The sequence below is a fragment of the Sinohyriopsis cumingii genome, chromosome 6 (genome assembly GCF_028554795.1).
Source record: "Sinohyriopsis cumingii isolate HCF-2022 chromosome 6, ASM2855479v2, whole genome shotgun sequence".
In the NCBI taxonomy this organism is placed as follows: domain Eukaryota; kingdom Metazoa; phylum Mollusca; class Bivalvia; order Unionida; family Unionidae; genus Sinohyriopsis; species Sinohyriopsis cumingii.
The window spans coordinates 135632449-135704537 of record NC_142966.1 but is presented as its reverse complement, the minus strand read 5'-3'; the positions used below and the strand labels follow the sequence as shown (position 1 = coordinate 135704537).

Below are 72089 nucleotides of genomic sequence, written 5' to 3'. Positions count from 1 at the left end.
CACACACAGTGGGGATTTACCGTGCAGTGCGAGAGCTGCACATTTTGAGCAAATAGAATTAGAAGAGAGACTTATTAGATCCTTTGTTTTCGTGTATGTATGTAAAGTTTCCTATATGAGGTGTTTTTCCCGACTCTTTCATAGCCCCATGACGTCATTATCTCGTTCTTTTCCCATATAGTTTCTCTGTCCCGATAATTAGGATTTGTGATAGTTTACGTAATATAATTAAAGTCTATTTAATTGTTTAATTTTAATTGTAATGGATAATAAAAAGAAACTGAAGCTGTTTAGGAAAATTTATAAGAATCTAAAAGGGTGGCGGCTACAGCAGATTCCAATCCGGGGTGGGGGTATGAGGGCAAGGGTTCACTTTGTGATGGTCCCCTTTAAGGGGAGATTATCCATTGCCCCATCTCCCTCCCCTTCTTTTCACCCTTTGCAGCCCCGTCCCTCCCATTCACAAATCTTCCTAGAAGTTCTTTTTTCTAATTAATTTGAAAGGATTACAAAAAAATTTGCCTATTCATTTTTTTTATGTTTATGACTTGGTCACACGCCATCATGGTTTTAGTTATGTTATCTGTTATTTTTCCTATTAAAGTTTTGTTAAAGTTGCCGTCTTGATATAAAACTTGGTTTCTTCTGTATTTTTATTTCTTGGATATCTCCATAATTAATTGTATCCTGTCTTGTTTCCTAAACTCGCACTGTGCCATCGCATGATATTTTGTGAAGTTCGCACATTTGCACATGAGATAATTTACATGTATGCATATGTCGTGTAGATATCTGAATATCAAGCTTTGTATTTTTGGAGAGCCGATGTTGGTCCAGTACCTCTAAGGTCTGTCCCAATTAACCGAGATATTTCCTCCTCTACTTTATTTTTAATTTTAGAGGTTAAATTTTCCCTTATCCAATTATATGTTTCCTTAGTTTCAATTCCCCAAAGTTCCTCATTTTCCCTATATTTACATAAAAGTTCCTTTATACTTCTAAAGGTCCTTGTTGTTTCTAGTCTTTTTACCAGTTTATTATTTTTGTAGATGTCACTTATGTTTTTCATGCTAAAACCAAACCAGTAAATGTATAAAGCTTCCTAAGGGGTTTTGGGTTGGATATTTACTTCTTTTACATTATAAATTAAATACTAGAGAGGAGGCCTAACTCGAATCGGGAGAAACACAAATAAATAAAGAAAGAAAGTGCGGACCCTGACTCGAATACAGCCTACCTCATTTTGAAAATAGACTTTAATGTGAGAAACACCACACCATAGTCAATCACATAAAACAAAAGGTTTTATTTTAATTTCAAATGGTAGTATACCGTTCATCTCGCCGGAATTCTAAATTGCAAATTAATTCAAAAGCAACTAAATTTATACCAGGACAAACAAATAAATTTGAAAAGTCCATAGAAAAATATATATTAAGACAACAGAGACAAATTTGACATAGTATTGCTGTCCCTACACACAGACTATATAGCATACACACACCATAGCATTGATACACATAGCATACACGGAACATAGAAAATTCTTGACAAAGATCACTAAAAATCAAGGATATGAAATCTGAAAATGGGAATAAGACCCATGTTTCAGACTACTACCCTTTAGAAAACACTAGGACTAATTATAAACTAAAAGTTTGATCAAAATTCCTTTTTTAAACTTTAAACAAGCACACACATCTTGGGGTATACAAGAGTACATGAAAACACTTTATTTTTTGTGTGGTGGGGGTCATCTGTCTGGTGCCCCCCCCCCCCCCCCCCCATGATACTTTCGTAACTCATACCTGCGAAAGATTATCATTTGCACTCACATTGTATGTTCTTTAAAATAATGATTTTTTTTTTTTATTTGCGAGATATCGTCGTATAGTTAACCTGGATACAATATAATCTTGGTCCGTTTGCACCTTGAAACTTATCATGCGTGAATGGCAGGCGCCTTCAAGCAATCTGGTGATATTTTCGTCTCTTTTGCGATATTTTTTTTATCTGACATTAGCGATACACACACAGTAAGGATGCATACGCATGTCGGCATCCGCTACATTTACGGAGTTCGTTGATATATTTTGTTCTGTAAATTTCGCATGATGAAAAAAGAAGGAATACATTATAACAATGCAAGGTTAGTTTCTTTTATTTTATTTTCAATCAAGTGTTTGTTTATTGTACCGTGCCGGGGCGGGGTGGGATGGGGGGGGGGGCACAAATTCAACACAAAATTAGTTCCTTTCTTATCTGCATGGAATAATGGAGCAAATATGATTGACGATATTGACTGGTAATAACAAGCTTTCAATTTACGCGCGCACACACGAAGACAACTTGAAAAATAGAAACAAACAATAAAATTAACTGGTAACTTCGCACTTGCTCAAGGCTTTGTAGTTACAGTGGGGGGGGGTCTGTGCTATTATCTGGTTAGGCATGACTATTTCGCAGAAATACAAACAAATCTTTTGAGATGAGCATAAAATACAATTATTTCTTTTCCTCCATACATTTACGATGCTCTCAAAGGACCCACATATTTAGGTAAAAGTATGACCGTTACCAGGCGTTACCGAGTTGAAAATATGCCGAGTAAACTTACGAATTACGCCACGTACAATGTATAAACAACACTTGGCAACTTTTAATGATAAAAGATGGTGTTTTTATTTATTTACTTATTTATTTAGTTATCAGAACTCTTTCAGAATAACAATGTAACTGCCGATTATACAGCTCGCCTCTAAGAAGATTTTCGTAGTTTCCAACTGCCATGCATAAAATAAGTTTATGCCAAAGTGATCGTGACCTACAAAATGTTGGCCATTGTCACAGGGCATAAAATTCATAAAACAATAAAGAACATTCCTTTTTGTTCTACCAAAGCAGCGGAACCATAATGAGTTGATAAAACACAAGGATATTTGTTGTTATTTTGCAAACCATTGCTAATAAAATCAGCTTCAGAAACTATTATTATTGTCCGCCCTAGAGGAAAGATTTTACAAGGTGGAAATCACTGACTGTCAGTATCCCTGGAATGACAACCAGTATGACAACTATAACTAGTTTGTGCATCAGTAAATAATCTTGAGTAGCCACTGCACCTGAAATGCGTGCAGTCCATTCATCGAATACCTCCTATTCATTCATTGTATAATACACATTTTACTTACTAAGAATACCCTATCACAGTATAAATGTTTAGTCATAAATCGGGAAAGTTTACAACTGTATATGCATATTTATTTCTATTTTAACCGTACTGTCATAAAGGTACTTCTGTGGAGGCTAGTGTGTATATGTCATGATGAAAGCTTATGTCATTAATAGTTTTCTTTCTTTGCTCTTTACAAAAAATCAAAATAATAAGACTTTCGTTATCTTTTGTCAGATTTCATATTTTCTTGAGAATTTTTTTAAAAATGTATCTGGAAAGTAAACATAAAAAATACGATAATTTAAAAAATGAAATTTGGGTCTCCATCTAAAGAATTTATATATTCTTAGTTACTACTCAGTAATTTTTAATTATTCATAAATGATTGTAAGATAAATTAGTTTTACAGTGTAAAAGTGCGAGTTTGCTCCATTTACAGAAGGGTTTACTTGCTATTCTCTTTGTATAATTCTCCCAGCTTTAAACTACAGATACAGAACATTACATAAGACAGCGAATTTCAGTCTTAACCTAAAGCTCGAGGCTGGAGAAGAGGTCACTAAATTACCGTTTCCATAGTTACACACTGGTCAGATAGAGCAGTCTCCCGCAGGTATCATTCCCTATAGATGAATTAGAGGCCAAGTAAACTGCCTTCATTTCATGAGCTATACTAGTGTAGTATAGATGAAATAAGTTTTAAATAGCAAAAGTTGTCTCTTTTGTAACCAAAGTGCAAATCAATAAAGAAATATAATGACATGTAAAATTATATGAACAGCAATGAAGGATCTTTTCACGAGAGTCGCAAAAGATTGAAACTATTTAACGAATTTCATAAATTTCATTTTAAATAAACTTAAATGTAAGATTATGTTATGTGTATCACATGACAGAAATGATATTCAATAAAAAGCATAAAAATAGGTTACATAATTGACTTTAAATTACATTCGTCATTACACCTTCAATTCATATGTCGTCATGCCGGCATTTGCTGAGTTACTGGGTGTTATTAAACGTATCATATAGTTACGTATGATACTGGAAAATATCATATGGGTATATTAATCTTAAGAGGAGCCACATTGGCTCAGTGGTTAGCGTCTCAGACTTGCGACCGAAAGGATGCAGGTTCAACCCCTGCCATCGGATCAAATCCTCGACCTTATTGGAAAATAATGAGATATCAAGTACATTCTACAAAGACATGGAACCTATTACCTCCACTGAAACGTACGAAATGATCATCTAAATTTGCAACAAGTGATCAGGAGAAGTGCGACCTGTTGAACTCGGAAGTTTGATATGTTACACGTTTAAAAAATTATGATAAACAGTTACCGCATTTTGAAGTTAGAAATGAAACTTTTATTTCTGCCATCATTATATATAAACAAGAAATTGTAGATGTAGTAACTAGTCTTGACCTAACCAAAACCGCTGGAACCAATCCAATAAGTAATAAACTTGTACAAGTATAGTTGAAGAAATGTATGTTCCATTGCAAATACATTTAAATAAATCACTCCCAGCCAGCGTGTTCCTAACACAGTGCAAGCTAGCGTATGACATACCGATGTATAAGAAAGGAGATAAAACACTACCGTCTAAATGCAGACTAATTGTTGACTTCAGCTAAATTATATACACTATTCATAAGTCCAACCTTAGAATATACTTCTGGAGTCTGGGATAATTGTTCTATTGAAGATTCGGAAAGATCAGAATAAAGGGGGGAAAATCAGATGGAAGATGCACGGATCGTTCCAGATCTATACCCATTAATTCTTCTAGATAGTCTCTTTATGCGGAAACTGCTTGGTTTGCACAACGAAGGAAAAGGAAGAGATTATGCATTATGTATTCGATTATAAATACTCAAGTACCTAACTATTTAAACGAACTTCTTCCACAAAGGAGATATGAGGCATCTAATTATCGTCTACGTTACTCTCAAAGTATCACACCAATCTCAACCAAACTTTATATTTTCACACGACCTTTTACCATATACGATTCGTCTTTAGAACTCTCTGCCTGATGATATCCGAAATCCTCCAAATCTTTCTATTTTTAAGAAACGTTTCTCTAATTTAACTAACGGGTCATCACACAAGCAGAAAGACATCTTATTGTAGGTGAGTAGTCACGTCACTTTTCAATGATAAATCTAGACTTAACCAAGAAGTGTATTGAAAGGTAGAGCGAAAGAGCTGGGATCTTTGGCATTAGGTAAGGGGCAATAGACAAAGTGTTCAACTTCTTCATTATCATAAGCACATGCACACGTGAAAGAGTTAACTAAATTCACCATGTAAAGGTCGGATTTCAGGAGACTACCTGCTTGTCTAAGTTTAGTATGTAGGATATTAAGGTGACATTTGTCAGTAGCGTAATTTTAGCGTGATGACCCGTTAGTTGAATTAGAAAAACGTTTCTTAAAAACAGAAAGATTTGGAGGATGAGAAACCTATAAACTAATATCAAATGTGTTAACATCGGTGGTTCTTTACAATTGGCATGACTTATTTGGTTATATACAAACCATCAAAAAACGGCAAGGGTAGAAGCGGGTAGCAAAGATATGAAGATCGGTAAGTCGCAAGCAATACCGAGACAAAAAAGGCAACTTTCAAGGTAGCATTTTCACACATTTATATTGACACGGGTCGTTTTAGACTAATGAGAAACCAATGACTGGATATCAAATAGGTCCAAATCTTTGTAGCTTTTTTTACGATTAACATGACATATTTAGCCTTATAGAAAACGATCATGTTGCACGGATATAGGCGCACGGACAGAGAAATGAAGATGTACTTGATAAGATACATACACATAATTTTTACTGTTTTATTGCTTAAGTATATGCTTCATATCACTAGTATCAGCATCGAGGTATGTGATACCATCGCAAAACAGCAATACTAGAGGCACGTAACAAGGATATGAAGATTGGTAATGGTAAAGTCGCAAAGGATACTGGGTAAAATATATAAACTTTTCTAGGTTGCATTTTCACACATTTCTGTAGGCATAGATCAATTTAGACTGATGAGAAACCTACCAAATAATACCAGATTTGTCAAAATCTGTGTGTGCTTACGATTGGTATGACTTATTCGACTCTAAGATAAACGTTCGTGTTGTAAAGATCTACGAGCACTAACATTCAAATGATTATCATCGAATTATATGGTACCATCTCAAAGCGGCAAGGGTAGAGGCACGTAGGTAGAATATAGAATATGATGATCCGTTGATGATCCGTAATATCGCAAGCGACACCAAGTAAAAAATATCAACTTTTTTACTTGCATTTTCACACATTTATATATTTCACAGATCAATTTAGACTGATGAGAAACCTATCAATTGATATCAAATTCGTCTAAATCGCGTTTTTAAAAAATTACTAATGTTATAACTTATTTGCCTATATGGAAAACGCTCATTGAGGAAGACATTGAGCGGACATACAGACACACAAAGATGTACTTTATAAGATGCATACACATATTATATATTGTTGTATAGCTTTCCTTACATGTTTGAGATCTATAACATTAAAATTGAAATATGTGGTACCGTGGCAAACTGCAATGGTAGAGGCACGTATAAGTCGCAACCGATATCGAGTCAAAAATACAAACTATTTTATTTTCATTTTCACACATTTCTGTTGGCACATATCGATTTAGACTGACGAGAAACCTAACAATTGATATCAAATTTTGCTAAATCGGTGTTTATTACTATTGTAATGACTTATTCACCTGTTTGTTAAACGATCGTATAGAAGACATTAGGAGAAAAGACAGACAAATGAAGACGTACTTAATAAGATACACACACATATTATTTACTGTTGTACAGCTTTAATTATATTCTTCAAATTTATAGTATTAGTATCGAAATATGTGGTACAATCGCAAAACGGCAATGGTAGTTTCACGTACCAAGGATATGAAGATCGGTAATGTCGCACCCGATATTCAGTAAAAAGAACAATCTTTTTTATTTTGCATTTTCACACATGTCTATTGGCAGAGATCGACTTAGAATCATGAGAAACGTATCAATTGATATCAAACTTGTCAACATCGTTGGTTGTTTGCGATTGGTATGACTTATTCGCCTATATGGAAAATATTCGGTTAGGAAGGCACTAAACGCAAGGACGTACAAATGAAGACGTACTTCATAAGACGCATACACATTATTTACCGTTGAACAGCTTTTATTATATGTGTCAGGTTTATAGAATTAGCATCGAAAAAATGTGATACGATCGCAAAACGGGAATGGCAGATGGACGTAGCAAGGATACGATGACCGGTAACGTTGCAAGCGATACTGAGTGAAAAATACCAACTTTTCTATTTTGCATTTTCACCCATTTATATTGGCACAGATCTATTTAGACTGATAAAAATTTATCAACTGATATCAAACGTGTCAAAATCGTTCTTTGCGATTGGTATGACTTATTCGCCCATATGGAAAACTTTCGTATAGGTCAGATGTAGGCACACGGAAAGACAGATAAAGACGTGCTTAATAAGATACATACACATATTTTATAATTATGTACAGCTTTAATTCTATGCTTCAGATCTATAGTATTAGCATGGACGTATGTGCTACCATCGCAGAACGGGAACGGTATATGAACGTAGCAAGGATATGAAGATCAGTAAAGTCGAACCCAATATTCAGTAAAAAGTACACTTTTTTGTATTCTGCATGTTCACACATGTCTGTTGGCACAGATCGAGTTTGACAGATGAGAAACCTATATATTAATATGAAATTTGTCAAAATCGGTGTTTATTTACTATTGGTATGACTTATTCGTGTATATCGAAACCGTTCGTAGAGGAAGGCATTGGGCGCACGAACATACATTATGAAGACGTACTTAATAAGAAGATACATAAACATATTATTTACTGTTGTACAGCTTTAATTATATGCTTCAAATCTATAGTATTAGCATCCAAGTAGGTGCTACCATCCCTAAACGGGAAGGATGGAAGCATCAAGGATACGAAGATGGGTAAAATCGCAAGCGACAATGAGTCGCAAATAGCAACTTTTTTATTATTCATTTTCACACATTTTTTTAAATTATTTTTTTTTTTTTTTTTTTTTTTTTTTTGCACAGATCGATTTAAACTGATGAGAAACCTATAAATTGATATCATATATGTCGAAATCGGTGGTTGTTTACGATTGGTACAACTTATTTACCTATATGGAACATGTTCGTGTAGGAAGGCATTTTGGCGCACGGAAAGACAAATGAAGACGTATTTAATAAGATATATAAACATGTTATGCTGTTGTTTAGTTTTAATTTTATGCTTCAAATCAGTAGTCAGCATCGAAGTATGTTGTAAACTCCCCCTCCCCTTAGTATGCAACTGCAAGCACACTTTGTCAAATGCTAAAAGGCACTAACTTTCTTGAAAATTATAATAATCAAAAAAAATTCCGGATTCGTATATTATAACGTTATAATGCGCTTTCATTTTCCGTCAGGTGGGTCTCCAGGTCGAGTTGTTATGAACAACAGGAAACAGTATCGTACATTCTTTGCTAAGCGATCGCTCAGGTGGTGCAGTGTCTGTACAGAGCGTCCGCCTTGGATGCGAGAGGTCGCGGATTCAAACCCCTGCCGAATCACACTAAAGACATAAAAATGGTACTAGCAGCTGCCTCTTTTGGCGCCCATCATTAAGATATTGGTGTGAGGATAATGTGATTGGGTGGGACAAAATGCTGTATGTTTGTGGCATGATGCCACATTGCTAGACATCATTATAAACTGTCACAATGCAGACATGGTAGCGATATGATTGCATTTTTTTTTAAAGCTACGTTAAAAATTACACACACACACACACACACACACACACTTTGCTTAGTTATTTGCTATTTGAAGAGATGGAATATTGTTCATATTTCAACCGCTTTTTATTAATGATCATCGATGTGACCAACATATACGATAATAATACTCCCGATGATGATGATGATGGTTGTTGTTCTGATTTCTGTATTACTACTGCTCCATGGGTATATTATATATCGAACTTGAAAACAGAAGCACTACCAGCAATAAAGCAGCTTTGAAAACAAATCGCACTTAATCGATATCAATATATATTGACATCAAAATGAACGTCAAATGCTCTGTGCAACTGTATCGAAATGAACTATTACATGCTGGGGTTTTTTTTCTTTTTTTTTTGGGGACAGTTTTAGACCGAAAAAAGTAGTACTTCAAGGCTCTGTCTATGGTATAAATATGTTCATGTACACTTTTCCATTGTAACTTTAAGTGTATAGACTGCAAATACGATGAAGCACAAATCGAGGACGTCGAGTGTTAGCATTGGAACAATGTTACTACTTCGGTCGAGAAGGATAACGACCTATATATGTATTCCTGCCCACTACCATGTAGGATGTATCAAACTGTATATTACTCAAGCGCTCTTTGTCGAGCGTGCTGGTGTGTGTGTACAAAAACAAATGGAATATAATAACTTTAACTGAAATATATACAATTAAATTCTATATAAAAGTGATGCGGCACCTGGGAGTAAAGCAAAAATGGAAGAAACAAATTTCCGGATCGCTACTATCAACAGCAATGGGATAGACAAAGCGAAAGCAGACAAAGTAGCCAAAGAAACAAACTTTGGTGTAATAATGATACAAGAAACACACTATAGAATTAAGCCAGAGTTCGAAATTTTAGTAGAAGACAAACTTAACGCAATAAAGATATGCAACAATTTTGCAAATAATGATATTAGAGTTGGTTGCAACAATAATATTTTTAAAAAGCTGGGAAAGGTTTGAGGAGGGGGGAATTTTTTAAGGGACGGTTGCTACGTGTTAAAATGTTTAATTGGCATATTATAAATGTGTACATGCCAGCTAATAGAAATAAGAAACTAATTTTAAAGAAAACTTATACACCTACCTACAACAATATTCGATGGAAAATCTAATCATAGGGGGAGATTTCAACTGGGTAACTATAAATTAAACCAGTCTAGCAGGATTGATAAATTTTACGGAAATTTTTATGATCCATTAATATATATTAATACTACAATAACCAACCAAAAGCTATCAGACCATTTCATGCTCACTATTGACCTAAAAATGAAAAAAATAGAAAAATGTGGGTCAGGACTATGGAAACTAAATAATAAGATTTTAAATGACAAAGAATATGTCGAAATAATAATTAAAAAAAGAAATTGAAACCGTCAAAAATGAAGAAAATATTAATATAATAATTGATTGGGATGTTTTAAAAAACAAAATAAAAGGAATAAATATTCAGTACTCAAATAGAGGGCGGAAAAACCCCAGAAAAAAAAAGACAAACACGAACTCAAATTAGAACTAAGCAAAACAACAAACGACGATGGAGAAAGAAAAAAAAAAAACGATTGACAGACAAAATTAAAATCGTTGAAGAAGACGAAAATCAGGGGAGAATAATAAGGGCGGGAAAATTTACAAAGATCTACAACGAGGCAAAAAACGTATATAAGCGAGAAGAATTTAGAAAAGGGGGTGATACAATTTTAAACAATATCAAAATAAACAATGTAACCCATACTGTAAAAGAAGATATCCTAAATAATATTTCCAAATATTATAAAGAACTATACACCACACACCACACAGAACATATACTTCAGCACAATCGACAGCTACTTAAAAAATGTCGACTGTGAGATGACATCAGCAGTACATAGAGACCAATGTGATGATGTCATCTCAGATGAAGAAATCACAAAAAGTATATCAACACTCACAAAAGTCACCAGGGAAAGATGGACTCATCGTGGAATTCTACCAAAAGTTCCACGGTGAACTGACGCCGATCTTAAACGCTTTGTATAATAATATAGTTTTAAGTAAAAATAAAATGACTAAATCTATGAGGGAGGGAGTTATCACAATTATATACAAAGGGAAAGGGAATAGAGACGAGATTAAAAACTGGAGGCCTATATCACTTTTAAACACGGACTATAAGATTTTAAGTAGGATTTTAACAAATACAGTAAAGGGTAGGATAAACAAGATAATTAATGTAAATCAAACTTGTGGGGGAGGGATATACAAAACAATATTTTAAACATTAAAACTATAATTAACTACATAAATGAAACTGGTATGATGAGTGCTATGGTACTCTTCGACCAGGAGAAAGCTTTCGACTGATTTGAACAAAACTGTATAAAGAATGTTTTTAAAAAATTTGGTTTCGGACCCAATTTCCAAAATGGACCAAAATCCTACACACTGGGATAATTAAACGGGAAATGCACGAAAGAATTTGAAATACAACGATCAGTGATACAAGGATGTCCACTATCAATGCTAGAATACGTAATGGCAATATAAATCCTACGTCACACGATAAGAAACAACCCAGATGTGCAAGCAGGGGCGTATTAACCATTAAGCAGACTAAGCACGTGCATAGGACACCAGGGCCAAAGGGGGCACCACAAAGTTGAGAAAAGGGTGAAAAGAAAGAAAGAAAAAAGAATGAAGATTTGTAAAAAAAACTGATACAACTAGTGCAAATTGATCATGATGTTCTGTTTCTTGATCATGGTACACCCTAGGGTTATCTTCTCAGGTGTACGTGGAAAAGAGGGGCGCGCCAAGATTTGTCAGTGCTTAGGGCACCAGTGAGCCTTAATCCGCCCCTGATTATACAAGGCATACAAATACCAAACCTAAAAAAGAATTAAAAAATGCTCTAACATGCATATGATTGCAACATCTTTAGAAGAGAGGGGAAATGCTATAAGCGTCGGGTTCCAAAATAAACCACAACAAGCACGAAATCTTAAAAATAGTTAACTGGAGGGGCAACCACCCTGGATTATCGCCCCCCCCCCACACACACACACACTTACTGAGAGACACTGTAAAGGCTCTAGGGGTTTACTTTGGTAATAAAAAAAAGAAGCTGTAGAAAATTATGAACATATTATCAATAAAATAAGAGAAAATGTGAAAATCTGGCCATGGCGCCATTACCTATCATGGAGCGGGCCCAAGTGGCCAAGACTTATTTATACTCAAATATTGACTACATAATTAAATCCATAGATATGGATAATACAATTTTAAACAAAACAGACAACGAAATAATAGATTATATATGGAATCATAAAATGCATCATGTAAAAAAAGAGACATTATATAGGGCCAAAAGTAGAGGGGGCTTGGGGTTGCCGAGCCCTCTACTACTATAATTAACTAACATAATCAATAGATTTAAAAAAAAAATGCACTCAGACCCGGCTACAGCGTGAGAAGCACCGTACATCTACTGGTTCGGCTTCAACTTGAGAAACCGACCAGAGATATACAAAAATAACAAATTAATATAAAAAAATCGAAGTGCCACGCAAACATATGAGAACTAATTTTAAAATATAGAGACAAAACAGATTTATGCAAAATTTAATAAGTAAAAGTCACGCTTGGATTAGGGAGGAGGTAACCAAAAATATAAAATGTAGAGTAGAGCAGGACAACTGAGGGTGTAAATTGGACAAAAAAATGGGAAAAATTGGGGAAAATAAGATCTGTCAAAACACAAAGTATAATTTTTAAATACCTGCACAACACCTGGCTAACAGGCGAAGAAACAATCAAACATCGTATGCTGAGGATAATGCCGAAATGCCCTTTATGTAAAACAGCGAACTTCACCAAACTACATACGATTGTCCAATGTGATAAAACTAAACATAATAGGATAAAGTTAATAATGAAAATTTGCAAAAAATATAAGTATAACAAAAATAACATTTTATTCATAGATTTAGACTACGAAAACAAAATCGTTCTAAAATGTATAGACTATATAGTAACTACGATGATATCCTGTGGACAGGTGATAAAGATTTTTAAATAAGATACGTGGTAAAAATAAGAATATTAACCACAACAAGAACTCAGTACGTCTTACGACGAATAGATACTTACCGTCAGGTTGATATAACGCAATTGATGTTGGAATTGGGGGAGAGAGGGGGAGGGAGGAATAGGTATTACAGACCGAAGGGTCGCGTAGCGCAATTGCGAGCTGATGCCATACCCATACCCCCTCCTCGCACCCCACAACAGCCATATTTCAAAGAAAATTTCAAATTCTATTTCAAATATTTCAAAGAAACCCATATAACTTTTTTTTTTTAAAAGAGAAAAGGGAAGAAAGGAAGAAAGAAAAAAATAAAAGAATTTTGTAATTTAATTTTTTTTCTTCTTTCTCTGAAAGAAAATTCTAAAGACATATATAGGAAGGGATACAGGGAAAATATAAGGGGGAAGTAAATGGCGATGACATCATGGGGCTAAGTCACAGGGCTCAGTGAAGTGCATAGGCCCATCATGAGTCTTTGAAAACACCCAATGTAGAACATAAACAGACAAAATAAAGACACAAATACATACTGTATAACACTTAGTTTAAAACCCTACTAACTTCTCCCGCACTGCATGGTTGACCACTATAGAATAATGTGGTCTCATAAATACGTTTGGATCTTTCAATAAAGCATAATCAGATAAACTAAATAAAGGAGGCCTAACGCGACCCAGGAAAAACACATAGAGAATAAAGAAGCGTGAACCTTGGATCGAGCGTAACCTACCTATCAACATCTTTAAAGACTATTATGAGGAACGACACATATTATCACTCGAATAATAAAATAGGAAATTATTTTTTTTAAACAAAATCTAAATAGTACACCATTCCATCGTCAAAATTAGAAAACCATAAAACAAATTAAAAGATACAATATAACATCATAAAGGAAGAAATACAACTGGGAAAGATATTTGATCTATACTTGCTGTCTCAAACATAAAGAAAATATAGCATACACACAATATAACACCATTACATATAGCAAACACTGAGACCTAGGCGACATATAGCAAAGGTTACAAAACATTTCAAGGGAATGAACTTCGAGCAAGGTGAGGGAAACCAGACTCGGACGAACAACCCTTTAGATAACACTATGGAAACATAAATACCCCATCAAAAATTCTAAAAACTAAATTTTTTATATAAAATTTTGTTTTAATAAAACGTAGAACACATCTGAGGGGGAAATACACAAATATAAAATACTTTTTATTTTTTTTGGGAAATGGGGGCATCTGTCCGTTGCCCCCCCCCCAAAAAAAAGTGTGTGTGTGTGTGTGTGTGTGTGTGTTATTATACCCATTACATTACTTGCAAAATATATATGGTGCTGACATTTTTGGCAAGAGGGAGACCTACCGATATTCTGCATATAATTATTTTAATGTTTTTCAGAGCGAGAGTATTGGGGCCTGATCTGTTCAATATATTTCTCAACTGATACAGCAGGTATAATCAGAGGCGTAGCTGGGGGGGGGGGGGAAGGGGAGTACATATGTCCCCGGGCGCCAAGGTACAGGGGCGCCAAAATGAGGCTTACAACGTTACATTATAATAAGTAAACAAGGTGTAATATTAAAAAATGTGATTAAACGGGGAGGGGGCCGGGGCGCCAATTTTATAGTTCGTCCCCGGGCGCAAAATATCATAGCTACGCCTCTGGGTATAATAGAGACCCGCCCCCCCCCCCCCCGAGTTTGCCACAGAGCGCTCGTGTAATATACGGTTTAATACAAAATACATGATTGTGGGCAGGAATATACAAAATTTGGTCGATATACATGATCGTTGGTATCTATTCAAACGAGGGCCATGAAATACATTAGCAAATTCCTACAGTATTTTAAGGCAGGCGATTACGAATTATTTAAACCACGTTTTTCATCTGTCACAGATTTTATAATCATTTTGAAGTGGCTGCTTTATCTCGAGGAAAACGAGCGGTAAGTGTTATACAAAACAAAATCTTAATAGCAATTTGATCACTTTTGCGTCATTTGACAGTAAGAATAGTAATAAATAGAGGATAATTTCTTTTCCTACGTTAGGCCTAATACCTGGTATGTTTTTTAGTGTGGTACACACACAAAAAACAACCCCAAAACAACACTAACAACATTTTAAAAAACCCACAAAAACGAGTGCCGTGCCGAAGCCACGGGCTAAAATGCTTTATTATCATTTTTTTTTATTTATAGCATCAATCACAAATTGAAATATATACAGTATTAGCGTTGGAAAAGAAAGTTTTCTTTTTGTTATATTTTTTTTTCTCACCCTAGCGAAACACTTTCTGCAAATGACCTTAATAAAGAAAAATAATAAATTAACCTAAACCACTTTGAATGTCGACCGTATCTTTTATTTACACGGCATCATGCGCGGAAGAAAATACCAACTGAACCGGGATTTCAGACAGCAGATGAATTGAAGTTGATTCATTGAACATCATTAGCAATTGTACAATCAAACAGATGCAACAATGAAAAGTGGAACTATGAAAAATCGAGAATGTTAGATTTGCGAAGGATTTATTCCGAATCATTGTCTGCTAATAGAGAATTCATGTCAGTTGCTGTGTCGGCGATGCCCACACAGCGCGCCGTCCAAATGTGAAGTTGCGTTTTGCTGACAGACATAACACTGTGCCATAATTTATCTGATGGCATGTAAAGAAGCTGCTTAAATTATAGTATTTAAAAGTTTCTTCATTTTGTAAGAGCTCAAGAAATTAATTCTGGTTTGAAAGACAAGATGACGGTAAAACTCAGAAGACGTAGCTGTACAGTACCGTTGGTGTTGGAGACATCATAATAAAGGTAACTGCGTTAACTTCGCTTTTTGTTTGGTAATTTGTTGGATATTATCTTTTGCTGATCTTCTTTGAGCTTGGAGTAAATTTTACATTCTGAACATTTTTATTTGCACTTATCTTCTTAATATGTATTGCTGGGATATCATATAGAATATGAAGTCAGTATAATGGTACTATATTACATATTTGAATGATAAAAGACTGGTAAATGATATAATGATAAACTACAAAATAAATAATTTGCCCAATATCCCAAATATGTTAATTAAAACAAACATTGAATGTAAATTCAGATATAATGAGCAGTTGTAAGAAGTAAGAAATAACATTTTATCCATTGAACCTGTTATGTGTTATCATCATCAGTTTTAAAATAAACGCATAGAGACAAGTTTGCTTAAATTCTAAAATTAACACACACACACACACACATATGGTATTTTAATCTAATACAGAAATGGTGACATTGATATATGCAGACCAATAGTTTTTTTCTTCTACAGATATAAATTAAAAAGCCTAATTCTGAGAGTTTCACCTACAACATTCATGATGGGAAAGGGCCACTAATTAAGAGCTGACATATGTGGAAGAAAAATACCATCCATGTTGAAAAGGGCTAGAGGTAATGTGAGAAAACATAATTTATCAATCTTATTTAACATTATTGTTGATATTTTATCTCAACTGGTCAAAAGGCTAAGTGGGTTTATGTAATGGTCCAGAGTGTGTTATTTATTTCACATCCCCTTCTGTCTTTCAACAGTAAGAAATTAGCTACTTTGGAGTCCATAGTTCTGATCAATTTGTTTATATAAAACTTGGTTTTGGGCTTAAATCAACATCTTGGATAAATCTAATAATGAGGAAAATCCAAGTATATACATGTGATCATGTATAAGATTAGTTGAGTTTTTTAACCAGCCTAAAAGCCATACTTCCACAATATAGGCTAAAATCATTAAGTTGTCCTTGAAGTTTGATGAGTGTTAACCATTAATAATAATAAGGTGATCTTTCATCTGAGTATGTTACCACCGCATGCAATATTTATACATGTAGTGCAGTTTTTACTAAACGTAGAATACATGCTTATATAAATGAGATCTAGATTGAAGAAGTGAAGATACATACAAATACATGAGGTTATAACCACTACTGCTGATTCAAGTTTGATCATGCTTGGCCATTGGGCTTATAGAGTCAAGTTTCACAATGATGCTTATTATGAGTGTGATAAAGGTATGGTAGTGAAGTGACCTTGCATCTGATTGGCAGAGTTTCTTATGATTTGCACAACAGTGTTTATGATCCAATTTAGATCTGACTTGTTTAATTATTTGCTTGTATGTCTGAGGCTATAAGCAAAATCTATGCATATAATGTGGTGGTTCTACATCTCACTAGCCATTCTTGCTACTGCTCTTAAAACTATTTCTCATTAATTTCATCAGACTTGGTGAATAGATTTATCTCATCAAGATATAGCAAAAGAGCAATTTTGTAAAAAAATATTCATTCATATTAAACTCAAATTCTGCATCTGATTGGTTGACCTTGCAAATACTATAAGGGCTCTATTTCTGACAAAAAGATTATTTTGATTTAATGTAGCAGAAATGCTTATATGATCAAAACATTGAACATATTTGATGACAAATAAGAAATAGTTTTTCATGCAAATTTGATAAACATTGATAAATCGGTTCATATCATTAAAAGCTTGGAAGAGTTTGATTACATGCGAGACCATCACATATTAATCATTCTTTATTTAGAGAATTATTTTTGTCAGGATTTAGTAAAATATGTAAAATCAATATGGACTGGTTTTGTTATGTACAGCAACACTAGTTGTTTACTGAGTACTGAGGGAATTGGAGTAAGGCAAGGGTACATTGCAGTAGGTAACCTGGTTGACTTGATAACAGGATTTTAACACAAACATTTTTATCAGGAGTCTAGCATACTAACCATTGATTCACTGCAGATCCTGCCCCCATTAGTTACCTTTTAATACATAAAGCATTTGGGTTTTTTATGTCACAAATCCCATAGGGATTAAAATTAACATCATAGGTCTCACTGGATAGTTTCGTATTTTGACATCCCTCTAATTTTTAAGGTAGAAGGCATGAACCTAATTATCACAAGCCTAGCATTTATAAATTTACACATAAGCTAAATCTATAATGTGGTTCAGATTTACTTTGAGTTAGGCATGGAAATAGGTTGGCTTGTTGGTGACTGCCTGTCACAGTTAGATGAGCATTGGAGATCATATGCGTAACTTAGTCTGCAAATGAGCTGCCGACTTTTATTTGTGTCTGCTACAGAGGTAAATATAAAAAAATCTTGATGGTAGAGGGGTGATGAAAAGTATGCTAATTTGTTATAGTACTAGTGAACTTTATTCATGCATAAGGCACATACTGATTCTTTTAGTTGCCTTGTCACAGAAAAATATTGAAAATAGCTATTTCTAGTAAAAAATTAATGTAAAATGTACCTGCATCCTTTGACCCTACCAGAACCAAACTAAAAGCTCAAATTTGTGCAGCTGCTTTTGCTCATCACAAACATAATTGGGAGTATAACTGTTAACCCTACCCTCTAGCACACATTTCATTCATTCATTGGATTAAAGTCACGTGCACCTTTCGGTATGTGCGACTGTTTAGTTTGTACACGTTTGTGTACTTTTTGAATTTAGCGATTAACTTATACAATGCCCCCAAGCAAGCAAGCCGAAGCCCAGGTGCCCCAAAAGGTCCCGCCCAGGCTCTCGTCGCTGCAACCTTCTCCATCGTTGTACTCCGTTGGTGGTCTGTTTCTGCATCCTGCATCTCCTTCCTCTCTCATTTCAGGCAGTAACCGAAGCACACCAGCAGCAGTATTATTAAATTTTCGTTGCAATCAATGCCCAGTTCCCTATATTTATTGGGCTATTCCTGTACTATCTTGCCAAACATGTGATTGTCACATACGCTTCAGATATTCCTGAGTTGTGAATTTTCCTATCTTTTGTAAGGTCTATTAAATTTTGTGTACTTTGCGTACTTGAATTTTCCGGAAATTTTTTCACATCTAGTAGGCTTTTAGTAGCCCTTTATTTTGTTTTGGAGATCTCAATTTGGTTAAGTATTTCGTACGTGTGGCTTTAAACCAATCAGTGTGTTTCAGGGCCAGTAAGTTGTTGGTCAAAAGAGGGCTTTCGTGGGTCAGAATGAAAGCCCTATGTGGTAAAATTTGTTTGTAAAAAAGAAAAAAAAAAAGAAAAGAAAAGAAAAAAAAGGTGGGTAGGGAGTGTGTATGCTATATTTGTGTGATGGCTATAGACATTTTTGTTCGTTTTTCTGCTTTTCCCACATATCCCGACAACACACATTCACGCTCACTTTCTCATTCACACTTATAAGTAGATGTGGGGGGGGTGGCCTTATTTATTTTGTTTGATTTCGGGAAGGCAATTCTTTTCATACTGGGGGGTGGGGGTGGTTTGATTATTTGAGGCATACTCTTTTCATTGTTTCTGCCTTCATTCCCCAAGGTCTGCAAGTGTCCTGTTCTTTCTTCTTTTACTGCCTTAGGACGTTTAACTTCATTCTGTGCCTTTTCCTGCTCTTCTTTATTTCAGCTCTTTCTGCCTTATCCCGTGTCCGTTTCTGTTTTGGTCTTCTCGTCCTTTTGATACTGCCATGTTCGCCGTGAGATGTTTTCTTCGAGGGAGGTGGTTTGATTGCCTTTGTTTCCCTTCGCTTTGACCACTTGGCTATTTACCTGTTATTTTTGTTTAGCTTAGCTATTTGTGATTTATTTTAATGTATATTTTTTTTATTTTTATTTTTTTATATTTTTTTTTTTTTATTTTTTTGAACCTACGGGGCCTAGCATGCCATTATAATTCCAAAACAGTGATTTTGTAATATTCGTCCTTATCTGGTTTTTATTGTTCGGGTTATGAGCGGCGGTGTCAGTCTGTGAACCCACTAGCCCGAGCCGGCCGTCACAATTCCCAAACAGTGATTTGTAATATTTTGATTGGTTTTTTTCTTTTTGGGTTCGATCTTTTAGGTTTATTGGTTTTAATTTCTTTACATGGTCTCTCTTTATACCCAACCCTTCATTCGGTTTAGATTTGTCCCCTTTTGCCTATTTTGTTAATGAATGTCATGATGTTATTATAGGTCATTCCTATGTTATTGTTTTTTGCCACAAGTAACTCCGGGTATGTCCACCGTTCTCCTATTTGTTCCTGTTGAGATTTTAGTTCGGCCCTTTCCTGGTTGTATTTGGGGCATATATTTATTAAGTGTGCGATTGTTTCTGGAGTTGGGCAGTAGGGGCAGTTTTCGGTTGGTCCCCTTTTTATGTGTTTTCCTGCGCATCCTGCCAATAGTGTTTTACCTGTTCTTATTCTATTTATTATTGTTATATCGTATGGATTTTTGAAGGTCGGACTTTCGACTTTTCTACTTACTTTTTTCATCATCGTGTGTATTAGACTGTTTGCATCCGATTTTTCCCATAGCTCTTGCCACATGTCATTGATCTTGTCCCATGTTATTGATTTCAGTGACGCTGTATGCTATATTTTGGGCTTTTGGTTCGTTTGTGGCGTTTTTTGCTTCTGCATCTGCTTTGTCATTGCCTGGGATTATGGATGTGAGAGGGTATCCATACGAATTCAACGTGTTTGTTGTTTTTTTCAATCTCTTTAAGTAGCGATCTTGCATGATTAATCATATTAGGTCTGCTCTTGGATTGGTCCGTTGCTAACGATTGTAGTACACTGTAAGAGTCGCTTAGAATGACTGCCTTAGTTGTGGGGTATGTTTTGATGTATGTTAATGCCATTAGTATTGCCATGAATTCTACCGTGTATATAGCGCATTGGTCTGGGAGTCTTTTTCCAACGGTGACATCTAATTTTGGGATCACTATCCCTGCTGCAGTTTTATTTGGATTTTTGGTTTTTGATCCATCTGCGAAGATTTGCGTGTATGTCTCGTATTTGTTGTCAATGTACGTTAGTATTGATGCTCTTAGTCCTATCGGGTCATTTTGTTTTTGTCCTAGTTTACGTAAGCTAAGATCTATTTGTGGTGTGGGACAGGTCCACGGGGGGTCTGGGTAGTACCTTATTTTTTCTGGGTTGATATTTGCGATTTGAAATTTCCTTTTTAATTCTATAATTATTTTCCCACTAGGTATTTTTTTATTTTTTCCTTTTGTATCGAATGGTTTGTCGCATGCTAAGAGGGCTTGTAGCGTGAGGTGGTTGGGTTGGTGTATTGATATTCGAGTCGAGTATCGCAGCATCAATTCCTTCCGCCTTAGGTCTAGCGGGGGTTCTCCTACTATTATTAAGATATCTTGTGTGGGGGTACCATTTAGGACGCCGGTGCATACCCTTAGCGCTTTTGATTGGACTGTGTCTAGTTTCTTTAGTAACGTGGCGTTCGCCGCTCCATATACCTGGCAACCGTAGTCCAATTTTGCTCTTATAAGTGCTCTATATAGGGTAACGAGTGTTTTTTGATCAACCCCCCAATTCACCCCTCTGAGGTTTCTGTGGAGGTTGATGTCTCGTTTGCACTTCGTTACGAGTTCTTGGATATGAGCTGCCCACGTGAGTTCGTGGTCGAATACCATACCTAGGAGTGTTGCTTGTTTTTCGAATTTGATGGGTACCCCCTTTAGGGTTAAGTTTGGAGTGGGTGGGGGGTGGCCACCCCCCGGATTGGAAACTATGCCTACTGTTTTTAGAGGTGACAATTTAAATCCCCATTTATCTGTCCAATTTCCTATATCGTTTAGTCCTTTTTGTAGGTGCTTGGTCGTTTCTCTGCTGGCCGGGTTGCCAGTTTTCCATACGGCGCTGTCATCGGCGAATTGGGATAAGTCAAGGTGGTTGGGTTTTACCGCTGTTTCCAGGTCGTTTATCATTATATTAAATAAAGTTGGGCTGATCACGCTTCATTGTGGCGTGCCATTTTCCAGTTTGTATCGTTCGGAGTAGTCTTGTCCTAGTCTGACTTGTATCTTTCTATCGGTTAGGAAGTTAGCAATAAATTTGTATATATTGCCAGTTATTCCGTATGGTTTAAGTTTACTTATCAGTCCCTTAGTCCACATTAGATCATATGCTTTTTCCATGTCTAAGAAGATGGCTGTAACATATCTGGATTTTTAAAATTTTTCTCTAGATGCTAATTTGACAGCGGTTTCTAGTCTCATGAGTTGGTCTATTGTGCTTCGGTAGTTGCGAAACCCGCTCTGTGTATTAGCTAGTAGTCCTTTGCTTTCTAAATGGTATTTCAGCCTGTTGTTTACCATAATTTCCATTATTTTACATATATTGTCTGTTAGTGATATGGGCCTGTATGATTTTATATCGCTTGAGGGTTTTCCAGGCTTAAGAATCGGGACCACTACTGCCTTTTTCCATCTTATAGGTATGGTACCGGTTTCCCATATTTTATTAATGAGGTTAAGTGCAATTGTGAAAAGTTTTTTGGGTAGGTTCTTGTACATTTCATACCCCAAAGTGTCCTCCCCGGGGGATGTGGTCTTTTTGCCGGCGAGGGCCTTTCTCCATTCGGCTTCTGTAAACGGAAGGTTTAGTGGGCCGTCATTATTTCCTGCTTCCTTTATGTTGTCAGAGTTGCTTTCCTCAAATTGCCTTTTATGATTTTTAAACTTATCCTCTAAGTTGGTATTGCTACACATGTTGGCGAAATAGTTTGCGAATAATTCTGCCTTATGTTTGTTGTTTTGTCCAGGTATGTTGGGGGTTATTGATTTAGTTTTGCCTCTCATTTTTTTAATTCTTTGCCACACCTCCTTCGATTTTGTGTTAATATCTAGTTTTGAGCAGAATTCTCTCCATGAGTTTTGTTTAGCTATCATAATAGTTTGTTTGGCAGTTTTTTCCTTTTCCTTGTAGTAGTTAAAGTCCCTATTGTTTTTAGTTCTTTTGAATTTGTTTAGAGCTCTTTTTTTCTCTTTAATTGCTATTTTACATTCATTATTCCACCAGGGCACCGTGGGTTTGGGTGCTACTCCTTTAGTTTTAGGAATTGTTTCTTGGGCCATTGTGTTAATGGTTTCTATTAATTTGTCATTAAAGGTGTCAATGTCCCGGTGATATATGGTTTCTGGGTTGATTGAGTCACCTATCTGTTTGAACCTAATCCAGTTGGCCTGTTCGTATTTCCATCTTGGTGTGAAGGACGCTTTATTTTGAGGTATTCTAATTTGTATTTCTATATTTATAAGGTAATGGTCACTTCCCATAGGGTCGCTTTCATCAACTTGCCAATCAGAAATGCCTGCTAATCTTGGTGTGCATAGAGATAGGTCTATTGCTGATGTGTGGCCTGTTCTGTCATCTGTCCGGGTGTGCATTCCGTTGTTTAGAAAAACTAAGTTGCATTTTTGTGCCCATTTTTCTACAATTTTTCCTTTAATGTCCGTCTTTTGACTCCCCCATAGTTCATTGTGCGCATTGAAGTCCCGGCATATTACCACCCATTCTCCACAGTCTTTAATCATTTTGATTGTTTCATCTGCACTTAAATTGCGCTGCTCATTTGTTTCATAGAGGTTAACGATTAGTACCTGCTTAGTTTGAGCGGTTATTTTGACTATCTGTATTTCGAAGTCATTGGGCGGTCTACTATCTGTTAATTTATGCATTTCTGATGTAATTCCATCTCTAACAAAGGTTGCTAACCCCCCTCCTCTTGCTGTGGGGGATCGATGCTTTAGGTATTTGGTGTTGTAGCCTATGATGTTTGCGATACGTGAGGTATCATTTAGGTGGGTGTCCTGTATGCATATAACATCTGGTTTTCTTTCCTGTTCAAGTATTTTGTTATTTAGTTGGTCAGCGTGGGCCCTAAGGCCGCGTGCATTCCATTGCCATATTTTGATTTCTGCTCTGGAATCCATCTCTAGTGCAAAAAGTCTTAATAGTTTGTTTAATTTACTGTTGTTTTCATTTTATGCGTGTTTCCTACCAGTGAGGGTGCTACCTATTTATTTTGTTTTTGGTATCCTGATTTTTGTTTTGGCCTGCTTATAGTTTACCCCATGGCAGATCATATATTCGACTATTAGGGCTTCTCTAAGAGCCCTGGGGCATTCTGCGTGGTTTGGTTTGTGGTTACCACTACAGTTAGCGCAGTGCTGATTGGTGGCGCTACATGTTTTCCGGTCTGGGTGGTGAAGACCACATTGATTGCACCGGAATAGGTTTCCGCAACTCTTAGAGTAATGCCCCCAATTTTTGCAGTTGCCACAGAACCGTGGTTTGTTTTTGAAAGCAAAAATTTTTTTAGCCTCGAGTTTTTCGGCTATTTTGATAGTTTCTGGGGTGGCGCCCTTAAAAAAGAGTACCACTGCAGTGCTATCCTTTCCCCTTCTTGTTTTTAGGCGGATTGCTTTCTCTACTTCCTGTCCTTTACTCCTTATGTAGTCTACTATTTCATTGGTTTTATTTTGAGTTGATACGTATATGACTCCTTTGTTGTGTGTTTTTGGTGGGTTTGGGTCTATGTGTTGTTTTGTTCTGTTGTGTCTAGTGACCTGAACATTTATTTGGCCTATTCTTTCAATTTCCATATATTTGGCAATCTGTTGTTCAGTGGTGCATTTGATTATCAGCAAGTCGTCTCTAGTGCTTTTAAGCGTGAATTCTCCTTGGTGATGTTTGTTCAATTGCCATGCTATGGTTTTAAAGGCTAACTTCGTTATTTTAGAATTTACTCCCTTGACGAAGAGAGTCAGTTCAGCGGGGTGTTTCTTCTTTTGGATATTTTGCAGACTGGTCTTTTTTCCCTGGTGTTTGTCTCTTTAGCTGACTTTGTTTCGTTGTCCATAACCGGCTTGCTGGGTCTTGTATTGACAGTTAGTGTGTTCCTTATTCTTTCTAACTGGTATTTGGGATTTGGTTTTCCTATTATTCTTACCTTTTGTTGAGTCGTGTGTGACTGCTTTATTTGTGGTAGGGTGAGGGCGTTCTGTTTCATCTAGTAGGTTCTCAGTTTGAGTCCCCTGGCTGCTAGTGTTTTTAACCAGCGTGGTCTGGGTTGTTTTTGTGCTTGTTGAGTATTGTTCCTCAGTTTGGGTACTCATGTCGGATGTAGTTTTGCGGTTACTCGGTAGATTGTCCACATTCTCGTTTACGCTTGGTGACAGGTAGAGTCTACTCATCGAGTCAGTTGGGGTCGAGTTGAAAATTGGCGTTAAGAACTGTATCTGTCGTTTTTCTCTTAGGGGGGATGAGACTGCTTCGGAGTAAGTTTGCCTTAGTTTATCTGCCTTTAGGTTGACCAGGCAGCTGAGATAACTATTTGATGATGTGACATTAATTTTGTTGTTATCCATCTTGAGTTTCTTTATTTGATGTAAGGTATATATGACGGGATATTTCTTTATCTGTCTTAACTATACTTTATTCTACTTAGTACTATGAAAAAGCAACAGCTGTAAGGGGATATGCAAATAGCTTTTATTCTGATTTGTGTAATTAATTATTATATTACTATTATCCAATTTAAACTTATTGAAAATTATTTTCTAGCCAAATGGTCAAAGTAAAAGGTTTTACTTACCCCGATCCAATTTTCTTTTTAAGATCTTTAGAGTTTTTAAATACAGCCTTCTAATTATACAAGTTTCATTACATTGGTCAATAATTAGTCACATGTGATGACACTTGTAACTAATCAAACCACAGCAACTGAGAGCAGACTAAGCACTGATATTTATATGGTACAGTGGCAATATACAGTCTGTCTGCTGCAACACATGAAACAAACTGGACAAATCTGAAAGCCTTGAATTTGACTTTATTTATCTGTATGGTAGAACAGAACCTGAGTTGAAAAGCTTTTAAAGAAAGACCTTGATATCAAACCTAATAATAACTGCAGGAGTTATATTATGGATAATTAACCATTCTCTCAGTTTCAAACTGGGCATTCCATCCCATGGGGTTCTAAATGTAAACCAAGTGTAACTGATATCCTAATGAACTGTAAAGACCATAGCAGCACAACAGCAGGGGACCAGGTATGTCCAGATCCAGAAATCACAGACCAGTTTCAAACTGATGATGAACCACATAAAAATTACACATCTGCTAGAACTTATGTTATGAAGATAACTTAAATTGCATTATTATTAATCCTCCTCCTCACATTCATCATAATTGAGATGCATCATATATGTTTTATTGTAAAATAGTTTATGCAACATAATTCAGTGAAGACCTTTGCTGCCAATTTACCAGTGAACCATTTGTTTCAATGAACATATTTTATGTTGTAACAAGGAGCATCATTTAAACATTATGATACACTTATCATACCTGTATATGAAATCTTAATACTAACACTTATACTTGCAATACTACTACTAATAAAAACACCTGCATTGATAATTTGATTATGTTCAATTGGACTTGTATCTAAATGATCACCAGCTGTATGAAAAGACATATTTTAATATATAGATATTGGATGGAATACTAGTTACCACAATTGAATAGTCATATGATAAATGATATATTATTTTAAACAATTTATATTTGCAGTGAAACATACTTTTACATTATTTTCACTTAAATTTCATTTATAGAGCAGTATACTCTGCATTCATTAAATTACTGAAATGGTTATAATACAACAACAAATACTGCAACTTCCAGAATCACAAAAATCAAAAGATATAAACAAAAACTTCCCTACATGTATCAACAGTTGTCACTTAATAGACAGAACTCTGAAGATTTAGAATAGGATGTTAACAAATTAGGTATTCAAGTTAAAAAGAAAAAAATACCAAGTAAGCTTACTACCAAAAAATCAAACAATAACAGTGAATTTTAGTACATTCCCAGGAAACAGAATATATGATTTTTCTTAACTTGATCTGATACATCTTAAATCTATAGAAAATGATTCATATTGTATGACTAAAATATTATGTAAACAAAAATTCCATCACTTTTTTCAGATGCAACATGCATACCCCAACCCATCCTTCTTGATCATAAAGTATACCAGCATTCCACTATAAGATGGGGAGCTGTAGTGGCTCAGTGGTTAGCTTTCTGGACCTGTGAAATAAGGTAGGTTCAAATTCTACCATCAGACCAACCTGGGTTAGCTACCATGGTGTGTCCTTGGGCAAGGCACTATACTTAAAGTGCCTTGGCACTAAATAACTTACTTGTGTTGGTTTACCATAAAAGGCCAAACCAAACACAAAAAAACAACAACTTTAAAATATGAGTTTTGTCAATACTAAGTAATTGAAAATCATACTGAAGAAATGTTTTTGTTAATACAGATTAATGGATCTAAAAAATCTCTTTCTTCTGCAGGAGTTTAAAATGTTAAATTAAAAAGGTCATGGTACACATTGCCTTGTTCGTACACATCAGGCTCCGTAACCCATATCCAACTAAAAATTTTAGTAGAGTCTGAATAAAACATATTTTAATCTGGATGATAATATTCTTTCTCCATTCATATATTACACCACCAAGATTGATCCAAATAAGATTACATTTTACTATAACACTGAGGATGAGTATGCCTCTTAACAACTTACAAATGTGGAGAGAATGGAGTTAAACTGAACTTTGATTTCTTTTCAACCATAGCACAAGATGATCATTTATTATGAAAAAACCTGAATAAAGTTGGAGTTCATAACCATGACAGTCTTGATACAATATAAATTCAATATATTATTGTTGTCTTGAGGTATAGTTCTGTATATTACAATCTCACACAAGATCAGGGTATATTTTAGTACCATACAGTTAATTCGGGATTGTATTAATACCTATTCTGGTGAATGAACATTAAATAAGATTTACTATTTTGGAACCAGTTGCAATAAAGTTTACTAAACAAGAGAAAATATGACTTTACTATAATATCTAAAATGTAAAATCTGCAAACAGAATACTTGCTTGACTTTACACTTCAACTATATCATAATATTTATTTGAAATGAATTTATACAAATGGCATTAAATTGGGTTTCAGGCTGGTAATGACAATGGTAGTAGTGAATAGGGACGGTCTAGGGACTAGGGAACTTCCATGTTAAAAAGGGTATATCCACTCTGGGGACTATGTAATTTAACATGGGAGAAAAAAAAATATCCATTCTAGGGACAAGGGGAATTTAACATGGGAGAAAGAAAAAAAACTATTCACTCTAGGGACAAGGGAAATTGAACATGGGGAATAAATCGTGGGACTGTCTTGGGACTAGGGGAAATGGAACAGGGTCGGGACCCTATTTTAATAAGGTCCCGACCTGATGGGTCTATGAAAATGGAACAGGCGAAAATTGAAACAGGGAGGGGTCTCTATTTTTTTATTATTTTTTTAAACAAAAAAATAAAAAAAGGGGTAGGCAGTTGAAAGTCAAGATCTTTTCGAGAGATAGGAATGGCCCTGAAAAGGGCCTTTGGTTTTATGTTAATATACCCTTAACATAAAGGGCATCTGTGACATCTTCTTCTTGACCTTAGGCTGTGCCTGACTGCAGGACCATAGATTAAGACTCTTTTGAGGCATCCTTGATGCTCCACATAAGATTCTTCGCATCCACAGGCTGGTGTCTGTCCTGTGGATAACTGTCCAGTTGGATCGGACATACATTGATATGTCCGTCCGGAACATCATCGAAGACACAAGCGTTAAAGATTGTACATCGGTCCACATGTTGGGGTGCTGAGTAACAGGTGAAGGAATGCAGTGAACTGTACTTATTTATAGGGGGAGGAAGGATTGAAACGGATTGAGTTTGTTGACCAATCCAAACACGCGTTACAAAATTCAGTCAGCCCACGTCCAATCCGAAGAGAGTAGTCTGTGACGTCACATAGTCTATATAGATTCGCTAGCGCCTGTGCGTAGTCAATCTAAGCGACAGTTTTTCAACATGACGGAAACTCAGAAAACGATCAGTTTGGGTGCACTGATGGTGGAGACTACCCAAGGGAACCCAGACTTACTTTCAGAAGAGGTGAATTGGGATTTTGTGGATTTTTTTACCTTGCAAGAATTTGTTCCTGAACCTTCGTCACCTTCTCCTTCATTACCGCACATGGAAAATTTTAGACAGAGACAGAAAGAAGAATTGGAGAAATTTATACAACAGCAAAAGGAAGCGGAACAAGCTTTTCTCCTACAGCAACAGCAGCAAGAAGAAGAGGTAAGAAAAAAACAAGAAGAAGAAGACGCAGCAGCAAAGAAACAAGGGTGTCAAAATCAAACGGTCACGGTACTGTTAGACATTTTAGTTAAGAAGTCTGAAACAGATGTATCAGACTTCTTTATTACGGCCGAAGAGAATACGACCTTCCCAAGCTAAACACTCCAACCCTGTGACTACGCCTACTGCACCATCCTTAGTGATTTCAACGAAATCATCATCAACAGTACGCAGTCCAGAAGTAGGCCTTGGCCATGGCAAAGGCTTAAGACAGTTAAAGTTGATTGTTTAAACTCACCCCTTACACCAAAAAAGGCCCTTTTCAGGGCCATCCACGTCTCTCGAAAAGAGATAGGCTTTCAATTGCCAATAACTAATAAAAACCATTTTACCCAATAGTACCTGTCTGTGTATGAGTGTGCGTGAGTGTAGGTTCTTATTTTAAAATCAAAACCCAAAGACACTTACCTTTTATAATTAATTTATTCTTTTATAAATATTTACAATTCACAATTCACAACAGAGCACTTTAAAAAGTTCATAGACTTATTCTGTCTCATTGTTCACTCTCTGTTTTTTTAATTTCTTCACCGTCATAGTCTTTTCCTCCTCTTCCTCTTCACTTTCTTCCCTTCTTTTCTTCTCCTGTTTCTTTTTCTTCACCTGTCTGTTTTCTTCCTCTTCTTCTTCCTCTTCCTCTTCCTCTGAAGAATCCCTCTCTTCTTCTGACTCCTCTTGTTTCTTTTTTGGGCAGTCTGGTGACCAATGTCCTTTTTCTTGACAATAATAACAGGTATCTTGACTTTTGTCTCTTCTAACCCCTTTTTTTTCTTTTTTGACGGTCTGGACACTCTGAAGACCAATGCCCTTTCTTCTGACAGATATAGCAAGTATCTTGACTTTTATCTTGAAAGGAAGGAGAGTAGTCCCTCGGCTGGTCTGAAGAGAATTTTCTAATGACCCCTCGCAAAGCTCTGATGAAACGTTCGATCTTGGTAGTCTCTTCCATTGTTGTGCTCAGTTTGAGAGTGAAATGAATAGTGAAAGGACAAGACACATACCCTTTATATACGCTGGTCTGCTATGACTATAAATTAATCCATGGTGTTTAAACTTTAGTCATTTGACTTTTTGCTATCGAGATGAAATGATCCAATTCATTTGAGAAGAAAGAAGAAGAAAGTAAGAGGCAGAAACGTGATCTATCGCCTCGTACTAGGGCTGAAGTCTTGGCACAAATTCATGCCAGTGATTTTGAAGAGGACATGAGTGAACCAGAATCCAAACCCTCTAAACAAAGTTTACCACCCTTAGTCAACCCTGAAAAGTACTATGACATTCGAGAGACGGAAAAGCGTCCCTCTAGAAAATTTAGAACTACGGCTTACAAATACACAGTGAAGTTTAAAGATTTCAAGTCTGAAGTACTGTTAGAGAAAGCAAAAGGGTTCATCACCGACATGTGGGATTCTTTGCTCACCACACTCAAGCGACAATGTCAACCCAAAGAAGATGATCGCTTGAGACTTTCCATACAACATGATGGCTTGAAATCCCCTGTTTGGATCGAGTTTAGCAGCCCTGCAGAATTGACCACTTCCAAAGTCATGGACAAGATTCAACACGTGCAACAATCTAATGACCAGTTTGACATCACCGATGGAAAAGCCACACTGGACATGACCCACGTCTCTCCTCCTCAAGGGACCGGACAATGCAGAAAGACCTTATTGGTCAACAACCTTCGCATTACCAAAACAAGTCTTGTCCAAATTAACAATTTTCAAGACCACATGTGTTTAGCCCGAGCCATCGTGGTGGGATGAACCTATGCCGACAAGAACGACACGGTAGAATGGAAAAGAGCCTGGGAGAACATTCGAAAATCGAACCGAGCCAAACAACGAAATGAAGCAGAACTTCTGTTACAACAAGCATGCCTGTCCAAAGACACATCCTGTGGCATTCCTGAGATGCAAAAATTGCAAGATGCCCTAGCTCCACGATACACCTTGAAAGTGCACCCTCAAGAAGTGCGCGGGTCTCTGTTGTTTCGAGGGAAAGACTTTAAGGATGGAAAATACATTCACCTTTATCATCACGATGACCATTTCGATACCATTACCACTATCACTGGATTCCTGGGATACAAATATTACTGTGAGAAATGTGACTTATGATGGTTATAATAATCGAGAGCAACACAAACATTGTGGATCGAAATGCTCAGGATGTTTGGCCTCTCAACCCTGTCTGAGCGAAGGGCAAGAACCAGTGCATTGTCCTGCTTGTCTGCGCACATTTGTCAGCCCTGCCTGTTACCAACAACATCTGAAGATGCAAGGTTCACAGAAGAAATGTGCTTGTCAACTCCTGAGATTGTGCCCAATGTGTGGACAAGGTCTATGTATCAACAGTACCAAGGCACACGTATGTTCAGGAAAGAAAAAATGTCACATTTGTCACTGCATTGTGGACTTGGAACACCAATGCTACATACAAAAATACCAATCCCAACCAGAGAAAGAGGATGGTCACAAGAAGAAGAAAGGCAATTTCATCTTTTTCGATTTCGAATGCATGCAAGAGACCAGTATTCACATTCCTAATTTCTGCGTGGCTCATCGAGCGTGCGAGAAGTGATTCAAGAACCTATCTTGAGTTATTGCCCTCACTGCAGTAAGATTCCTGGAGGGCGTGAAAAAATCTTTCAAGGACTGAACACACTAGCCGATTTCACACAATGGGTCTTAGACCCCATCGACAAGACGTGGAGCCAAGAGGACATCGAACATTATTATGGAGATTGTCATCACCATGCCACGGTGATGGCTCACAATTTCTCCGGATACGATGGACAGTTTCTTTTGAGATGTTATACGGAACGTGGCATCGAGCGTCCTAAAATCACTTTGAACGGAGACAAAATCATTTTCATGCAAGTGGGACAAGTGCAGTTTAAAGATTCGATGAGCTACTTAGCCATGCCTTTGAGTCGAATGCCTAAAATGTTTGGAATGACAGAAATGGCTAAAGGGTACTTTCCACACTTTTTCAATACAGAAGCCAATCAACACGCCGTTCTACCCCATTTGCCTCAGGCTCACTATTACGACCCTGACAACATGCGTACTGAACGAGAAACTTTCTACGCTTGGTACCAGGCTCACGCCTCCGACCCTTTCGACTTTCAGGAAGAAATGCTAAAGTATCGTCGTTCCGACATGGACATTTTACGGCGATGCTGTGGAAAATTTCGAGAACTGTTCATGGAACACGGAGGGGTTGATCATTTAAAAGAGGCTTGCACCATTGCCAAAGCGTGTTCCTTAGTCTACCGACAACGATTCATGCTTGAAAACACCGTGGCTGTCATCAGTCCTCAAACGACCAACTATGTCAAACGTCAATACTCGGTCAAAGCCCCATGCTGGTTGCATTACTTGTGCGACAAGGAAGACAAATGGATTCAGCATGCCCGCAACGGACAGGGCGAAAGATCATCGGAATGCATTCGGTCAATGGCTGGGACTTAGAAAACCCCAAGATCATGTACGAGTTTAACGGTTGCTTATTTCACGGATGTCCCGTCTGTTACCCTGACCGCGGCACTAAAAATCAGTTCTTACAACGAACCATGGAAGACTTGTACCAGGCCATTTGTCAGCCACGCCTAAAGTTAGAACAGGAAGGATAGCAAGTGGTGGAAATGTGGGAACACAAATACAATCACCGTTTGAACACCGATCCTGAGTTTAAATGCCTCATGGAAAGTTACCAGTTCATGGACCCCCTGAACCCAAGTAATAGTTTGTACGGAGGAAGGACCAATGCCACCTGTTTGCTGTACCAAGCTGACGAAGAGAAAGGAGAAGAAATCAAATACTTGGACGTGTGTTCACTGTATTCCTATGTGTGCAAATATTGTTGCTTTCCTGCAGGGCACCCACAATTGTTCACCGAACACATCGACCTAAAAAACATTCGACAATACGAAGGCTTGATCAAGTGCAAAGTTTTGCCTCCCACGAACCTATACCATCCCGTCTTACCTCGCCATTGCCAAGGCAAACTTGTGTTTCCTTTGTGCCGTACTTGTGCTGAAACGTGCAACCAAGATCAACCTTGTCATCACACCCAGGAAGAACGGGCCTTGACGGGGACATGGGTCAGCGTAGAATTGTTCAAAGCTCTGAACATGGGATACCAACTGTTAGAAGTGTACGAAATTTGCCACTTTCCCAAGACACAATAATTCCACAAGGGTGACCCCACGCAGAAAGGCATTTTCGCAGACTACGTGGATGCCTTTTTGAAACTGAGCAAGAAGCCAGTGGCTATCTGTCCTGGTGTCACACTCCCGAAGACCAAAAGACATTCAGAGAGAAATTCTGGGCACAAGAAGGCATTACTTTAAATCACATTGAGAAAAACGAAGGCAGGCGATCGTTTGCCAAAGTGATGTTAAATTGCTTGTGGGGTAAAATGGCACAATGACCGTGTTTACCCAAGACGGAGTATTTGACCGAACCTTCCCGCTACTTTCAGATGATTCACGACAAAGCCAAATTCATGAAACACGTGGACGTCGTTCGTGAGGATTTGATCTTGGTGAATTACGAAGAAGATCTGAACTTTGTAGAAGATGACCCCTTTGGAAATGTCATCATTGCAGCTTACATGACAGCTCATGCTCGCTTAAAATTGTACGAAGCTTTAGAACTGTTAGGGGAACGTGTCTTGTACTTTGACATGGACAGTTGCATTTATATCGATCACCCGAGTCAACAGCACCCTGACATCGAAGGAGACCGTTTAGGAGCCTGGACAGACAAGCACCCCGATGACAAGATTCTAAGTTTCGTTAGTGGTGGTCCCAAAAATTACGGCTACGAATACTGGGACAAACAAGGAGAAGTGCACACGAAGTGTAAAGTGAAAGGACTTACTCTGAATTATCGTACCAGTCGAGTGGTCAACTTTGGCATATTGAAAGAAGCCTTGCAGTCTAGAGAAAGTGACCACCTATCAACCCAACAAGATTGTACGTTTACCCACACACCACATCGTCAGTCGACCCTTGGAAAAAGTCTATCAAATCGTGTAGCAGAAGCGAGTGCGGCTTCCCACCCACTTTACTTTGCCGTATGGACATGTCGGTATAAAACATTGGTTGTAAGAGGATAGCCACCCACCAGAAGGATGACTTCGCCGCAGCAAGAATCAAGTGAGAAATCCAGTGAGAACTCCAAGTTCAAACCCTACCATTTTCCAGTCTTCTTACCTGACTATTGTGATTGTGCCCGTCGATTGGACACGTTTCAAAAATGGCCTACGGATAGGGAAGGATTACCTTCTTCGTATGTTTTAGCTAGAACAGGATTTGTCTACTTCGGACCCGAGTCAGGATTGGGATACGAAGTACAGTGTTTCGCTTGCGGACTGAAGTTACGAATGGATCTATGTATCTACAAAGATTCAGCTATTCTGGAACATACTCGATGGTCTCCGCACTGCCCTTACCTTTCAATGGCCTTTCCACCCATTAAACTACGGTACAATTATGACGGTACCTTCCAAAACTAGACGTAAACACATTGCATCCTATTTCATTGTTGTTTCTTTTCCACATAATAGCTTATTTTTTATAAAATGTTAAACTTTACTAATCTTTTTTCAAGATCACTTTAGTTTGCAAAAATATATCTTGTCATTTATTGGCATTCTACATTGAATTTTGTAAACTAGCTATAAACCTGACCTAATTACTCAACTTAACTGCTGACAGAAACAGTCTACAGTAAATGTATTTCATTTCTATAGCTCGATGGATAAACATTACATCTTTTAAAGCTGTGCACAGAATAGGCCGACATATCACGAGTCAGGAAAACATGGGGGTGGTATCCCCTGTGTCCAAAATTAATATCATTTTGAATAGAATATTCTAGTGACAATTGCCTCTTTTCAAATGGTAAGCATTGCTTTTTTTTATTTTCATCAATCTGTCAAATTCGGTATGCATTTTGCTTTAATATTTGAGATGGAAACCTTAGGTGCATAGAAATGTCAGACAGCATTGTACATCATGGATGTGTCCAACATACTTTTATGATCATAAAACAAAATCCCATTTTTTAGTTATGGCCACTGATTTAAAAAATATTCATCCAAGCTAAATATAATAATAATAATAATGAGGACTTTGTATAGCGCCTAATCTTTAGAAGCTCTAAGCGCTTTGCAACATTAGACAACATAAAAACATACACAATGATATGATTACAAAAACAAACACCATGAAATTAGAAAACATAAAAAACATGCTGAGAATATTTAAGGTAGTTAACATTATTAAGTCATTAAGTTTGTTTTTGTAGTCAGAATAAGTAGTTTTGAGAGCACTCTTGAATGGGATCACTGCGTCTTTGTGTCTAAGTTCAGTGGGCAATTCATTCCATGTTGCTGGGCCCTGGTATGCAAAAGAATGCTGTCCATGTGACTTTGTTTTCATAGTGAGAATAATGAGTATATGATTGTCGGAAGAGGAGTGTAAGTATCTTGCTTGTGTGTACACATAGGTGAGGTCGGATAGGTATGTTGGACTAGAGTCTGTCAGTGAAACGTAGCACAGAGAACTAATGTTGTGTTTGATTCTGGATCGAATGGATAGCCAGTGTTGGGTACAGAGCAGCGGGGAGGTGTGCTCTGATTGTGGTACTCTAAGTATGATCCAAGCAGCTATGTTTTGAACTTTTTGAAGTCTCTGCAGTAGATATTAAGATGAACCAGACAGAATTGAGTTACCATAGTCCAGTCTTGAAAGCAGTAATGAACACACAAGTGTTTTAGTGGCATCAACTGAAAGATATCTGAGAATGGAGCTGATGCGTCTCAGCTCAAGATACGCAGCCTTGCATATGTTCATGACATGTTGGTGCAATGTGAGAGTACTGTCCAGAGTAACACCTAGGTTTTGTACTGATTGTGTGAATTTAATGTTGGTGTTGCTGATATTTATTGTGTGAGGTAAAGGATGTGAATGAGAAAGTCTTTGATAAGTAAGTATGGCTTGATTTAAATTGTGTTTTTCATGTGACTTGCCAGAGATTTTTAAATGAATTGATAAAGTAACTTGAGACACATTTCAAAGTACATGTTTTAAAAATATTCCATTGATTATTGCTGGCATTTAGAAAAATGCAATGCATCCTTTGTTGTGAAACTTATTTTAAAACATTGTATTACTCATGCAGAAGCCTGCTTGAAAACTAATGGCAAAGCAAAGGCAAATGGAATGGAAGAGACCATATCAGAGACCCTCAAATATGCACCCAACCAACGCAGAATGATAAAAAACAAGGTAATCCAAATGACTCTTATTTCATCAATATTGGATTCAGTTTCGTCTTTTAAAGCATAGTATTTGCAAAGCGGATGCATTTCTAAACTGATAACAAAATCAGCTTATCCTATTGCCCAGGACTATCAGAGCTAGAGTCCAGCTAACTACAATATGCATATATCTTGTCTGATCGGACAAGTGCCTCCATTTGGAATTTTTATTCACATGAAATATTTGGATGAAATAAATTCATCTTTGTGCAAATTGATTGCACCATCCACTTGCCAGAAATGACAAGTAAGTGCAAAGTTATCTTGTATCATGGCTTAACGATAGCAAGGGAAGCACAAGTGCAGTGAAGAAAATTTCATACATTTTTATAATGCTGATTAACATGACTTCTGCATATGTAACTAGTGCTGAGATGATATGACTTTATTTAAGCATTACAATTTTGTTTTAATTTGCAGGTGCCTGAGCAGAAGAAGTAATAGATAAACTTTACAGTGGAGTTGGAGACTGATTCTGATTCATAATCTTAATTAAATCTAGAAAATAAACATTAAAGTCATATTAAAATATCTGTTGTATTGTTTCCTTCTTTCATTTTTCTCTTAAAAACAAATGTCTGAACCTTTAGTCTGTAAATTCAGTGGATTCCTTATCAGCCCATCTACTTTTACTTTACACCATGCTACTTTAAAAAAAAAATGAATTATCCCCATTGGGGTAGGTCCCCCCAACCCCCCACCCTACTTTGTCAACTTACCTGCCACATTTAAATCTAATGGAAGGCCCTGCTGTAAAGCCTGTTAGTAAAACTACCCAACAAGAGGATTTCATACATTTGCAACTCCTAGATGGATGGTAATGTTTTCATTTTTGTAATGTAGATTTGGACATTCTTGCCACCAGTATGGAATATGTGTTTCAGAAACACAAGCAGCTTTCATCAGATTTGCATATAGGTTTTATATGTTGTGAGTATGTTGTAGGAAGATTTTTTAAATAACATCATATGAGATGATGCCAGTGGAAATGGCAGAAAAGTGTCTGTATTGTTCACCAACTACACCTTGTTCTTACAAAATGTGGCTGTTACACATTCCCATGATGATGTCACTGACAGCCATCAGTGAGGAATGCCCCAACAAGCATAATACAAATTGCTTCCATTGTAATTGTTACAATTCCATTCTGACCACTCCGGTGTCCTAGTGGTTAGAGCGTCCGCCTCAGAAGCGGGAGGTCATGGGTTCAAACCCCAGCCAAGTCATACCAAAGACTTACAAAAATGGTATTAACAGCTACCTCGCTAGACGCTCAGCATTAAGAGGTTAGTGTTAGGACTGATCGGCCTGGTGTCAGGATAATGTGACTGGGTGCAACATCATACTACATGTTTGCAGCATGATGCCCCAGTGCTATACATCACTATAAACTGCCACACTGCAGACATCGTAGCAATATGACTGAAAAATTATTCAAGCTACGTTAAAAATCCAATCACACACACACAATTCCATTCTACGATCCAGAACCAACACTAATTCCGTACTACAGTTCTTGCATTTCAATCCAATTTTGCTTTTGAAATGTAGTGCCACTCAATTCATAATGAACCCATTCATTTCAAACACTCGCAAATACTTATTATTCCTGTCTACAACTGAAAAATATCTATATAAAAAAACGTGTAACTGTGTTTTATGCAAGGGCATGGAGATGCACAAAAACTTGCACCTGAAGCTTGAATAAAACCCCGACTGTGGATAAGACTTTACCCATCGATTACCCCAGCTTGGGGATAAATTCCGACCGTGGCGATTTATTATATATCCTATGACTGCTCCAGCTTGAGGGCAAAATCCAAGCACATCCCTAAAAAGATAACAAGTATAGCGGCTCTTTACCTTCTGTAAATGCCACTTGAGCTTCCTGATGCTGTTGTATCTGCCATTTGACAGAATCACGAATGTGGATATATTTCTTAATTGCCTCTAGTTGTTGAGCTAGTTTAGCTGTATGAAATTCCTTTGTGCGGACTCACTCATTATTAATATTACAACAGTGATTTAATTACACATCACCTGTCAGCACACCGATGATAAGTCAGTTATTTTATAACACACCAACAAGCTTGCCCCTTGCACCCCCCCCCCCTTTTTATTTTATTTGGGCACCTGTGGACATGAATCTGCAAGGCTCAAATTGTCATTTTTAATATAAGATCTCAACATTTTTAAGGCCTTAATTTTAAAGACATCCTTAAAACCCCCAAAAGGTTATCAACTGGATCACCAGCCTTCGTTTAGAGTAACAGCAAGTATATATATATATTTAGGTCTAAGGAAACACAATAAAAATGTTTGATTTAACAATGACATATTTGCCTCAGGTCTGTGATCCTGAAGTGAATATTAACTGTCCATTTATTTTCTTGGCTTTTCTTTACTAGGAAATTGATTATAAAGATTTCTGCAATGGTGAAGGCAATGTAAAAATTGGTTACTATAACATACTTTTTACGCCATGTTTGAAAAAATAAATCCAATGGAAAGGTTATAGTCTGAAAATCTTCATTAAATTAAGTTAATATAGGGGAAAAAACTTTAAGAGTTCATAAATATTTTTCAGTGCTGAATAAAGATATAACATAACACTTTCTGCTGTGATTTTAATAGTTTCTGAGAGCATGAAAAATTTCTAGAACTATAATGTATAAATGTTTTCAAAAGATTATATTAATATGAGGGAAAAGTCTGTTATGAAATAAACTGACAAGATCTTGTATGAATTCATGTTATCTTTAAATATGATATTTGTGTGAAAATATCTGGAAGAAAAAACAAGATGGTGCCACTCACACATACAATGTGGTTGCCACAGTAGCCATATTAAGAAACTTTTTATCGCTACTTCTGAATGGATAATTGTGTCAGCGTGTCAGCATGTGTACAAAATACTTATGTTGATGTCTAGCAGGTCCTGAATGAGAATTATGGTGCTGTACAGACATCCTATAAGGCCACCAATGTGGCCATCCTGAAAATCTTGGTATAACTACTTCTCCTGAATGAATCGTCATATCAGTGAAAGACTTCTTATGTCTAGTTGGACGTAAATGAAAATAGTGCCAATCTAACCTCCAATATGGCTGTTTTAATGGGCATCTGGAAAACCCCTTCCTTGCTACTTCTCCTAGATGGCTGGTCATTTTGACATTGTGCTTTCACTAGATGACCTATTTGATGTCTGGTTGGCCGTAAATGGAACTATGCATATGGTTTTGATGTCTAGTTGGTCCTAAATGTGGTTTTTGCTGCTCATAAACTTCTAATGGTATTATAGTTGGTTCCTTAATGAAACTGCTGTACAAAATTAAAAGGCCTTCTCACTTTCTGTCAAGTTGGATACAATTATCTTTACCAGCTAGGATTTCTTGATCCTCTTTTTTATACATCAACCCTTCGCATATGTAGTTAGCTAAAACAGTATTTTGAACAATTAATTGCCCTCTTGCAAATACAATCCCAACTGCATGCTTTTACCAGTGTGAGAGCTCCTTATATAAGTAGCTAAGTATTCAGTAACTGAATTTCCACATCCACATGCATCAACTCAGAATTAAAAGTTGCAAAACATATACAAATTTGAAAATCTTGAGACATGTGTCACTTTGCATGGTGGGTGTTATGATTTAAATGCAACAAGGAAATTGAATTAGGGTTAATTTCTTTAAGCTGTATTCAATCATGGGGCCCTGGATTATAGAATGGTCTAGGCATACACATCACTAATCAACTCTCTCTAGTCCAACCAATGTGTGTATATGAGAAAGCTTGCCAGTAGCGTTATGTGTGTTGATTTCTTCCAATAAATATGTTGGCTGCCATGTAAAGTCTATGATGTCCTGAAAAATTGTGTTAAGCTCCATACAAGCAAGCTAAACAATCAATGATATAATGGAACAGTAGACACCATTTTAGCTAAATATGCCAAGAATTGATTTAGAGACTTGGTTAGTGATGATGACTTAAAATTGGCAAGGGATTAAAAAGATAAAAGAAATGACCTTTCATGGCACTGTAATATAACAAATGAGGAAAAACAAAAGTTTATTGCATTTGAACCTTTTGTTTTTTCACAGTTTCAATTTAAGTCATAAGGCCCCTTATTTTGCCTTACCAAACATATAGCAAGTTATTACCTCAAGCCCTAGCACTAATAATGCCTCACAAGTAAGCAGTCTTTTATGAAGTCTCAGGTCTGAGTATATGTCTAGCAATACTTATGTCCAGTTTGTTTATAAAATTCTTTCTCACATGGTACAGTTTTCAGAGAGACACGATAAATTCAACAAGTGTGGTAATGAAGGGACAGGCATTCTTTATTTATGCACACATCCCAAAGGGACATTGCTATGTTTGAATCAACACTGAACTGAAGAATGGAGCATCAGCTGCATCAATTAAAATATTGTGGCCCACACAAAATACTGCAAGGACTATAATCAATTTATGAGTGCAATGGGCATGAATTACTGTAGCAGACTGGAGGAAGTAATCCGAATTTATTAATATCTTGAAGCTAAATATAGTAAAGTTTTCATCTATAATCTGTGGAATCATTTTTGCACACAGTTTGCAGGATTTGTCTTTGGGTCATCGTTTTTCTTTTTCTTCATCTTTCTAGCTTATGGTATCTTGATAAGTCTTATGGTGCCGTGCAACTGCACTTGATGATTACCACAGCCAGTGACATTGTATCAAATCTTCTGGGATCAGATGATTCAATGCAAATTCCACATAACCTATCACCATCCTCATGTTTGCCATCTGACTTACTAAGTTATTTTGCCTAAATAATAATAAAAACAATCTGGTCTGATGTATTGATAGCGTTCTGAATGACCATAATATATTCTCTGTATCTATCCTAGAAAATCCTGAGTGGATTGCTGTTTGGTTTTAATAAACCAAAGTAATCCAATGAAAGGCATTTTACAGACACAAGTGTCTGTTTCCTGTATGCAGTGATTAAATGATAGTATTATGTCTTTATTTTTTTAAAACTGATGATACATATGATCACCTTCAATGTGCAATATTAGTTATGTTAATTAACGAGTGGGCAATATTTGAATTTCAAAGATAAAAGTGTATGCCATGATCACTTTAGTAGGATGATTTGTCAAGTGAGGTTATCTTTTCTGTTTGAATAAATATTGTTAACTAAACTATTTTCGCAAGTTATGACATAAGAATGATTCAAAGAAAGAAAATTCATTAAATTGAACATATAAAATGTAATACTGCAACAGAGTCTAGATGAACTATTTCTTCAGAGACACAATCCAGACTCTGTGGCAGCAAAATTATCAAATAGGACACAACTAAGAGACAATCACATTTTCAGTCACAATGGTTTGACAATTATCAATGGCTTGAATTCATTGACTGTGAAGGCAAAGTGATTTGCAGTTACTGCAAAAAAAGTTCCCAAACTGTCACAGATTTTAAATTCTACCAGTGGACTTGTAAGTGTAACTGACAAATTCAGGATTTAATCAAGCAAGTCTCATGATAGTATTATACCTAATAAAGCAAAATGTAGCACAGTATATTCATGACACTTAGGCCAGCATGTACAAAATATTCCTCAAGTTACAGTTGCTAGCACTCCACTAAGAAATGTCATTTTATAATAAATAAAAATGTAATGGAAAAAAAAATCGATAAAGTGATTGCACTCTTTAACATAGCCTACTACCTAACTCAATAATGAAAATGATTTGGTTCATTATATCTTTGTGTTTTATGGAATAAATGCATACATCTGATTGAATTTTAGGCAAGAGACTGAACTTTTGGGTTAAGTTAAAATGTATGTGGAACAAATGCATTTTCTAAAACTACTTGTATCAGTGTGCATTGTGACTTTTCTTTAAGATAACTCTAAATGGTACTGGGTATATATCATTTTCTTCAACTGCACACTGTTGTCTTCCATTTGATTTGATGACTTACAGCTATACTGTCTACACAGTAGGCCTCAACGTCAGGAAAAATTCTGTATACTTCAGTTACAGCTGAAATAAGTTTTGCATTAGTACCTGAATCAGACAAAAAAGGTTGTGTTCTGGTGTGTGAATAGAAATGGCTAAAAGTAATATAGACAAAAGCCATAAGAGTACACAAGTTACATATGAAAACCACCAATTCACTTGCATGTGTGGCATACAAGTTCAAAGATTTGCTTCAAGTTTATTTGTGTACACAGATTGTTCAACTCATAAGATATTTTAAGAGCTATTTCTCTATTGTATGCATAATTCATTTACAAATGTGATTAGTGGGCCACACCGAAGGCCATACTATTAGTTCACTTGGCAATATGGTAACGTCAGCTGAAAAGCATAATCATCCATTAAAAGAGCATTATGATATGAACATTAGGTATTTAGGACATATAGATTTTTCTTTTCCAAATGGAGTCCAAGTAATTATTGCCCAATCCAGGTATAATTTTGTACACAAGTAAAGAACAAAATAAGATAAATCTTCATTTATTTGCAATTGACAATACACTTCTTAATGAATATACACTTTTGCATTTATTTTGTATCACTTGAATAAACAATATTTCTTTCAGTTCATTTTAAACTTTTATTTTATATCACTTGAGTAAACAATATCTCTTTCGTTTCATTTAACACTTAGAAACAGGTTCTTCCAGTTACAATAATCAACTCTGGAAACAATAAACAAACTGGAACTTTTGACCTAATTATATTACATTTACTAGGGTTAAAACAATAAATTCCTTAACATAATAAATTAACAGTTCCAGTTAATCAAACACAAAATCACCTTTTATACAGGGTGTGAACTGTTAATATTTACAGGATAAAGCTTATAGTTTCCAAATTGATTGAAGCTTACATGTTGCAGTTGCTGGCACATATCTATTTCCAGCATGGTTTGCATACATTCCACCTTTAATAATTTTGTTACTTCCCTACCCCACCCCATTCAGTAACAAGTATCAAAAATCAGGCTCATTCTAAGGCAAAGTCTGTAACTTGTGTACCACAGTCATCAGAGAGACAAAGATGCAAAACTTTATGATGCCTGTCAAAGGAAGAAAACAGTTTGTTGTTTACCCAAGTTTTGAACCAGTTAACTTGAATTCTCAGACCATCAATTGCTACAGCCCCACTAATTACAATTGTTAGGGAATAATGAGAACTCACCTTCAGTTATCTGTGTATATATATAATTTTAATAACCAAGAATACCGGATGTCTGGGAACATTATAGCATTCAATGGTAACGTCAGAACTGAGATGAGAGAATTAAACAAGCATAGTACATGACATAATATATCCATAAACTATTGACTGGGAAAAATACTACAGAACACCATTTCTGCTGGCAGTAAGATGTTGAACCTATATGTCATAAATATCAGGTTGGACATCTAGGACCAGTAATATTCATAATGGGCAGTACCCACCCCCCACCCCACCCCAAGTGAGAAGGGCCTGATTTGTAATCTAAGCCACCCAACCTATCACAGCCTTTATAGTACTTGAAACAAATATTGAGTAATAGTAAAACAAACTCTGAAAGTTATTAAAACCAATTTGTTATATTTCCATAACTCTGCATAGTTAACTGTGCAAGCAGACTTAAACATATCAGTGTATGACAGTTAAATTGAGCTATAGCATCGATTAACAGAAGCTACGAATTCATCAACAAGCAGTGAACAATCATCTTCACAATAAATGTCAAACATTAGCATCCATAAGCTGTCAAGACAAGTTGTTACACTGGATATATAATCATCCATTTATTTCAAACAAGCTGTGAAAAACGAACCTCACGTCCGCTATATGTACGCTGGCCATTGCAAAGGATGCCTTAATAGATTAATGTTTATCGTCGTGTCTTGACAACCATTTTGCGCGCGCACACCGGAAAGTCATGCTATATATTTGTTACTTGTGAACGTATTCGTGGGCAGTACGCTATATATTGTTCCTATGGCCGTATTCACGGGCAGAATGCTATATGTTTGTTCTTCGTGAACGTATTTTTGGGCAGTTACTTTGTCATCTTCAACCTAAAGGTCAAAACTGCCCATGAAATATATATATCTGCCCACGAACCGAAAACATGAATAGGACTATAACATAAGTGTATATACTTATTTTCAACATATACATAATTACTATGTAAGAAATACAACCTATGTATATGTATTTTGATTTGAAATGTAAACTATATCATGTCCTTCCCGTAAACCCACTTTCGGGATGACTGCCCACAACGCACCTAAAACGTGTATATATATATATATATATATATATATATATATATATACACACACACACACACACACACAAGTAAGATCCAACACACACTGCAAATTAAATATACATTACAGACAACAAAAGATATCTTGCAAATAGAAAATCTGCATCTCTTGGTTGTTCGAATGCTATTTTAATGTTCGTTATTTAAGTGGAAACCTGTATCTCCGTGAAATGATAATCTTAGCAATTAACATAATTGTTAATATCTAATTGACAATAAAATAGTGAAGGTTATTGATTTCATTATATATAATAGATTGTGCAGTTGATCATTATTCTATTTCATATGATCAAAAAGCACTTGTTGCATTAACAACTGAATGAAACAAAGACCATTTTAGGTCCAGACGGATTCATCAAACTTAAAATGTACATGAACATACTCAAAGCGATTGAATACCTGCTAATAACGACAGCGAAGATGGTATATATTTTGAAGCACAACTCTAAAGTTTTAGCACATTCCGAGAATAATTACCAGTGTTGAAAACTGAAGGTTTTGAACACCTTTGATCTTATATAAATTTCTTCTGTAAGTGTGATAAATCAGTCTCATTTGAAACTGGTTTTTCTGGTGCGGAAGGGATGCTCTTTATTATAGTTCTGTTCATGCACTGGTACTTCTAAATCTACTTCTAAATTCTATATGAAAATTGGCATTATCTTTCTTGGACATTACGTTTACTTCTACTACTATTTTATTTATTGGTTGGTTGGCTATTTAAGATTCCAACAAACGTTAGTTGACACATGGCCCAACCCTACAAATGTTTATGTAAATAAACATAATGAATCACTTTGACCTTGATGTGTCGTATTCTCCATCATTTAGAAGTTGCTGTCTTTGCTCCGTTTCGATTCTCTCACTTGTTTTTGAATGTTTACGTCAGTAATCTTCTTTCTATAAAAATCTTGCTTTGAATTGTGTGCTCTGGTCGAGATGGTATATGGACTGGTTCGTTTAGGCATGGCGACGGTTCCGTTTATCCGTGGACCTCGTTTCGAATCTTTGATTCTCCGTAGAGTAATAAATAATTTTAAACCTGTCTTACAGTATTATTTGTATTTAATACTAATTCTACTTTGTATTATCAAGCAGTCTGTTGTAGTCTCCAGGGATAACACTTTCCGTTCTGTTTGGTTTATATTTGTAATTCTCTCTCTCTCTCTCTCTCTCTCTCTCTCTCTCTATATATATATATGCAGATTATATGCAGATTAAACGCTGTAGTGGTTCGGGGTCTTCAAGAGTCAGATTGGGTGGGTTTGGGGTCTGGAGCAGTTTAGTTTGTTGTCTTTTATGCATTTCAATATAATCTTTCCTTTTGCCGTATTTGATCTGAAGAAGCAAACACAAAAGAAAAGTGCACGTAAAAACGTTTTTGGAATTGTTGTAATATTGTTTTATCTTATAATGTTTTTGTAAATATGTTTGAAGTAATCTGATCTTCCTTTTCCTTGCAGATTGATTTTTTCACCCTTGCTGTAGTATAAACACAGAAATGGTAAATACGTTAAATTAATATTTCTTCTATAAACCATAAAAGAAGACAAACGCTTATTGTAAATATTATTGTTTTCTATGCTCTTAAAATGATGTCATATGAAATTATTGTGAATTTGACAAAGCAATATTTGCTGCAGAATATGAGCTACTTACATCTGGTATATGTTATCTATATTTCATATATCGAAACAAAAAGATAACACTATTTGCAAATGAAAGAAAAACACCAACAAACAACCGTATTTTATTCTATCCACAGGCCTCAACAACAAAAAATAACCTTTTAGTTGCCGCCATAGATTTCGGAACTGCCTATTCTGGTTAGGCGTTCTCATTCAAACACGAGTACGATATAGATCCAACGAAGATCAGTGCAAAGCAGTGGTATGGGGGACACCTGGTATCGATGAAGGCCCCTACAACAGTCTTGATAAAACCGGATGGGAAAACTTTTGATTCCTTTTTGTATGAAGCTGAATCCAAGTATAGTGAATTAGCATCTGATGACAACAATGAACACAAAAGATGGTATTACTTCCGTCGATTCAAAATGATGTTGCATGAAAAAATGGTACGAAGAGGCCACTATCAATCATTCACATCAGCACCACGTATTTATCTGTCCTACTACTACTACTACTATATAATAAAAATGACTCTTCTGGAGATAAAGATATACATTATTATGACAATGCAAATTTAAATTCTTGACATCCTCTGTGAATCAAGCGGCAGGTCTTTTATATAAATATGAACAGGAGTTTCTAAATATCAAGATATCCGACATATTCATATTATTAGAAAATAAACTAATTTATTATCAAAATTTGTTGAGAAACAATCTCTAGGATGATGACAAACTGATCCTGAACGACGCACGCATGACAAGACACAACGGACATGCCTTTGTCCAAGTGAAATACTACTACTACTACTACTACTACTACTAACAATAATCATAGTAATAGTACTAGTGGTAGTAATAATTATGATGATAATCATGAACACGATGACATGTATGATGACCATCAGTACAACATGGTACATGGAGAGATTTATAGATTGTCTAGATAAACAATGGACACACACACACACACACACACACACACACACACACACACACACATATATATATATATATATATATATATATATATATATATATATATATATATATATATATATATATATATATATATATATATATATATATATATATATATAGAAAGAGAGAGAGAGAGAGAGAGAGAGAGAGAGAGAGACTTTTGTGATAATGTCATGGTTTGTGTTATCTCTAGTACTAAAACCACTCTCAGTATCATGTATAAGAATACAGTCGACTACTTTGAAACTATTTTTGTATGGACCAGAAAATATAGCTATGCATGGAAGCATTTGTAGTCGAAATCTATGCACATCATATCTGGGCTACATTTTATTAAAAGTTCTATCAGAGCTATATGATACGAACATGAATTAAATTAACTCAGCCTTTACTGTAATATATTCTTGAAATTGAGGCCTATTTAAAATTTTATAATTATATTTAGAAGATAACTTCTATTTTTCACTTTTGCTTATTTCATTTTTAACCACTTCACAATTTCTTATTATGTTGGGACACATGCAAATTCAATGAATAATGTTATCAAAAACATTTACATATCCACCAGCCTATCGTTTTCTTAACTGTTATTCTCTTGTACTGAAATGTTTTTCTAAGCATAAGGTGTTCTTGCGGGTCATCAAAACTATTAGAATAAGTCACATGATGCAGTTATAAGCAGATGAGAAGTGGTTTCTTATGTGCTTTTCTTCGTATCATTAAGCTATTTATGGGTTACAATTATTAGACTATATGCGTCAGATATCGTCTATCGAAATCAACAGAACTAGTTATGGTCATGTGCACTATTACACAAAAAAAACTAGCTATGGTCATGTGCACCCCATTATCGTAAATTGGTGTCTTGTTAGAGGCTACTGCATTCATAACTGAGAACCATGACATAATTAGTCTTCTCTGATACCTTTATGGCATGCTGTGGCCATAAATTTACCAGCTGACCTATCAGTCGACACACGTTCCAAATCCTACACCATCGTTTCAGATAGAAGGAATTCACAGCCTAGTTATACACGAATTATTGGACTTCACTCCTTGTCCTAACTACTTTACTTTGCTAATTAGCGATTCATTGACATACATTTTCAGACATAGCAAAATCAATCCTCAACAAATCATTTAAGACGATTATTTTCATATTCACGCAATTTGCATCAGAAGACACAATCAAATCTTACTCTATATGGTTTCTAATAAATACAAACAATTGAATCCAAACTCATCCATATCATGAAATATTGTATGAAATTCTTACAATATGTTATTATGACATGCAAGATCATTTCGAAACTCAAGGAAAAAATTAAGGAAGAATTTAAAATGGAAAACTTAAAAAATAATTACAAACTTGCATCAGTGAACACATTGTATGTAATTGAGACTAACCGTGTGCTTTATTCAAGATTCGCATCTTCCTATGCAACCGAATATGTCCTTGTCCGTGTACACAACTTTCCGACATTCCTCTTTAGGACGATTGAAATATACCGACTATTTTTCCATTGAGTCAACTCCTTGGCAACCCTAAGAAACTCAGACTGATTAATTTTACGAGGGGAACTATTTTAAACCCCGAAACTACGTCTATGAACAAACACACCATCGTTTAGATTAGCCAATCAGGATTACTACTTTACCCACCAAAATGCTTTATCAGTCCCATCGAGGTAAGAAAATTCTCCCCTATCCGTCTTTATTAATTCCTATTCTGGAAAATATCATTTATGGCATCTGTATCAAATGGACCACAATTTCCTAAACTTTTCCTCTGGTACACATCAACTCTGTACTTTCGCCTGCTTCAAACGGTTAATCAAGTGGGTCCTAATTAAAATTATATTATGCCCAAACCAGAGCAGATTCTATCCCTTGCATTCAACATTTTATTGCGAGACTATCCAATATATCAGTCTTTATGGGTACGTGTCACTCTGACCCCGACAGGAGGTACTGTGGTGTTATTCTACCAACAGGTTACTCTATGTACATAATTATTCTACAAAATTTCGCATCATTACAATGATGATACAATATTTCCAGAAAATGTTAATTGCGACCACGGTCAAATAAAGGGGTGTATAAACTTCTTTACCTAAGAATTATTCATTCTTGCCTTACCATCCGAAGCAGAATCATTCGTATGGTTGTGTTCAATTTTTAGATTGGGTGAATTTAATTATTTTAAATTATTCACTGGAATTTGATAGTGCTCAATAATACTTCTTGGACTAAATCATTAATGAGGAATTATCACGAAGTTAGTCAAGAACATTTTGGATCATGTTATTGTGATTGATCAAAGTACTGTTGGCATGTCTCTGCAGTTCAGAACATTAGCACATTAACTCATTCTAGACTACAACCACGTCAACACATTTAATATTAGAACTTGCTTAGAGCACCACTGAAATTCAATTGGAATTATATTCCTTTAGACTTGTGGTAGAACATTTAGAACTCTTTGGGATTTAACTCACAATACTGTAAGATTTTTAATAAATGTTCACTTTGTAATCTAAGGAAACAAATTATTTGATGAATTTTACAAAACTTGTGTTTGTTTTTTGGTATTTTCTGTTACTTAGTTAAGACCATAAAGTCGTAACAGTTATTCATATCTCACATAACTTAATTGACTGACGACCGCTCATACCTTTTAAGAACTTTTTGATGTATAGATAATCAGTCTTCATTTTCGTTTTAGATCAAAGTTACATTAAATAAAATATATAGCCTTCCGTCGATCTCCTAGTGGTATTTCTGCAGTCATTATCGAAGAAATCATGATTACAATTATCTGTTGTATACAGGGATTGAATAGAAACGTTGATCTAGAGGACGAATCGCAAAAATCCTTGCCAGCAAAGACCGTCTTCTCACTTGTCATTCGTTTCCTGAAAGAAGACATGTTGAAGAACAGCAAAGACCGACTGTCCAGTGGGCATATAAGAGATGATGAGATCACTTGGGTCTTAACCGTGCCTGCCATCTGGACTGACGCCGCCAAACAATTCATGAGGGAGGCTGCAGTTGAGGTAGTGTTAACAAACACATCTAAGTTTTAAATTATCAATCTACTTCTCTTTATCGAAGATTGTAATGCTTTATGTCAATGTCACCTATTGTAGCATGGCTTTGTCAGATTGCTCTTGTTATATGTTGACACATCTTCTGTGACAGGTTACCTACTTCAGTGATATACACCTGTACATCTATCGCCATATATGGATTGTGCAGTCTAGATTAGATGTCGTAAGATTAGAACCATCGCAGTCTATTTAAAATTGCGAATTATTTGTTCACCGTGTTGATCCAAAGTAGTCATTTGGGACTAAGTAGTATTTTCTGTTAATTTTTGGAATGGCAAAGGACTATATTGCACAGGACTATGACTATATTATTCATCTAAAATCGGTGAAAACGGATGAATATTAAGAACTTTTTTGCAATGTAGATACTAACAGGGGTGGGTCTAAAAATATATTGATCAGGTACTCTTATCTTTTCTGGAGCAGCCCTGACTTATTCATACAATGAGTGATCTTGTATGTTGTTTTTAAAACATTGGCACTCGATATCGGTTGCCCACTCAAAGAATGATTTGTTGACAATTATAGGATGACCTTCTATCAGACAATCAACACAGAACCATATAGCATACCATCAAGAGATGCAAAAAAAAAAAAACTTTTGATAAATTTAAGCCATTTCATTGTAAAGAAACTGCACTACAACTTTTCGAATATAATACGCATGTTTGTCGTTGAAAACAGAATATTAAGTACATTATCACTCAGAGACAGTTATATTCCAATATAAATACTTATTGTTTATTTTCACTACTTCAGTGGCTAGCTTTTTGTCCACGTATTAATTGGCGAATTCTTATGAAAATATCGGGCTACTGATGAGCTTGTTAGTGCGATATAAATACATTTTACTTTATTTTACGTTAATAAATATCTTTCTCAGGCTGGCATTAAAACTGAAAATCTGAAAATAGCACTAGAACCAGAGACAGTGTCCATTTTTTGCCGCCTTCTCCCACTAGAGAAGATGGTCGAAGGAGGAGGGATGACTTCTTTCAAGCCTGGCTCAATATACATGGTGCTGGACGCAGGAGGTTAATTACCCACTTAATTTCTTGTCATTAATTTTTCATTGATGTCTATATTAGGTTTGGGAACAAAATTTATCAATCTCAAATTAAGATTAATTTTTCTGTATAAAATATACTATTTTTTATTTATTTCGTACATGTCTGGTTAGACGATAACTACGTTTTGACATACACTCATGATTGTATTGCTAATACTTGTAACAAACAAACAGATCACGAACTATTTCTGAAGAATAATGTTTTGCAGAAACTACATATTTAGCGAAAGTTTCAGAATGATGAATCCTAATGCATCTTCCACAGGTGGAACCATCGATATCACTGTTCACGAAGTTTTGTCGGATGGAAGGCTGAAAGAGCTTCATAAAGCCAGTGGTGGAGCATGGGGAGGAACTCAAGTAGACGAAGCCTATAAGCAATTCTTAATTAGCCTGGTTGGAAATGCAGTCTTCCAGCGTTTCCTGCTTGAGAACAAAGAAGACTATCTGGACATGTTCAGAGACTTTGAGATAAAGAAGAGAGGTATTGCTCCGGATAACGATAAGAACGTTACTGTCAGACTACCATCATCATTGAAAGAAATCTTTGAGGATGAGTATGGTGAAGATCTTCGTACGGCCATTAAACAGACAAGATATGCCAACGAAGTGTCCTTGACAGTTGACAAACTTCGTATAAATGCCTCAGCAATGAGAAGTCTCTTCTCTAATGTCATTGAAAACACCGTATCCCATGTAAAGGAGCTGATGAAAGAGAGGGCTGTCAGTAGCGTATCCAGCATTTTAATGGGGGGGGGGGGGTTTCTGAGTCCAAGATGCTTCAACATGCCGTTCGTTCCAACTTCCCCAACGTCAAGGTCATCATACCCCAGGAGGCGGGTTTAGTTGTATTGAAGGGTGCAGTAGTTTTTGGCCATTGTCCGTCTTCTATTGCACAGCGCGTCTGCAAATACACATATGGAATTTTAATGATCATTCCATTCAAGAACGAAAAGCACGATATCGGGAAGCGAGTTGAATATGACGGTGTGCCATACTGCAATGACATTTTTGATAAGGATATTGAAATAGGCCAAGCGGTCGCATTAAACGAGACTACCAAGGAAAAATCCTACACACCGATGACAGAGGCTCAAACGAGCATTGAATTTCCAATATATGCCTCAACACATAAATTTCCAATGTACGTCACAGATGAGGGATGCACGAAGCTTGGATACGTCATAGCTAATAATATCGATACGAGTGTGCCAAAAAGCCATAGAATGGTATTTGTCTGTATGACTTTTGGAGGTACCGAAATTGAGGCCACAGCAAGGGAAGAAAAAACAGGAAAATCTACAAAGGCCACAGTTAGTTTTCTCGGGTAGATATAATAGAAAGGGTTTGTATCTTTGATAGGGATTTAACTGTATAAGGAATTAACATGTGAGTATATACATCTAATGGACATCATTGACCAATATAAATGTAATGTTCTATTCGACATATGGATCATAAATGTTGGTATTCTTTAGCTAGCTAGATTTCGTTATAGTTTTTACTGTATACAGTGATGAGCTATCGCCGAAATAATATACATTTATTTCATTGTTTTAAGGGAATGTCTAGAATACCATTTGCCACAAGAATAGCATTAACGATTAGTTTTGCTACTTCGTGATGGAGCACGTTCTTGTCCCTGTGAACGAAAGGTTAGTATTTTAGTTTATTACTAAATAGTCCTAAAATAATTTGTCTATTATGTTACTGCAATCGAGTGGCTTGTACACACACACACACACACACACACACACACACACACACACATATTCTATTTCACTTTTGTCCATGATTGTAGATTGTAAGGATCCTTTGCAGACAGCTTATTACATAGCTATTTTTGTACATGATTGTAGATTATGACTGTGTAATATACTGATCATTTTTAGGCAACATGTTTACCTTGATTCTGAGTTCAGGACATCGGTTTTTCTTTTGGAGAAAAACAATGGTAGACCTGATATTCGTCAGGTTATATGCAGATAACTAAATAAACAGTCTAGACCTTGTCTACGAATTTGATGGGGAAAATGGTCCCCTTATTGTGTCTTAGGTTTTTATATAAAGGTTGTGACCAACATAATTGTGTATTTCTATCATACCAACAGTCTTGGTCTAATCAATTTCAGTTGTGTTCAGTTAGTTTTTGAGAGGATTTATTTATATAAAACATTCATTTCCATTATAAAGTGCTCTTTGACTGTTTCGACTAAAACACAGTCTTTGGATTATTTCGAATTCATTGTGAAACAGCTAGACTAGTACATCTAAGACCATTGATACATCAGCGCATACAATATTGAAATTCATACAGAATATTATATACTCTTTGACCTGAGAGAACATTTAGGATTATTTGGGATTTGATGCACATTATTGTAGGTTCCTCTTATGTTTTCATTTCATAACTTGCAAAATGAATTTATATGTTGAATTTTACAAAACTTGTTTGTTTTGATTTTTCTGTTACTTAGTTTAAAACCATAGAGTCGTAGCAACTGAAATTAAAGTTCAACGAAAAGGTTTATTTTTAATGTGCTCTTGGAGATGCAGGTTTTCAAACCCACCAAATTAAATTTAATGAACGCGCGCGCGCACACACACACACACACACACATATCTATCTATCTATCTCTCTGTGGTGTGTGCGTTCCTTGAATTGTGTGTGTGATTTGGAATTTTAACGAAGCTTTAACAATTTTTCAGTCATATCGTTACGATGTCTGCATTGTGGCAGTTTATAGCGATGTCTATCACTGTGGTATCGTGCCGCTGATATGTGGCATCATGTACAACCCAGTCACATTATCTTGACGCCAGACCGACCTGTCCTAACACTATCCTCTTAATGCTGAGCGAGGCAGCTGCTAGTACCATTGTATATGCCTTTAGCATGACTAGGTTGGAACCCGCGACCTCCCGATTCCAAGGCGGACGCTCTAACGACTTTCGCCACCGGAGCGGTCATATTAAATTTAATTTGGTGTTATAAAAGCCGGTTCTAAAAGAGCACATAGAAAGCGACCTTTTGATTGTTGTTGTTCATGTTGTTGCTGTTGTAGGGTTTAACGCCATTTTTCAAGCACTTGATAGGCTATACGTGGCGGCCAGTATAACTGGTGGAGAAAGGACCCAGGAAAACCCCGGAAAGAACCACCGACCCACGGGAGCACACGCAGACAGAGGTGAGACGGCTGTGATCTGCAACGGTGAGCTCTTTAGAGCATTCGGCCATCGAGTGCCTTTTGGTTTTATTTTAGTTTCAGTTGTTACGTCTATGTGGTCTTGCCAAAGGGCAGTGGAGAACAGTGAAAGATGGAGAGACTTGGTGATGAAATTATCTGTTGTGCCCTTTTGGATGGGTTACGAGATTGCTGATGATGATGCTAATGCTATATATATATATATATATATATATATATATATATATATATATATATATATATATATATATGTCATAAAGGCATCTTCTAGTATGACTTTCACCACACAAAAAATAACATTATAGTGTATTTTAACAGCTTTCTGTGAAATATTGGTTTTAAGGTGTGACTGATAATTTCAATTGATACACCTGATACAGAGTGCCGTGCAAACTTAATGACAAATAATGAAGTAAGTATTTAAACTCATATATATATATACAAATCAGCTCTGAATTCTCTTGAAAATTCTCAGAAAGTGTAGTTGCTGGTATACGTTTACCAATGTATTCAATAAGACACTTCCGATTTCAAAGCAATATATACACTCGAGCGCAAGGGAAAACGTCCATACATGTTCCTACCATTTTAAGATACATTTGGAAGGAAGATGATTCTAAAGATAAATTAATGCAAGTTGGTGAGCCTATTGTGTACTTTTAATGCGTTCACTGTGTGCTTTAGGTTTACATAGCCGACTTGTTTGTATCGACGAGTATTACTCGTGAATTACATGTGGTCTCGTATTGATAGTTATGAACAGTTTTCCGTACAATAATATTTATTCTTCATAAAACTCATTTTATCCTTGTACACTGCGCGTTACTCTAAATGGTTTTAAAATGTTAATTTTATGTGCATAATGATATATGATCAGCTGAAAATATCAACATGGTGAACTACGTGGTGACATTACTTGAGCTGGTAGAGCGACAAATTTGAAATGTGTCGAGACTGAAACCCAAGAAAGGTATTCTCTTTAACTGCCCTATTGCCGTGTCAGAATTAGACTGCGCCCTTTTACTGTTCACAGACAAGTCACAGATGGTTCTTTGTATCTTGCGTTTATAGCTAAAAGATACTGAGAAAACAATTGCGATCTTCCCATCTGATAATAAATTTATGTGTAGCGTTATGTCATGCTTACAAGTCATCACGTGTTCTGGTAGTTCAACTATAACTAGACGAAACACATCGGCTTATGAGAGCATTCGTGCAAAGAGTTCCATTGAGGACATTTTCCGATCCAAGTATACGTTGTCCTTTGAACGGACAGTCCAGAAATCTCTGGGTCTTTTTCAAAGGCATTGATAAAATCCCTCCTTTGTGTGTGAGTCCTATGTTGTCAAGCAATTTTTTTAGTAGTCTCAAGTATTCCGCCTCATCCGTTTTAATAACGATCTCGCTTCTTGCATGTGACGTATCTCGCTGGCGTTACTTTAAAACTGCAAACAATAAGTTGAATTGGCAATATTAAATCTAAACTCACAACATCCTGAATACCAGATCGCATTCCTTTTCAACGACTCACGGTACTTCAAAGCCGGAAGGAACCCAAAGCACCATGTAATGTAAAATGACAACGATGGAGGACACGCTACACAGGTAACGTTGGAGGTTGTAGCCTCGGTCGTACTTTGTATACTGTCGTTCCATCGCTGTCATTTTTGCACTACATGTTACTGCCGGCTGCATCCAGCGTTGGTTTACTTTTAGACGTTTACATTTTAGCGAGTTTGTCTGAATGATGCGTTGAAGTAAATATTCAGAGACACAAACACACAACAACTAATATATTAAATTTGTATAACAGGGTGAGAACTGCTAACACACTCGACATAAATCTGCCACTGTGTACATATGTCACAATTAAAACAGTGAATGATAATATATTTGTCAAAATGTTATAAAGTTTTCAAGTCATCAGGTATGATATGAGAAAGTATTCAACATTTTCAAACTGTTTTAATTTGTCAAAAGTTTCTGATTAGAGGAAAGTTTTACAGTTAACCATTATCATGATTTATATCATACCGATCAATTTACAAAATCAAACTCGAAGAAAATGATAAGGACAGCGCCGATTGGAGAGCATACGTTTCCTTTCCTTCTCGTCGTTATCTAATCTTTGTTACTCAGCACATTTAATTTATTATCAAGCCAGAAATTCTAAGATAACTGATTTTTCTTGTAAGTGCCTTTAGCTAGCTGACAATGTCAATACCATTATTATTGCGAGCTTACTAGTATTTGTACCGCATAGTGAAACTTTGTGTGCTAGTAGTCACATAAAAATCGTCAATTTCACACTAACACACTAACACTAAAAAGGGTTTGAGGTGAATTCAGTACGTAATATTCAGAGTTTAATACGCGTTTGTTAAAACTCATGGAATAAATAAGACAGTAGACACCATCAACCATGAAGCGTGATTTGTATAACTTTGGCATTAATAGGATGATGTTTTATGTAGCGAAAAGCGGACATACGTAGTGTTCAAGACTTTAAACCATAACAAAGTTGTTGGTTTTGTTTCGTGTTTGCAATTTATTGCTACTAAATTCCTTGAGTGCTAGATACATTTAGTTATGTTTACTAAAAAGATCTGTAAATAAAATTCGATCAATTCTTTCAAAGAGAGTGTGAATAAATTATTGAAATAATTCTTTTAAATTTTTTCGAATATTAGCTGTATAGTCTTGACATCTGAATGAAAAAGAATGAAAATATGTCATTATTTTTCCTCTGGAAAGAAATTAGTGTACAGTGTGTACATTGTGTGATAGCGAAATAAGAATATACAGGAATAATTTACCAAAAAAATGCTGAAAAAAAGAATTGAAGTGAAGGGATTTTTGCCGATATCCGTGTAAAGTTATTTCAGTTTTGAGTAACGGTATTTACTTATGATCGTAAATAATAATCTATAAATCATATGTTAATGACGATGCTCGATCTGTCATCTCGGATGACCAAGTTATCTAAAGCGCTCGGCTTTACCAATCACTGCCAACTCACCTATGCGAGTTTTGAATCGAATCTCGGTTTCGCCCAAGGTGGGAATGAGACAAAGATTGTCAGTAGCTTCACGTGTATCGGTGGTTCTTCTCTTTGTTTTCCAGGGTTCATCCTTCTCAAGTTATACTGGACTTCACGTAAAGAGTATTGTGTACTGAAAATGGCGTTAAACCTACAGCAATTTTGAATGTTGCGTTTTATCGTCTGATTGTATACATCCTACCGATATGTATGTGGCTTTGCTCAGAATGTATAATGTTGTTAAGAAGCTAAAATAATATTTTATTTTCAAAAATACGAACAATGTTAAACCTTGTTTTATCTATGTGAATTGATTTGGGTTGCCCAAGTGCAATTTATACACTACAAAAGTGATAAAAAGCCTAATCCTCTGATAGCTTCTGATTTCCTTTGTTAAAGCGAATTTACTTTCTGAATATGTGTGATAGGTGGAGTCCTAACATGAATACCCTACATATTAATACAAAATTAACTTATCCAGCTGAAGTTACTCAAAGTAGTTGCACCGTTTGCCCTCCTGTTTAATACTACCATTTACTGTCGAATAGCTGAAAATTATCCTGACGTTAATACATTATAATAAAATGCACCTACTTTATTATATTTGCGGTTTACACCAATATATGTCAGGTGAGTGAAATCAGGCCCATGTTATATTGCGTAGAAGTTATGCATAGAGACGATTACGTTAGCAATATTTTTTATTCCAAACACTTGTAACCAATAAACATATAATACAATCGTTGGCTTGCATGCTTTTAGGAGAGTGCACATATGTACATGATATTTTTATAGTGACTATAATCTTAATGTATATATCATCGTTCACTAAGTTTTATCTGATGGAAGGCTAAGTAACTCAAGTAAACGGAGCACAGAAGCGATTCATTAGCCTACTTGGAAATGCAGACATCCAGCGTGGGATCAAGGATGCCAATCTAGACACGCTCAGAGACTTTGAAGCAAAGAAGAAAAGAGAGCAATTATAGAAAAATTGGAACAAAATGTTGGATAGTATCCGGCCATACCTAAAAATCGCATCAGTTGCGTTTTACTAACAGGAACAGGGAATTCAGAGATAGCTTTGACCTTAGCATCTGTAGGTTTAACTTGTCCATGTCCCACGATATGTCCTAGAAAAGTTACACTAGCACGACAGAACTCACTTTTAGATAAATTAATTGTCAAATATGCATATGCGAGTTTGTCAAGGAATTCCCGAATTGTTTCTAAATGTTGATTCCAGGTGTCGTTGTAGATGATAACATCATCGATGTAAGCATCACAATTGTCTAGACCAGTGGTAATCGTATTCATGATACGTTGAAATGTACTTGGCGACCCATTCATCCCAAAAGGCATTACATTATATTGGTCCATTTGGAGTCAGAATGCCGAAATTTCCTTTGCTCTTTCCGTTAGTGGAATTTGCCTAAAGCCTTTCAGAAGGTCAAATTTGGTGAAACACTTGGCATTCCCGATCTTATCAATATAGTCATCGATTCTTGGTAATGGGAATGAATCTGTTTTTGTCACACTATTCACCTTCCTATAATCAGTACACATACGGAAAGTTTTATCTGCTTTTGGAACAAGTATGCATGGTGAACTCCATTTACTTTGTCTGGGCTTTATAAAAGCATTCTCCAGCAATTACTGAATTTCTTTTTTCAAGTATTCCTGTTTAAGAGGGTTCATCCTGTACGGATGTTGTTTCACAGGTTTGGAATTTACAATTTCCATGTCATGAAAAATTTTGTTCGTTCTTGTAGGAACATCTGGAAATAAGTGCTCACGTTCAAATAATAACTGTTTAAGTTCGTTTTTCTTCTTCCTGCTCTTGCAAATGTGAAAGCTTCTGGTCTAGATCTTTCATAATTTCTGTATTCCGAAGATTTGTCACTCCAATCGGTAGAATCCGATGATATTCCTTCACTTAGATCTTCACTGAGTGGGACAAGTACAACTAAATTAATTGTATGTTTAACCTGGCTATCTCTTTCAAATTATTGGTACTCCTATAATGTATTCAGATTCCAGGAACACTAATATTATGATTTAACTTATTCATTTTCTTCTTAACTTTGTAACAGCCGTAATATCTAAATTGAGGAAAAATTTGAAGAATGAGCAAGAGAGACAGAACTCCATTATAACAAAACTCAAAAATTCTCTCCACTAAAGTTCTGTCAAACCTAAATTTGACTTTTGACTTAAATTGCTGAATGCCAAATTCAAGCATAATAGGCTGGAAAGTTCCAGACCTAAAATTTGATTTTTGACCCTTGAACCGATTGGACAGAGTTGGGAAGGCCAAAATGAGTAAAAAAAACTTTATCAAAGTTTTAATATTCCTCAAAGGAATTGCCTCTGGAAACCTTGTTTGGCGCCCACATAATGGTCAACAGATGTTGGTTACCTGACTTGGTCTTAGGTAAGGGATCAATACAATCTACCATAATTCTACTAAATGGTTTGTCAAAGGCAGCAATGGGTTGCAGATGAGCCTTAGGTATTTTCTGATTGGGTTTTCCTACCAATTGACAGGTATGACAAGATCTTCAGTGTCTACCAGCATCACTTTTGACTTTTGACCTGTAGAAGTGCTTCAAGATCTTGTGATCAGTTTTATTGATCTCTAAATGAATAGACAATGGAGCTTAATGGGCCAGACTAAGTATTTCCTGTCTCTAAGGTTTTGGAACTACAGTTTGATAGTTCACTGATCATTCGTCATAAGCAGGTACTTCAGGAGGTCTCCATTTTCTCATAAGAATTCCATTGTTAATGAAATAACAGACAGGAACTTCAGTGGCTTCAGTTTCGTTAACGGCCCTTTGAAACAAATGTGAGATCTCATGATCTTTATCCTGTTTGACGACAAGTGATTGTCGTTTGTCACCCTGATTAGAATAATGAGAATGAGTCGATAAAAAAGGATCACTTTCATCATTTCATTCTGATTGATCCAAACAAGGAGTGAAAGTGACCTCATCAAAAGCCTGAACAATACACGTGTCAGCTAAAGGAATACTTTCCTTATCAACGGCATTGTCAAGAACTTTCTTTGCCATAGCTCTAGTAAGTGCACAAGGTGAGAATAAATCAGGGAATTCTTTTTCAATTGGATCGACTTTCTGATCCAAGCAAGGCTTGTCAGTTACAAACGTATTAATCACAACCTTGTCTCCAGCTAGGTCGTTGCCAAGTAATAAATGAATTCCAACAACGAGTAAAACACACTGTTCTGACTGTCACGGGTCCTGAGATCAAGTCGGATGACAAATGTACACAATGGAGAGGAACATTAACAAAGCCGCACTCTGCTCCCTGAATAATAGCACTCTCATTAGAAGAAGACTTCTCAGAAAAAGGCAAAATACCTGACAATAAAAGACTATGAGAAGCTCCTGTATCCCTTAACATATTAATAGTAATAGGATTGGCCAAATCAGCCACGATTGATATAGAATTCTTCGATATGAATGGTTCATAATTCTACATAATAAAGCCAGACTGGGGTTTATTAGACCCAACAAATGTATTGCTTTCCATACATGACCGTGACCTTGACCGCTTAGAAATAAGAGCATTTGGAATAGGTCTGTCTTGATTCTGATGCCTATTTTTCAATTTATAACAATCAGAAATAACGTGTCCTTTCTTCTTACAATAGGTACACGTAGGAAGAGACCAGGATCTTGAATCAAGCTTATCAGAAGCTTGATTTTTAGAGGTTGTGCCAGTTTGAGTTTAAGAAGGGCTTGTATTAGGCTGAAATACTTTTCTGCTAGAAGACTGCTGAGTAGAAGTCTTATTTTCAAACGAAACTTTATGAGTTAAAGAATACTCATCAGCATCTCGATCAGCATTTTCCAAGGTTTCAATCTGATGCTTGGCAAGATAAGACTTAATGTCACTATGGACAGTTTTTGAACTCTTCAAGTAATATAAGTTGAGACTTTCCTAATCTTATTCAACTTTCTTGGAGAAGTACCGTCTATCAAATAACTGATCTTTTTCTCTAGCAAATTCGACATGAGTTTGTCCAGCTTCTTTTCTATAGTTTCTGAATTTTTGCTGATAAGCTTCAGGGACTACCTCATAACCCCTTAGGATGCATTCTTTATCCGTATCATAGTCACCACTTTGTTGAACTGACAGTGAACGGTAAATATCACTAGCTTTACCAGTGAGTACACTTTGTAATAACTGAGTCCAATGCTCCTTTGGCCATTTTAAATTTTCAGCAACGTTTTCAAAATAAGGAAAATATTTGTCTTCATCTTTTTCTTTAAAAGGGGGCACTAATCTAATATTCTTGGGAAGATCAAAACTTAAATTTGGATTTGAATTGTGAACATACTTTTCACTTGCCAGCTCCATTTCTTTTAATCTAAATTTATATTCCAACTCTTCCTTCTCACCTTGAATTTGCATCTCTTTCTCTTTCTCTCTTTCTTCCTTTTGCATTTGTTCTTTATGTAATTGCATTTGTCTTTCTTTCTCTTTTTCTTCTTTATCTAACTGCATTTGCATGTTTTTCTTTCTGTCTTTCCTGTCTCTCTCTCCACTTTCTCATGTTGTAAATGCACTTGTTTTTCTTGTAACTGCATTTGCATTTGTTTTCTTTCTTTATCTTTCTGAAGTTAAAGATTCCTTAACCCCAATTCCATCTTGTCTTCTAATTCTAATTCTTTTACTTGTATGCCAGAGTCTGATACAGACTTACTGATCGAAACCAAAGCACTTTTATCCAAAGCATTCTTTTCTACCAAATACTGAACTAAAAAAAATTTCTTATTTCCTGTTTCGTTAAGGAAGCAAGATCGTATTTTCTAGCAACTTGAATCAATTTATCTTTTCTTTTTAAAAGATCTAATTGTTCCTGGGTAGGATGAAAGGAATATTTCTTCGTTTGATGACACTTTAGAAAAAGGTTGCCGATTTCACTAAAGATTTCAAAAACTAGGAAATTCAAATTTCAAAAAAAGTTTTCTGAAATATTCTAGCCAAAATTCAAAATAATTCATTAAAAAATTATAATTAATAATTTATTTCCCTGGAAAAATACTGTGAAAATGAAATAAATAACTTACGGTTTCAAGAATCAAATTAAAAAAATAATCCAAGAATAATCCAAGAATATTATTTTAGAAGCCCTAATAATAAAATGAAATTCAAGTTCGAGTGCCGACGAAGAATCCAAAATGGAAGGCGATGACGTATGCTGTAACCTCTACTGTGTTGAAGTCTACAGTTCCTTGTAGAAACAATAATTATTCTTCCTGTTTTGGAAATCCAAATCAAATTTGTTAAGAAATGTCTTTGTTCAAGAATTCTGCACGAGCACAAAACATTTACAGAGAAACGAATTAATCTTTTAGAATCCGAAAAATGAAAATAAAACGCAAAAACTCAAAACTAGTCACAACAGAGGAAAATAACTTGACATGAAGTGTTTAAAAGCCCCCAAAACTCTCATCTCTCTCTCTAAACATCACTATTAATACTAAGTATTTCACAATTATGGTAACGCCTAATTGCGAAATAGAGGATCAAGTGATCATATTTACATATAAAAACCAATCATTTTACTCTGAGAATAAAAGTTGTTTACTTGACCCTCAAATAAGGCTAGGACCTAAGTAAAAAATAGAAACAGTGTTTCTATTATTATGCAATTCTGGAATGATTCAGGGTAAATTGAGTTTCCGGGAAAATATCAAATTCCTAGTAAACAAAACTACATTACATTGGCATGTACAGAAAATAAAAAGATTCCAAAACCCACAATCAATCAAATCAAAACAAACACAGATTAAATCAAATATAAATTAAATCAAATATACGTAACATTATGTTTGGATTTGAGTCTTAAAACCTTAAGTTCTTTCCCTCATTTTTACCTTGAATTTCTAGGGAAATAAGTTATATGTGGTATTTTAAAAAGCTTGTTGTCTTCACTTTTTCTTTGTTACTGTTGATGAGAGCCTAAACACGTAACATTGTTAAAGTTCCATTAAATACATAAATGATTTTTGTTGTTGATTTGTTCTTGCTGAGTTGAATGGCAAATTTAAATTTGTGATGAGAATCGTCTTTATCTGTTTATTTGAGTGTTACCAGTTATTGGAGGGTCTTCTGCATGTACATACATACATACATACATACGTACGTGCGTGCGTGCGTACGTACGTACCTACCTACCTACGTACGTACATATATACATATATGTGTTTGGTTTCTGTTATTTTTTTGTTTGCTTAAAATTATGCTCTTCTCCCATAAGCGTTTTCTTAGGAATTGCCTTAAGATCTTAATTTTTGACGGTCCTTTTAATTTCGTTGCTTTATTAGTTTGGAAAAATGAAAATAGATTTAAACACAGAGCTATAAACGTGTGATGTTATACCATATATAGCATATTTGATATTTTAATTCGTTCCTAGTATATTTTTCTTATTATCTATTTTTGTACATAACACTTGAATTGTTAGTATATGAAGTTGTACTGACAGGGAACATCCATGTTTTACCGATCTTTCTCTTTTTGTTTCTTTTTGTACCATTTACTTATAGTGATCGTATGTTTTGATATATTTTTCTAACCAAATGACATGTCTGCTCCAAATCCATACTTTCTTAATATTTCGTCACTATAATAATGTTCAATGCGATGCTACGCTTTCTCCTGATTATATAACATCACTGCCTCTTTTTCACATTTACTTGGTATATATTTTTTTGTTTTATTTCGTTATATATCTTATTACATTTTATGACTGCTTTGATAGTGTAACGTAGTCGAGCTGACCCTTTGAGACCGGGCAGGATTTTAAAGAAACAATAAACACGTTCGTGAATGGCAAATGACAATATATTAAACACTGGTACTAATGATATGAAAATAACACAGAAACATATAAAATGAATATAAAACACAGATGAAATATACTTCGACTACTATGTCACATTCAAGTAGTCAAAAAGTTCTAGAAACTCCATGTAAACTTCATGTGCACAAATATCTCTAGCAAACGTTCATATAAACAAATACTTGTTGCAAACCCATATAATCAACTACTGGTTGCAAACATTTATGTAGTCAGACACTACTGTCGTAATTCACATGTAGTCAAACCACTACTTGTTATTGTTCTTTTTACTTGCAGTGAATACACTACTTGTTATTGTACTTTACTTGTAGTCAATACACTACTTGTTATTGTACTTTACTTGTAGTTAATACACTACTTGTTATTGTACTTTACTTGTAGTCAATATACTACTTGTTATTGTACTTTACTTGTAGTCAAACCACTACTTGTTATTGTACTTTACTTGTAGTCAATACACTACTTGTCATTGTCCTTTACTTGTAGTCAAAACACTACTTGATTGGAAGATATACGTTGACAGGGCCTTCTCTCTGGCACGGTCACTTTCCCCTCCGCACTTGTACCCGTACGCTGGCACTGAATTGTTGGGTTGTGCTAGTAATGGTACACCAGACGTCATGGTATTCACAAGCCCATCCGGCTGCTCATAACCGGCGAGCTGAATATGGAAAATAAACACACTTTTCCAATAGTGTAATTTAATTGGGATGGGTTTTGTTGCAACTACTTTAAGAATATGCGATAAGTACGAAGTATGACATAGGAATGCTATGCAATAAAAACAAATATACGTAATGCTATGACATTAATACATACATAATATGTTTTCGAAATTAGTCGTGATAGCGACTAGATGAAATTAACTCGTTACTACATTGCCTAGGTTATATCTTAATAAACTGAATTGCAAATACGATAAACAATATCCCATTGTCAGATCCAGCTTCGTAATATATTTGTGCCCTGCCATACGAACGAAGATGCTCTCTACGTCCGGTATGGGTTCGGCGTCAAATACCGTTCGCGTATTCAATTGGCGAAAATCAGTGCAGAACCTGTTCATGCCATCTTTCTTTTAAACTAGGACGACAGGCGATGCATAAGGTGAGTCTGACTTCTCTATGACTCGTAACTTAAGCATTTCTTCAACTTCCTTCTCGATGATATCTCTGGATGCATGAGACATAGGGTAACCCTTGATCCGAAATGGTTCATGTGACGGAAGTTTAACTCTATGCTCTAGAACATCTGTCTGACCGGGTTTGTCCGAAAATACGTCTGGGTATTTGTCAACAAGATCCTGAGCCTTCTTTCTTTGATATTCCGTCAAATCGGGACTCACTGACTCCAGTCTTACCCATCTCGTAAATCAGTAATCCATTCAAATTAAGTCCTGGAACGGACTCTTGTTCCTCATCATCCTCGATGATGGCTACACCGACTACGTTTAAAATTCCCTGTTCTGTATTTGCATTCGCTTGATCGTAATAGCGTTTTAATAAGTTAGCGTGGAACATGCGGGACTTTCCACCTACATCAATAGTATAATCCATACCTCCTTTTTCATCTACGACGGTATATGGACCTTTCCACTGTAACATTAACTTGTTTCTATCAGTCGGAAGTAAAACCAAAACTCTGTCCCCATTTTTGAATTTTCTATCGCGCGCTTTTGAATTATAATAGCGAGCCGCGCGACTGCTAGCTTGCCTTAACGTTTCTGGGCTATTGCACAAGTTTCTCTCAACTTGTCCTTCAAATCACACACATACTGGTATGTGGTTCGAATCTCGTCATCTGTCTCGTCATCCGACCATAATTGTCTTAGAATTTTCATCGGCCCTCGCACCGTTCTGCCATATAAGAGTTCAAAAGGCGAAAACCCTAGACTCTCTTGAGGAATCTCTCGGCATGCAAACAATACTACATGGAGATATCTGTCCCAATCGTTCGGACGTTCTGCACACATCCGTCGCAACATTTGTTTGAGTGTTCCATTGAACTTCTCAACTAGCCCGTTGCACATTGGGTGGTACGGAGTGGTCCATAATTGCTTGATCGATAGAAGTCTGCTAACTTCTGCCATGAGTTCTGCTGTGAACTGTGACCCACAATCTGTCAGAATCTCTTCCGGTATCCCCAGCCTACTAAACATTTCCACTAAGGCTTCTGTCACTCGCTCAGTTTCGATGGATGGTAGAGCGACGGCTTCCGGGTACCTGGTTGCATAATCGACCATGGTCAAGATGTACATATTCTTACGATCTGTAAGAGGTGATAACGGACCAACAATATCCATCGCCACGCGCTTGAATGGAGTTTCAATCAAAGGCATTTTTACCGATAGGTACGCGCTTGACTCTCCCTTTATATTGCGTTTTTTGACAAATGTCGCATGATCTGCAATACCTAGTTAAATTACCGTGAGCCCCTGGCCAGTAAAATTCCATAAATTTTCGGTCTTTGGTTTTTTGTAGACCCCAGATGACCCCCCATCGTCGACTCGTGTGCTAACTTCAACACATGCGGTCTATAGTTATGTGGTACTACTACCTGTGTAAATCGTCTGCCTTCACGAGTAGTATGCTCCCTATGTAGAATATTGCCGTTATATTTAAATATATGGCAACCGCCACCTTTACATTTCATGACTTCTCCCGACGCGGCTTTATTTCTGATTACCGACAACGACTCGTCTCTTCTTTGCTCCTTAATTAATGCACCTTTTTATCATTGGTATAGCATCGGGTACTTTTAGCTTTGGCAAAGGTTTCTTACTCACTCAGCAGCTTGCGACCTAGTTTCAATAGCCATGGAAGTTGGAACATCGACCATTGTTATCCCTGGTGCTATGGGATTCAATACCCCTTCTGTGTTACCTACAATTAATCATACAACGGTCGCTTTATGTAACACGCTGTCACTGCGCCTGTCCAATAGGGTGTTTCGATATGGACGCATGCAGTCAGCAACTGTACTGCAGTATTATCCATCATTCTGACAGACACTGTTTTTCCAAGGTATTGATCTGGCCTTACCAGACTCTGCTTAACAACAGTATTACATCCAGTATCTCTAAGTACTGAAGCCCTAACCCCATTCACTAACCCCTCACTCTGTGTTGCTACGTTTGACACATTTTGATTGGAGCTACTCCTATTGCTCTCTACACGAGCTGACGAACCTACCATATACGAGACCTCTACCGTTTTTGGTAAATCCCTCTTACGCTTCGGACACGCACTAGACATATGGCCCCACTCTCCGCAACTAAAACATTGTTTTCTCTGTCTATCCTGACTTCTAGGTCCCATCTGATCTGACCTAACTAATTCCCCCTTTCGGTTTTGTGGAAAACTCTTCCCGAAACTACTCTTATCTGAATTCACCTGCTTACTTTCCTTGGGACCCCTCGTGTCCCGGGCTACCACATTCAGAACCCCTCCGTGTGCGTCAGCGAATATATCTGCTTGTTTAGCCATTTCACTAGACCTATTAATAGTTTTCTCTTTTAAGTATTGGAATAGTTCCTTACTACATACTGCTAGCAATTGATCTCTGATGAGAAAATCACATACTGCATCGTAAGTCTTTGCGACTCCGCAGCAAGCTAACCAACGGAATAGGTAATTAGATATCCTATATACAAACTGGTCAAAGCTTTCTCCCTTGTCTGGTTTACTAAATCGGAATTTTTTCCTAAAACCCTTTTCAGTAAGTTCAAACCATTTTAGCAATGCATCCTTTAACAAATCGTAATTAGTTGCCTCTGCGCTCGGTATCCTAGAGTATACTTCTAAAGCTCTACCTTTCAGCAAAGTGCTAAGGTGTAATGCCCATTCTTCTTTTGAGTTTTTGCGCAGTAGCATATCTTTCGAATCTTAACAGGTAACTATCCAAGTCATCTTTATTTTCTTCGAATGCTGGAAGTTGTGGTTTTTTGAATTTACTCAGCCGCGATACCCAATCGTTCTCTAGTCGAGACCGTTCTAATTCTAGCTTTTCCCTTTCAATACGCGCGCCTAGCTCTAATTTCTCGCGCTCCATTTCCTGTTCACGTTGAAACCTTTCTTTTTCGGCCTCTCGTTCTTCCTGGATTCTTTCCTTTTCAATGCGCGCGCTTAGTTCTAACTTCTCGCGTTCTGCTTCAAACCTTTCTTTTTCGGCTTCCTTTTCCGCCTGAATTCTCTCCTGTTCGCGTTGAAACCTTTCTTTTTCGGCTTCCTTTTCCGATTGAATTCTCTCCTGTTCGCGTTGAAACCTTTCTTTTTCGGCCTCTCGTTCTTCGACGCGTCGCTCTCGTTCTCTATTTTGTTCCTCCTTAATAAACTGTCGTAAGGATTCCCCTTCATATCCCAATTGCTTACCAAGCTCTGCCAATTGGCTAGTGGACGACATGATTTTAAATACTAGTACGTTCCAAAACGAGCGTCAATAAATTAAATGCTTCTCTGATTAAAGATAAAGTTCAGTTTCGTTTACAATCAAATATACAATATTATTTCTCAGAACACTCCTGTCTCAAAGGCTTTCCCCGACACTGTTGGATGTGCAAACTCAAATTAACAATCCAAAAGTTTTCTCGGATAGAAAGTTGAATCCCACCGCTGCCACCAAAATTGTAACGTAGTCGAGCTGACCCTTTGAGACCGGGCAGGGTTTTAAAGAAACAATAAACACGTTCGTGGATGGCAAATGACAATATATTAAACACTGGTACTAATGATATGAATATAACACAGAAACATATAAAATGAATATAAAACACAGATGAAATACTTTGACTACTATGTCACATTCAAGTAGTCAAAAAGTTCTAGAAACTCCATGTAAACTTCATGTACACAAATATCTCTAGCAAACGTTCATATAAACAAATACTTGTTGCAAACCCATATAATCAACTACTGGTTGCAAACATTTATGTAGTCAGACACTACTGTCGTAATTCACATGTAGTCAAACCACTACTTGTTATTGTTCTTTTACTTGTAGTCGATACACTACTTGTTATTGTACTTTACTTGTAGTCAATACACTACTTGTTATTGTACTTTACTTGTAGTCAAAACACTACTTGTTACTGTCCTTTACTTGTAGTCAAAACACTACTTGATTGGAAGACATACGTTGACACGGCCTTCTCTCTGGCACGGACACCTTCCCCTCCGCTGGCACTGAATTGTTGGGGTTACTAATGGTACACCAGACGTCATGGTATTCACAAGCCCATCCGGCTGCTCATAACCGGCGAGCTGAATATGGAAAATAAACACACCTTTCCAATAGTGTAATTTAATTGGGATGGGTTTTGTTGCAACTACTTTAAGAATATGCGATAAGTACGAAGTATAACATAGGAATGCTATGCAATAAAAACAAATATACGTAATGCTATGACATTAATACATACATAATATGTTTTCGAAATTAGTCGTGATAGCGACTAGATGAAATTAACTCGTTACTACATTGCCTAGGTTGTATCTTAATAAACTGAATTGCAGATACGATAAACGATGTGACCACATAATACAACAATGAACGTGCTTTTACGAAACTGAATAATTATTGTAAATAATAAAAAGAGTTGACTAAAAAAACATTCGACTCACCCAACTGTTTGGCTTTAACGAAATTACAATGGCACCTGCCCGACAGCTGAATATGTTTAAGAGCTTCCCTCTATACTGGCTGTGCCCTTCAATATCTCTACCCGATATATACAGTAGTGCGCAATAATATATTTCGCACGTGCCGCGCGAGCAATAAAAGCGTCACGCGATACGACGAAAAATTACATTTACAGAAATATTACGGCGCGTGAAACAAGACAACCTGATTATATGAAAAGTATGGAAGACTAAATAAGCCATATCGGGCATTTCGTACAATGTAGTTTATGATATTTCCGCCTCCCCCAAGCCGCGGCTATGATTGATATTTATTAATTTACCTATACATGTTTGAATCTATTTGCTGGGATCTTAGTATTTTATTATCTGTATTTATAAGTGCTATTATCTCCAGTTCTATATTTGGGGCCCCGAGTGGCCGAGTGGTCTAAAGCGCTCTCCGTTACGGATCACTGCCATCTCACCTCTGTCTGCGTGGGTTCGAGTCTCGGATTCAGCCAATGTGGGTATGTGAGAAAGCTTTCCAGTAGCTTCTCGTGGGTCGGTGGTTCTTTCCGGGGTTTTCCCGGGTTCTTCCTCCACCAATTATACTGGCCGCCATGTATAGCCTATCGTGTGCTGAAAAATGGCGTTAAACCCTACTACAACAACCACAACAACAACCAGTTCTATATTTGTTTACTTTCTCTTTACCTTTATAAATGAACGTAATCATCCCTTCATTTTTTAGCATTTTGATTATTCAGAGGTATACTCTTGTATATAAATTATAATATCTGGATTCACTGAGTCTGAAACTGTATGTAAAAGTCCGAAGAGAGCGTTTGATCTGAGTGATTTCCATTGATTGAGATGTGTTATGGCTCGATTTGTTACGTATGCAGTTATTCAATTTTTACATTTAACTTTTTATTTTTCCTAGATTTGCAATTAATATACATTCTCACAGTATTTATAATTTTTCTGTAGATCGTTATGTTTGGTATATAGTTCTGTATAGAAATCATGCATTTCTCTCATAGCATCAAACTTCGTATTGATTATACAATATTTCTTTCGGCATTCCATTTATTTTCATTTCTTCCTTTATTTTCTATCCTGCTATAGATTTCCCACGCTTAGGTACAATATCAGTAAATTTCTATGCTCTTACTTTCGATCCTTTTACTTTATACTCATGTTTACCCTTAAACTATTCGTTAGTTTTTCAATTGTCTTATTATGTTTTTGGTTTGTATTACACCTCATCTCCATCCCTTTTCGGTGATTTTTGTTTTATGATGTACTTTTGGGATAATATTTTGATTTTGCATTTTATTGTTTCCCATTCCACCACTAAGTTTCGATTCTCTCTCTCATTCTTTGAACATTTTTGTTGTATAGTTATTATTGTTCCTGCATATCCTTCCTAGTCCAGTATCGATTTATTCATTTTCTAGAAACAATGTCTCCATTCCTTCATATTTTCCATTCTTATAAATAAGGTTTAGGCGTTATTATCCGATATGTATATTGTTTGAGTTGCACATGATTTTACCTATTTCATTCT

The 72089-nt window shown here is 36.2% G+C and overlaps 1 long non-coding RNA gene and 1 pseudogene across 2 annotated transcripts; both read left to right on the top strand.

The window, feature by feature from the left end:
* The first annotated feature begins 15411 nt into the window (after positions 1-15411).
* LOC149798057 (uncharacterized) lies at positions 15412-37164 on the top strand. Its single transcript, XR_016421953.1, has 5 exons — positions 15412-15994; positions 16494-16615; positions 27016-27130; positions 36495-36601; positions 37054-37164. It is a non-coding gene; the product is annotated as an uncharacterized LOC149798057 (long non-coding RNA).
* Positions 37165-46749: 9585 nt separating this feature from the next.
* LOC149798056 (heat shock 70 kDa protein 12A-like) lies at positions 46750-54183 on the top strand (annotated as a pseudogene). Its single transcript, XR_016421950.1, has 4 exons — positions 46750-47044; positions 50410-50634; positions 51572-51722; positions 52023-54183. The product of XR_016421950.1 is annotated as a heat shock 70 kDa protein 12A-like (transcript).
* The last annotated feature ends 17906 nt before the right edge of the window (positions 54184-72089 follow it).